Source organism: Passer montanus, unplaced genomic scaffold, assembly GCF_014805655.1.
Source record: "Passer montanus isolate IOZ18808 unplaced genomic scaffold, ASM1480565v1 scaffold10, whole genome shotgun sequence".
Classification (NCBI taxonomy): Eukaryota; Metazoa; Chordata; class Aves; order Passeriformes; family Passeridae; genus Passer; species Passer montanus.
In genome coordinates this window covers 16,946,787-17,018,875 of record NW_024356505.1, presented here as the reverse complement: position 1 = coordinate 17,018,875, position 72,089 = coordinate 16,946,787, and the positions used below count along the sequence as shown (strand labels likewise).

The 72,089-nt window shown below is 39.5% G+C and overlaps 1 protein-coding gene across 1 annotated transcript; it reads left to right on the top strand.

Annotated features, from left to right (window-relative positions):
- The first annotated feature begins 13,336 nt into the window (after positions 1–13,336).
- SCIN (scinderin) lies at positions 13,337–61,558 on the top strand. The gene is made up of 16 exons (XM_039711315.1): positions 13,337–13,578; positions 17,469–17,623; positions 19,109–19,270; positions 31,340–31,489; positions 46,832–46,924; positions 48,092–48,224; positions 50,005–50,093; positions 50,294–50,509; positions 51,607–51,728; positions 51,912–52,002; positions 54,408–54,578; positions 55,067–55,244; positions 55,698–55,819; positions 57,476–57,553; positions 58,830–58,890; positions 59,850–61,558. Exons 1-16 carry the CDS (start codon positions 13,380–13,382, stop codon positions 59,981–59,983), a joined length of 2,154 nt encoding a protein of 717 aa, XP_039567249.1. The 5' UTR covers positions 13,337–13,379; the 3' UTR covers positions 59,984–61,558.
- The last annotated feature ends 10,531 nt before the right edge of the window (positions 61,559–72,089 follow it).

The following is a 72,089-nucleotide window of genomic DNA, read 5'->3' as shown; positions in this document are numbered from 1 at the left end:
TGCAGTGGCTGGATCTGAAAATGCTGATGATGCTGCTTTAGAATGTGGAGATTGAGAGGCTCTCCAGAGAGCAGTTCTGCTTGCACTGCAGTGTTGGCTTGGTGCATGGCAGCAGCATCCAGCAGAGCCCAGCAGGAGAGCAATGTCACTGGCATTCTGCTGTGTCTCTGCACCATTGCCCATTGCATCTTTTATACATACATGTGGAAGAAGTGCAGCACCCGAGCAGAGCGCTCTGACAGCTCTTCATGTTGGCCTCAGATTAGCAGCAACTTGTGCCCCTGTTACACACTCAAACTCAGAGTCCAAAGGGGCCTGAGACTGCCCTGCAGAGATGTTTGCTATTCAGGATGATCTCCATCTCCTCTGACACACTTTGCAAAATTCTTAAACTTCAGAGGAAGCGGAGTGTGGTTTTTGTATAAAGGGCTGGCTAAAGTGATGTTCTCATGCCTCAGCAGTTAGAGATACAGGCAAAATCTCTTCATTCTTTTTACTTTTGCATGCTCATTGTGGGGGTGAAAATGCACTGTAAGTGCTGCTGATAGCTATATCAGACTTTGGGCACACAGCCAACTTCAGTGTGAACACCTCTTAGCCCAGTATATGAGTAATGCACAGTAGCCATTACCAAAAATGTCACTGATCTAAAATCTGCTCCAGTCAGTATTTTTCCATTACCTTCAGTGTACTTTGAAACAGGCTTAATGGAGGTGAATTATTTTGTTTTAGGCAGCACTATGAGATTGTTCCTTTAGAAACTGCTTTCTGAAAACCTCTATAGATCATATAGAAGCAGAGAGAATGTGGATACTTTCTGAAATCGTGAAAGGAAGAAGCAGATTTACAGGTTAACTGTAAATACTGTGATTTCATAAATGACCAGAAGGACCAAGTGTTACACAAAAGTATGTTCAGATCTGTCACCCACACATACTGATTCTATAAAGACAAAACAGAAGATTCTGTAAGTTAATACTAGTATTTTGCATATGTATAGAACTTATCCTATATATCTTTATTATAAAACAAACTTTTTAATAAAACAGATTTCAAGGTCTCTGCTCAGGACATCCTCTGCCATTCCCCATATACTTCAAATTCAATGTTATTTCTAAAACTGTTGTACTTTGGGCTAGATTTAGCCATGTCTGCTGTGATTTCTGGAAGTCGTGAATGATTACTATCCAGGTTAAAATTAGTGTTTGAATTACACACAGGACTTTAAGAAAAGACTGTATGTGGCACTTAGGGCCATGGTCTATTTTCCAAGGTGGTGTTAGGTTGTAGGTTGGACTTGATGATCTCAAAGTTCTTTTCTGGCCTAGTTGATTCTGTGTTCCTGTGACTCCTAATTCTAATCTAAGATCTGTCAATACATCTGTAACTTTGATTACATTCTTTGCCATGAATTTATGCCCAAGTTCAACTAAAATACACTTTTCTATATCCTTCCTCCATGACAAGCCCATGCGTTTGAAAATGTTAGCACATGCATCCAGAGTAACCAGGTGGTCATCAAATTTTAAGTACTGTTGAAAGTGATTATATCTTTGTCACACTGAGCCTTTGAAATACCAAATTTAATGCCTTTAATGTGGAACAAAATCATAAAAAGACATGAAATAATGGACTGAACAATATACTAAAAATCTTACATTTAAAGAATTATTTATTAAAATCTTTCTGAGACCTGATTTACAAAAGATAGTAAAGATAGCAGGTTGGTTTGTAATAAAATAAATCTTGTATTGACTGCAATTAAAACTAATGTACTGGAAAAAACTGAAAAAATAATTTTCTGCTAGATACTTCTCTGCTCCATTGAGTATTGCTTTGAGCAATTATACCTTATCATGTTGTGCTTATAGCAGTGGGGTAATTTTATTACCTTAATAACACAACTGCAGTTAGCTAACACTGCACTATTTAGTTCATATAAGGAAGAAAGATATTAATTTGTTTCAAATAAGGGGCTGTCTTTAATAAGGCACTGACTGCATCCCAAAAGACACATAGAGACCTGTGCAATGCTAAATAAAGGAGTGAAGCCAAATGAAAAATATTATGGAATTTCTCCTTTCACTTAGATGAGAATAATGCCCTCTTTTCATTTGACACCAACTGCTGTAACAGCTCAGGAAGTGCTGAGACTGTTCTGGGTGAATTTTGTGCACACCATTGTGAAGGTGCACCAAGAAGCAGGGATGAGACTGGGAAAAGAAGAGGGAGCTGTGAAGTCATGAGGAGAGGGCTTTGGAAGAGGCAGTGGGATGTGCATAGCTGCAAAGGCAGCTGTGGCTGCAGGCTGCCTGTACATGGTTCTTTTCATAAAGAGTCAGTTTAGTTTTAGTACCCTGGGATTTCCTCAAGTTACAAACCAACAGACAGTGTGTGAAACACAGAAACTCTATTCTGTAACTGCTTAAAACATAAAGCTTTATAACATTTGAGTGCTACTTTTCCTCCACAGAGGCCTTTTCTTAGCTGAAAAAAAATAAATCAAGGAAGTCTCTGTCACGCAGGTTGTACTAAAATTATGCTTTGGAAAATAAACTTATCTGTAATAATGTGTTCTTCAACTGACTTTCCCTGTCATTTTTTAGTTCATAAAGAGAAACAAGTTATTTTAACTTGTTTCTTACTTGGTTATTTGGAGAAAATGGTTGTCAAGCAGTGATGGTTATTTCTTCAATGTTCACTTCAAAAGATGGATAGGAAAACAGCAATCGCCTGACAAGCCAGTGGAATGTCAAAACATGGGAGTCATAAAAAGCTGTGTTCCTGTGTGTTTTTCCTGAGAGTATAATTGTTCTTGTTGATGGTTATGTACTTTTGAAAGTAAATAACAAAATGTTACTAGTGAAAATAACTAAAAACAGAGAAAGTCAAAGGATAACAAAGGGACTTTTCTGTTCCCAACAGAGGAAATTTTCTGACCTTGTGGAAAAGGCAAGGAAGGAAGGGGGATATAATGGCCTGTACTGGAACAAATGTTAAAGTATGCACCTATCCTTCTGATTACGTCCCTCTGATTATGCCTTTAAAAGCTGGCTGGCATGGTCTGTGCAAAATGTGAACCCTAACATGCAGGAGCTCTGTAAGTGCGTCATGTTGGCTGCCTTGGATTGACCAAGTAAAATACTTCTCTCAAATCCAGGAAGGACAAAGCTTAAGTGCCTTCCATATCTGCAATTTCAAGTACACTGTCCATGCATAGTTTTCTGTTGCGATGTCATTGAACAAAAAAGAGCCCAAAATTTACAAACTTATTTATTAACTTTATTGTGATGGGGTTTGGGGGGGTTTTGTTTGTTTTGGTTTCTTTTTTTTCCTAGCATCACACAGTATATCACAGTTTCACAACATAGTAGGTCTTGTAAGACTGGGTATCACCCATTCTTCTGTGGTACTGTTTAGGATTTTATTTTTAGAAATAGAAATTTGAGAAATTTAGTCTCAGAAGTCATATAGGAAGGGGGAATGGCTGGGATACTGATAACATTTATGTTTGGCTTCTAGCAGATCTAGTCAAGAAGGCTTGGAAGCATGAGACAGGAAAATGTCAGAGACCTCAGGGCATTGCACAGAGGGGGTGGGATGGGATTTAAATCAGCAGGATAAATTGAAGACTCAGGAGAAATACCTAAACTACTGATCTGGAAGAAAAGCTAAAGGCTGCTTGGTATCTGTTCAACAGTTTTATTCCGGAAGTAGTGAATGCTGCAGATGTGTTTGGGAGCACAGGTATATACAGTATTTGTTATAACCTGCCCCAGAAGGGGAAGGTAAGCCAGGTACTTGGCAATAGATCCCTTTGGGTGTATTAGAGAGAAATGACACTGAATGACGAATATTTATAAATATATATATCTGTAGGGTTTATTTTAGAAAAATTTGGTGGTAATGGAAAGCATTATGTAGTCATTTTGGGTATTATAGATAATAATAAAAAAGCATAAAAATAACACTTAAGAAAATGTATAAGGGAAAAGAAAGAAAGGATAAGAGCAGAAAGATACATAGTTACCATCTGTGGATCCAGCAGCAAGACTTGGTTGCAATTTTGATGAGTGATGGTGGCAGTCCTGATCCATTGGGGATAGGAAAAGCCCACAAAACACAAAGTTGAATGAGTTAACATACCCTCAGGTTTGGTGGGAATGCCCAGGTACCTCCTCTTGGGGTGAGGAGTTTTTCACTGTATGATGTAACACTGTGGACCATGGAGCACTTTGGGGGTCTTGGATGATTTATGACCCCTTCTAAGACATTACAGGTGCCTTGGCCTCTTCCTTTAGCTGGCTCAAACCCCAGCTTGTAGCCCCTGTGGTGGAGCTGCACCCCCTCTGTCCGCGGGTGTTACTTTGCCCCAGGTCAGCAGAGCATTCTGTGGCTTTTGCAAATGGCCAATTGTTTTGAGTCATAACCATTAACATTCCAGTCTCTCACGTATTATTAACATGAAGGAAATAAGGGAATGACAAATATCAAAGACATTAGGTTTGAAGTCTCTTTTTAGTGAGAAAATTAAATTTAGTCTGGGAGTTCTGTGTAATGCTAGCTGGGATTGAGAGTGTGTAAATAAACTGCACATTTCACTGTTTCAAATCACTTATGCATTTTATCCTGTTTTATTTTATTTGGTATCTGTCTTTTGTCAGTGGACAATCAAATAGGAAGAGGAATCAGGAGAACAGGGGCTGAAAAGATAATGCACTGTGTCCCTGAAGACATGCCTTCTTTAGGATAATAGGCTCCTTAAAACAAGGCACTAAGAAAGTGTATTGATTCCTATAAGATTAACTTTTGCATTGGCACTAAGGCTGAGGGACATGTATGATTTACTAATCAGACTTCAGTTCATAGGAAATGTGCCTTCAGACTTTCTCTCTTTTCCTGATGAGTGGCAAAAAAAGCCTAACAATATATTCCTCCATGCCTTTTCTTGTCACTTAGACTTATGAAAACAACTTCAAAATAAATGTTGTGTTGGTAGGTCAACACAATGTCAAGGCACCTCCATGCTTTCTTGGTATAGTGCTAATCAGAAAACAAAGAGGTTGGGTCCTTTTCCAGTAAGTATGTCTCAGACTCTTGAAACAGGAATTTGATTTAAAATAGATGTTTCTGTAGACGTCTTGAGCAATATCAAGGTCCCATCTTGAACATGGGCTACCATGAGATAATTATTTTAGAAGCTGTCTTGAGAAGGATTGCAAATGTCATCAGCTTTTGGGGAAATTCGTATACTTTCAATACCTCAGAGAAAAGGAAGAAGTTAATTTTATAAACCTGGTGCCCCTGATGTAGAAACAGATGTTTGGATGCCTTTGTTCTTCAGAGAACTTTGCTTTCAGATCTGTTAGATTCAATGGGCTGATCCCCATAAATGTCGGTGATCTGAGAAACAACTCGTTTAATTGGGGAAGGCTGATCAGGGAAGCTTTCCTGCCCTGTTGAAACTGAGGCAGGGTTAGCTAATGAATAGTGCTGAGACTATTTAGCTGTAAAATGTTATGACAGGATTTTTTTAGTGATCTTGGTGTTGCGTTGGCAACTTGGCTAATACATAAATGCTGACACACAGTAACAAAGTTCATAATTCTCAAATGTGTTATTCTTGGAGAGTTTAAAACCACTTTCATTAATGAAAGTATAACAGTACACTTGTGCTTAAAAAAAGAAATGTGACACATGACCACTTTCCTGTATGAACTTGGTGAGAACTGGATGTTTTGAACAGTCCAGAAAATGTTTATTTTTTTCAAGCTGGTGTACTAAATCCAAGAAACCTTCAAGCAGACTTTTTTCACCAAGTCAGAAAAGAGAAATTCTTCTTCTTTTCCTCCCCTTCTTTTCTGCTTCAGATATTCTAGTGACTTAGGTAAGTGTTCATGGTCAGTGAATTAAAAACTCATGCAAACTTTTAGAAGTAATTTCAAATTTTATGTGAATGTTAATGAATGTTTAAAAAAAAATTGTTTCAATACATGGTTTCCAAATCCAGGACAAGTTTATGTGAGAGATTTGATGAAAATGAGGAGCTACTCTGTATTTAAAAATAGCCATACCACTGCAGTGAACTGTGTTATTCTGAAAAGTTTTAAAAACTCAAAGAAGCTTAAATAATCTTACAATCTCTAATGGAATAGAGAATCTGGCCTATTCCATGGATATCTATCACTGAAATCAGCTACAATGAATGACCTTATTCCTTCTGTGAGAATTCAGAGGCACTGCTTGCTAAACAGGGGTAGAGAATGCACATGCTGTGAGTACTCTGCCTTTCACACCCAGCACCTTTAAATGCATAAAGGCATTGACATAGTCTCTAAGACTATGCAAGAGAAAAAGCTATCTCAGAATAACTTTATTTCAAAACACACCTGCAACTACAAGCTTATAAAAATATATCCTTTCCTGAGGATCTTAGTTTAACATTGCACAATGGTTGTTTCTTTCTATATTAATTTCAGTAAACTTCTCAGACAAGTTAGTATCAAGGAAATAATGAGGGAAACACTATTCTACTATTTAAGAATGCAGTGAAATAAATGAAACTGAAATCTTCCCTCAGTTTAGAAAACTACCATCAGTTTTGCTTATTACCACTTTTCTATAGATTTGATTGTTACCCCTTCCCTCTTTGTAAGTAGTCTTCTAGAAGAGCCACTGGTTTATACAGATGGAGAAGATTGTTTTCCCTGAGTTCTCTGCACTCTCCATACTGCCATATCCAATATTTCAGGCACTCCTATTTCAGGCAACAGATTTAAAGACCTCTTGTTGGAGAGTTTGACTTTAGTGGATGTTGCATATTTAATAAATGGGTCGAGAAGATGATTGTGCTCTCTTCAAATTGCTTTTGAATTCTTGTTTCTGAGTAAAACTCTCTTCCTCTTCTCTCTTCCTCAATTTTACTTAGATGCTTTTAACTTTAATTACTGCACTGATGGTAAATGGAAGTGTGCCTGTTTCCTTGTCCTTCTTTTCCAAGTGTTCAAAAATAACTTAAGCCATCCAAACCTGTAGCTGCAACATAGAAGTAAGAAGCTTCCATTATCACTTCTTAACACACAAAATATCATTAGGAAATCATAGTCAGACCAAGTTTACAGTATATTCAAATTGAAAATGGATAATCACACTCTTTGACATTTACAGAATATCAGTCTGTGCAGACAAATTCTGTAACTACCTTCTAGTAGCCCTTTTTAGACTATGTGTTTGAACTTTTGTAAATAATTAAATACATAAATGTAGAAATCAGGGTTTGATTCCCATCTATCCTTTGCAATATTTTTCTCACAAAGCAGTGTGCACCTGAGTCCCAACAATACTGTGGAAATTTATAAAGGCGTGTGAAAGAGGCTTTGTAGCAATAATCAAAGGTATCACCTGATATACAATAGTCTTGTTTTAATTAGTCTTTGTGACTAATACCTTCTGGTCAGTACTTCTGATTATTTCTCAATAAAGAATGGCCTTTTCATTTTTCTGGTTTAAAATAAACATACACAGATTCACTAAAATTCGAACTTTTTGAAAAGGGCTGGATATTTTCCCCAACTTTTGTAAATAATTAAATACATAAATGTAGAAATCAGGGTTTGATTCCCATCTATCCTTTGCAATATTTTTCTCACAAAGCAGTGTGCACCTAAGTCCCAACAATACTGTGGAAATTTATAAAGGCGTGTGAAAGAGGCTTTGTAGCAATAATCAAAGGTATCACCTGATATACAATAGACTTGTTTTAATTAGTCTTTGTGACTAATACCTTCTGGTCAGTACTTCTGATTATTTCTCAATAAAGAATGGCCTTTTCATTTTTATGGTTTAAATAAACATACGCAGATTCACTAAAATTTGAACTTTTTGAAAAGGGCTGGATATTTTTCCCGTGAAAGTTGAGACCACTCTAAACATAAGAGAGCAGACTTAAGGATCATTGGCATGGTCTTGGTGAAAGTTACTGAGCCACATAGAGAACAGCATGATTTACTCCTTTGGTAGCCCAAATGAGCATGTAATGTGGACATGATGATTAATCATTGATGGGAATCATGGCAACATTCCTCTATAGAGATAGTCAAAATAAGTAAAATTATGAGCCTGAGAATATATGATTTACTCCTTTGGTAGCCCAAATGAGCACATAATGTGGACATGATGATTAATCACTGATAGGAATCATGGCAACATTTCTCTATAGAGTCAAAATGAGTAAAATTATGAGCCTGAGAATATCTTTTTCTAAATCTTATCTAATCTCATGATCGTCACATGAAATGTCATGTCACACATATAGGAGACCTTCTGTCTTTTGGAAGATAGGTGATTTTTGAAGGAGTGCTTCAATTCCCTCTCTCTGACTTCTTGAAAGATAATATATAATGCTATAATAGACTAATACCTTCTGGTCAGTACTTCTGATTATTTCTCAATAAAGAATGGCCTTTTCATTTTTCTGGTTTAAAATAAACATACACAGATTCACTAAAATTCGAACTTTTTGAAAAGGGCTGGATATTTTCCCCATGAAAGTTGAGACCACTCTAAACATAAGAGAGCAGACTTAAGGATCATTGGCATGGTCTTGGTGAAAGTTACTGAGCCACATAGAGAACAGCATGATTTACTCCTTTGGTAGCCCAAATGAGCATGTAATGTGGACATGATGATTAATCATTGATGGGAATCATGGCAACATTCCTCTATAGAGATAGTCAAAATAAGTAAAATTATGAGCCTGAGAATATATTTTTCTAAATCTTATCTAATCTCATGATCGTCACATGAAATGTCATGTCACAGGAACATATAGGAGACCTTCTGTCTTTTGGAAGATAGGTGATTTTTGAAGGAGTGCTTCAATTCCCTCTCTCTGACTTCTTGAAATATAATATCTAATGCTATAATACTGTCTTGAGATGAACATAAAATCAGAATTTATTGGTTAAACATTTATGCTGCTCATTGAATATTTCAAGGGAAGAGCACAAGGAAAATTCAGGGAGCTGTAACATACTTCATAATTAACACTTCACTTCTCACTATCCCCATGACAAAAAAGTTTGCTTAGATTCTCTGACTGAAGCCAACACTCAGATCACTTTCTCTACATGCCCTACTTAGTCCCATCGCTGAAGGATGAATTTGGAGGGTCAGAATTTCTCACCTGCTGGGCACATGGTGTCCTTGCCTGCTCAGGTGAGATGGGTGGGTGCCACTGAAGAGCCCCTCATGGCCTGTCCATGACAGGCCACTTCTTTAGTGACAGCACTCACTAAGCAGGAGCCAAGTGGTGCACACAGTGATCCTGCCCTCTCTATGCCTTAAACATCTGCTTCAAAGCTACACACTAAGGCCCTCTATTTGCTCTGGACTTGAACGCTTAAAACTAGATTCCTGTCTTGAAGATAAAGGAGGACTTCATTCCTTTATGCCAGGTTTTTCATACCTCTCATCTGGCAGCCTCGTAACTCAAACCTTGCCAATAAGGAGGAAATTTAGGTTTCAGTCTTTCTTCAGCATGTTCTCTCCAGGTGAAGCTGAGTTACCACACAGGATGGAAGGATGATGAGAGAATGGAGAGAATTAGCAAGTGGTAATGTAATTCTACAGCTTGTTTTGATAACATAGCATTTAAAGGTGTACAGTCAAATTCTCCTTCAGCTCTTATATTATCAGTAATCATTATTTTTTAGATGAATATTGGAATAAAAATTAAGCTCAGATTTTTGAACTGACTTACTGTATTAAGGGTAAATCTGAAATAACTATTGATTTGTAATTCAGAACCAGAACAGATGAGAAGAGAGGTTGACTTCTGTGACTGTTTGGACAAGAGTGTGCTTTTGACACATACTCCACGTACAGCAAACTTTGTCATGTGAAACTAGAGGCAAAACCAAACGTCTGTAATCCCCTTGTTTAGGTAGGGTTGTAGAGGTCAGGAGGGCATTTGCCAATTGTGGTGAAGAAGAAATAAGTTTTGTTGAAGGAAACACATGAAACATCTCAAAATATTCTCTCCACTTTCATTCCTTTTCATTCCTTCCATTGTTAGCTCCTGGAACTGTAAGTCAGGTTTTGTAGAAGGATTTAAACCTTAGACTTTATATAAACTGAAAGTTATTCCTCCTGGGAAAGATGCTGGGGCTTAACTTCCGGGAGCCCTTTTAGCTTCCTTGTGTATGTCCCCTAGAAAAACCACCTTGTGTTTTTTTGAACCTTTCCCCTGACTGGGATAAAAAGCAAAACTCAGGACATTGCATTCTGGTATTCTGGTGTATGCATACAAGCTCTGCATATAGGCAGTATATGACAACAAGGGGAAAAGATCCCTTACTCCTTTACTTAGGAAATTAGTGAGCAAAATTAAATGGCAAAGTTTTTCATAAATCCTTAAATTCTCTGAGTCATACCAAAGGTTTAAATTCAATATATTTGAATCTGCTTTTTCAAGGACTAGATGAGAAGCACGGATATCTTCTAACACTCCTGTGAGATCTATCAGGACTTGGGAAAAAGACAGGCTTTTAAAGATGGCCATACCTCAAACAGTGCAGTTGAGCAGGCAGAAAGCTGCATCTTTACCCCATAACTGTGTTCCTGGGCTGTGCCAGCAGCCAACTGCTGCATCCGGCCGTCCCCCCGAGGAAAAAGTGTGACACAAAATTATTTCTCTTTGCTACTACAAAGGTAAAACAGCGCAAGGCCTTTGCCATCCTTCTGAGAAAGCCATAGTTTATCAGCAAGATATGATCTTTAGTCAATTAGAAAAAAGTTCTTTGAAATCTTAAGGTAGCCTAAAATTCCATTACAGTGGAATTTTTTTCTAATGAGTGTAGTAATTACTGTTTGACCAAGGACTTCTGAGTCACAAAAACAATGCTATTTTTTGTCCTCTCCACTTCAATTACTATGTCAAAGGGCATGCAAAAGCACATAAAAAGTAATTATAAATATTCTTTCTGAATGTGCAACTTTTAAGAAGCTCCAGAATTTCTCTAAAATTTCACTTTTGATTAACCATGTTAGAAAGTTCTTGATTACTTAAAAATTTATGAAAATCTGTCATGTTAACAATGTTAGTTCTTACTTTTGCTACCAAAAAAGGATGGATCACAACAGGAGACAGTACAATTTTCATTAGAAGTGAGATTGCAAAAGCGAGATTTGCAAACAGTCAAAAATTAACACTGGAGAGTACAAACAAGTATCCTGGCACTTAGGATACAAACTTCAATCCAAGTTTTTCTTTGCCAGCAGCCAGTAAGTGATGACATAATCCTACTAAGACAAACTCAGGCATGAGAAAACTCTGCTGTCAGAACTAACATCCTTTCTGTCCGAATTGTGCCACAGACACTGAGACAAAGCAATTAAACTGTTCTTGTGTCTTTAACCTTTGTCCATTGATGTGTGATACTGGGAACGGTCCATGCTAAACAAACAGCATGCATCTCATGCCAGGAAGAGGCATTCTACTTAGAGCACTAGTAGATTTAAAATTTAAAGCTGTAATAAGGAGTAGATTTAAAATTTAAAGCTGTATTAAGGATATATAAATTTAACCAACCTATTCTGTACAATCTGTGCATGAACAATTTTATCTTGGCAAGACCAGTAGAACAGTAGAACAAGGAGACATGAAACTGTGTAACACAGGGCTGGTTTGAGCTCCTGTGTGGGCAAAACAGCACAATTGCAAAGCGAGTTCACCTGGACAACTTCAGAAGAAACAGTAAACCCATGCAATTATAGAGTATGTGGTAAGTTCTGCCCTCACTGACTGAAGCAAACTAATGCACAACAATGCAAAAAGGCATGCAATTAGAAAAAAACTGCTTAGTGTAATTAAGTGAGTAAAAGTGAACAGAAGAACAACTGGCATAAATGTGAGGACAAATTTGAGAAATTACTTTAGAATATTTCAAAACATTTCTGATACCATATTGAAACTAGAACTGCTGGAATTTTTGGCTGTGCTTCCTTTTTTTTTTTTTTCTCTTCATATGATCAACATCTTGAGAAAGGTATTTCATTTGCTAATTACACTGTTATCAAGCAGGCTTACTGCAGACCTGGCAGAATGAGGGATAAAATGCTTGGCTGTGAACTTGTGAAGGTGAGCTTAGACAAAACAGAGCGCACAGACTTTACCTTTTTAAACAGTGAGGATAAAGCTGAGGGTGCCTGTGCACCTCTGTCTGGCAAACTGATGACAGGGTGCCCACCAAAATGGGAGATGATAGTGGGTACACACAATGCAAGGTCCTCTTTCGCCTCAAAACAGTATGAAGAGAAGATGGGAAGACAGTTACACAAGTTTCTTAGTTGTGGTGTTCTTTTTTTAACTTTTTTCTTTTCCCCCAGCAAAGATGCTGTCCGACTGCTTTGCTGCATTTAGCACTGCCTCTCCCACTTGCTGAGGGAGCCTGATCTGCCTGTGGGTGGATACTTGCACTCTGCTTGTATTAACTTGATATAGCAAGCCAGTGGGGAAACTAGGAGCTGCGAAACTCATCCGGGTGGATAAGATGATGAAGCTAAACAAAATCCTTTCTGAAAAGTATATTTTGATGTACTGACAGCTTGCACTGCATCTGCTTGTATTGTACCCAGATGGAAAACAGTGATTTGCTATAATTTTCATATTGCAATGAAAAATGCAATTGCCATGTTGATGTATCAGCGATTTATAAAGGAGACAGACAAGTAGGAAGTGGGTTTAAAACCTTTTGGGCTGCTGCACAGTTTTGGAAAAACAGCAAAACTCTTCAAATTTTCTGAGAAAGGGAAATTTATATAAATTCTGGGCTTCATCTGGAATCCGCCCCCCCCACGCCCCGCCGGCCCCCGAAAGATTTCTATCAGTATTGAACAAAAGAAATGAGATTACTGGATGAATGAGAGCCATGCTCTGCCATTCCAGCCGGGGATGAAAAAGCGCTCTGCCGCAAGTGCAAGCTATAGAAACTCTGTATTCTGGTATGAGCAGTTCATACAAGGCAGATGCGATAATTACAGAAGCAAACAGCACAATGCTACAACATCCGCAGACACTGGATTAGCCCACTTGTACTTTTCTTTCTTGTCTTTTTTGGGGTTTTCTTCTATTATTTTAGAATAGAGAAACGTTTGCAGTGAGGATGGCTGATTTTCTTTCTACGGCGCTGGGCAACAGACGCCAAAGGGATTCCGGGTGAGTTTGTTTTACAGGCGTGTTAAAAATTAGTAACTTCAGGACAGCTGGGCCGGCCGCGGGCGGTGCTGGAAGGGGTGGGACAGGCGCGCCCGCCCGGGCCGCCCCGCCCGGCGCTATAAAACGGGCGGTGCGGAGCCTCCGCCGCTTCTCCGCTCCCGCCATGGCTCCCGAGCGGTTCCCGCCCGCCTTCGCCGAGGCCGGGCAGCAGAGCGGGCTGCAGGTGTGGCGCGTCGAGCGGCTGGAGCTGGTGCCGGTGCCCCCGAGCCGCCACGGCGACTTCTTCGTTGGGGACGCGTACCTGGTGCTGCGCACGGAGCGCCGCGGGGACAACGTCGCCTACCGCCTGCACTACTGGCTCGGTAGGAGCGAGGGCAGCCCGCAGGGCACAGCCGGCTGCTGAAGGGCCCCCCGGGCTCCAGGGCATCCCGCCGGGGCAGGGCTTTCCCCGCCCTTCTCAGTGAGGCTGCGGGTGCGAGGCTTCCAAGAGGGGTGCTGGAGGTGGAGGCAGAAGTGGGGCTGCCACCGAGGATCGCGGTGGTGCCAAGCGTCAGCTCCTCCGATGCTGAGGGGCTTAGTGGGGTGTGGCAGAAAGGTGCAAGCTTGCTTACTTTGTGGTGGTAGTTTGGGAAAGTACTGAAGTGTTAAAGGCAAATCTTGGCTGCATCTGACAGAGGTTCTGGAGTGAAATCCTGCTTTCACTCACATGAGTAGTTTGCTTGCCTTTATTTCTCCGTGGATTAAAGTGTCTTCTTGGCCATCTCCCGGTGGTGTTGTTGCCCTGGTTAGTGTCTGGGTGTGCCTTTTCCAGCTAGATTAATTTTGCTTTGGTACAGAGATCACATGCAAAGACACCAGGTTTTCGTTAAAACCTCGTTAATATCAGTCTGACAGCCTACTGGGATTGGAACTGGACTGATGTCTTCCACCTTGACTAGACCGCTTTGGTCGAAGTTGTGTTTTACAGTGACTCATCTCCTGGAGGTTTCATGTGACTTCCCCATCTGGTGACAGATCCTGCCACAGTGATTGCTGTTTAGCTGTCTGAAACTTACCACTTTTTTCTTGTTTCACCAGCAAGTTTGTGTTTGTAGGCAGTCATCTCAATGAATGCACATAAAAATGGGTGTATTAATGTTAACGTGCTTGAGTTGCTGTAGTTCTCATTGTACTTTTGCATGCATTGAAAAATAATTGCAGATAAAGCTTGGATTGTTTCTGCATAAATGTTTGAGTGTTGAATTTTGCATGTCTTCGGAGTTTTCCAGCTGGCAAGCACGTTAGTGTCTGTGTCTGGTAAGAGTATAATCATAGATGGCAGTGTGAATGAATTTTTGGCAGAGACTTTTCTGTCAGCAGTGCTGCTAATTAGTAGCAGGGTTTGGCTTTGTAGACCTTTGTTAATGAAGCTGGAACTACTCATGTCTTAGTGAAGTGAAGCCCTTACATCACTCCCTGTGAAGTGAAGCTGGAACTACTCATGTCTTAGTGAAGGTCTAGTAGACACATCACAGGGAGTGATGTAAGGGCTGTTTGCAGCTCTTGGGAAGGGAAGGTGGAACAGTGACTGACATTTGCAGCAATTAAAACCTCATTGCTCATGGCTTAAGAGCTTTAGCTGTACAGGTTGATGCACGTGTTGTGCTGATGTGGTGCTGTCTAGGTAGTCTAAATGGCTTCAGGTGGTCTGGGCACCCACTGTTGTTGTGCAGCTAGTGAGGTGGCAGCAGGGAGGCTCAGTGCTGGCAAATCCCTTCCTGCTTGCCAGATATTTCAGTAGCAGGGTGGAATGATTTCGAACACTGCTGCACACTTAATACAACAGGAGACTAGGACTTCAAATAAGGTGTATTGGGAGGGCCAGTCACACTCGGGGCAAAAACTGTAGAATAATGTTGGTATTTTTAACTGATTCACACTGCTGTTATGTACACCAAATTTTTCCCTTGTAAGCAAAGACTTTATAATCTGTGGGGAAGAAGATCACAATAGGATCTTTCTCAAGACTTCCCATAAGTGTTTCTGGACAGCTGCAGCAGTCACTATCACTCAGACTTCGGGATGTAAAGAAAGAATTCTTGTGATGGGGGAAACAGTACAGGTTTTGGTCTTGGGTACTTATGAGGGCCTTGTCATTTGGTGATGCACTCCTACTCCTGCTTGTCATCTGTGTTATGTTATTGTGGCAGCCACATATGGTGGCTGTGAGTGTGCACAGATTCTGACCTGCAGAAATAACCCCCCAATATCAAATTTTCCTGTTACATAGTGACAAAGGTCCTCCTAATGCCTTGCTTAGGCACGCCCAAGGGGTTAAAAGAAGGTCTAGACCATGGGAGGATGGTCTGTGTACTGTACTGACAGTCTTAGGCATGCCCAAGCGGTTAAAAGAAGGTCTAGACCATGGGAGGATGGTCTGTGACCTCAGTGTGCTGACAGTCTCCAGCTGTGACTGGCATCAGTGGGGTAAAGTGACCCCACAGTTGTTCTGCCATGCTGAAGCTTCCTATGGGAAAGCCATTTTTTTACCAAGTAACTTAGCTGTGACTGGCATCAGTGGGGTAAAGTGACCCCACAGTTGTTCTACCATGCTGAAGCTTCCTATGGGAAAGCCACTATTTTACCAAGTATCTCACATGCACTGAGATGCTGTTGAGGTTGCATAATTTCTGAGCAAGCTAACCTGGGTGTATCAACATTGTTGGCATGGCCAGGCAATCAATGTGGATCTGTTTTGCTGCAGCTGTATCCACTTTTAACATTGTTCAGACATCCTGACTCAGTTGTCTCTACTGGCACTTTAGGGATGCCTTAGTAGCTGTACTAATCCTAAGTGATCTGTCTGGACTTGAAACTATCCTTCATGGAAACAGCATGCACTGTGCCAGTATGAAAATACTTGTGCAAATGAGATTGGCTATAGCCCACTTTGTATCTTTAATAAAATCATGCATGGTGGTTTTTAACTATTTTTTAACCCTTGTCCCCAGAGATGAAGTCATAACATCTGTCCATGTGACCCAGAATCTGTTTGGTAAAAGCTTGCTCTTTTTTCTTCTTATGTTCTGGCTTATTTATTGCTGTTTGTGCCTTAGACTGTAAGGCAAATCTGGTTTTCATACAAGCTTGAGTAACTAATGCTTGGACTGATGCTCACTTGATTTTTTTTCAATGGGATTTTGCTGAGTATTTTATTGCATAACAGCTATGAAACCAAGTCTGATAGTAGTTCTTATCTCTGACTCTCTTCAAAAGCCATTTTCTTTAACCTTGACCTTGTAATCTAGTTGCAAGTAGTAATTTAGAAAGATCTAGTCTTAATGGATGTGATTACCCCTATTTAGAAAAAGAGCAAAAACCACCCCTAAAACCTCCAAAACATTACCACTGCCATTTAAGGTGGTACCCACTTCTCAGAAAGAATCTTGGAACATAGCAAGTTCTGTCATGGAGTGATTGGGACCCAAATGGGAGGCCTCACCTTTCCTTTTTCTACTATAGTTACTGAGAAACCTTGTTTTTGTAGACTTGATTCTATTTGTGCTTTTCTTGAAACAATTTAAACTGCTGAAAATGTTGATCCAAAATGTTTAGGCACCCATTAAAATCTTTGGTTTAGTATACAGCCTGTTTTCTTCATGTACAGGCACCAGCACACTAGGTCAAAAGGGTATTTTGCCACAGACTTGGGAATAGGCTACTTTGTGTAAGCTACAAAACAAAGTGTGACCTCATGAAGCAAATATCTGAGCCCCAAAGCTGCTTTTCTTTCTCCCAGCTGTACCAGGCATAATATCTTGCTTGCGTTATAGTGTCAAGGGGACTGCTTTTGAATTATTCTGGCTTTATGGCGTGATGAGTTGTTCTTAGAATAAATATATGTTTTACCATGCAGACAGTCATTTCACATGACCTTTCTTTGAACTTCAGCTAAAAGTCCAAAAATCATTACAGCTGACACTTGCCATGCTAAACTCAGTTAAATTCTTTTGTTTGAAGATTCTAAGAGAAGAACTTCACTATTTTTAACTTCTTTTTTTCCTTATGAATGCAGTTCTGCAAGTAGTCAAGAAATGGTCTGGAAGGTGATGTTATCTGGTGGTGAACCACATTGTGATTCAGTGCTTTGTTTCCACATAAACATGAGTTATACAACCTGCTGAAGGCAGTGTCCCATTGTTACAGAAATAATTTATCCAACAGAATTCAAAATTATATTAATGTTTTTTTGACATATTTCCCCTTATTTCAGGGAAAGAATGCACCCAGGATGAAAGCACAGCTGCAGCTATCTTTGCTGTTCAAATGGATGACTACCTAGGAGGAAAGCCTGTGCAGAGTAGAGAAATTCAAGGATATGAGTCTACTGAGTTTGTGGGTTACTTCAAAGGAGGAATTAAATACAAGGTAAAGAATCCAAATATCAAAATACATTCTGAAATTGTATGTAACATTTTTCCCTACCTAAAGATGTTTTGCTTTGTAAATTGAGGTTTTTAAAAATAGTTTATTAATGCTTTGTGGGTTTAGATCTGAACCACCCATGTTAAACTATAGGAGTCCAGTGTTTGTACAGAAAGCAGCAGCTTGTTTGCCAGTACCTCTTCTGATATGTGAAAACCTTTCCCAATTTTTTTCCCCCAAAATAAAGTGTCCTGAAATTTCATACATGTGTGTCCAAGAGAGCTCACAGTAGGGACTCTGTGTCTGGGAGATGTTAAATCTCACAGAAAAAATTTCTGACCAAGTATTTTTGTTCAAATGCAGTTTGCTCAAGTGGTTAGAAACACTAATAGAATGGAAAATACCAGAACTTCATAGAACTTCATTTGAATCTAAAAATGATGCTTTTGCAGTCTTACTGCTTTTTTTTTCTGAAGTAGATAAAACAATCTCCCAAATTTTTTTGAAAAATTTTAGCTTTTGGAAAGGTATAGTGTCAGTGTCCTTGTGTCACTTCCAGAAGCTGAATGTAGCTGAAAAATAACTTTTTTTTTCCCCATCAACATCTGTGGTTTTTTTAAGACTAAAGTAATATATCTCCTGAGAATATCTCCATGGTAGAAGCTCAGGAGCCATGGCTCATTCATCCTTTTCCCCCCATTATGAAGGTTTGTAGCTTCTCTCTCTCTCTACATAATCAAGCTTTTAACTCTGCGTAAGTAAGTTTGGCCATGATGCACTGTAACTTTCACATTTTAATTTTTTTTTTTGTAATTTCAAGAGCCACTCTCTGTTCCAGCATAAGGTCTGAGTCTCCCAGAGGAGTGGAGAATGCTGCCTCACAGAGGCAGACATCCAAGCCAGTTTACAGGATTATGCTTATTTTTACATTCACAGATTGTAAATCAACAGTTTGCTCTCACTTCCCCTAGTTTGCTACTCCTTGCCAGGTTGACTCCTAAGTTGCAAATACTCCTTTCATAAAATTGCAGAGCTGCTGTGGAATTATCTCTCCATCTACATGTAACCAGGGACTAAACCCACCTGGACCTCTGAGATTCAAGTCTGAAAAACTTCAAAAGGAGCTGCATATTTCTCTGCTTTTCCTCAGTCCTTGACTGTTGTCCTAACAATGGGGTTCAGTATTATCTCATCGTCTGAAGAAGGTTGGAGAGTGCTGTAAATACTGTGCCTTCACTTTTGCTGTTTATCTGAAAACCCTTTGAAGGATGGTGCCCTCTGCTCCCTTGGCTAAAGGTTCACACCTGAGAGTTCATCAGCAGTGATGTCTGTCTGGTCTGTGGTCAGCACTCTTAAAAAGTACTTTGGCTTGCTTCTCACTACATAAAATAATTTTTTCCACAGCTCCTCAGCTGTAGAAAAAAAAAAAAGTAACTTTGCAGAAATTAAGCTGAAATAAAGCTGACTGCTTTGTTTTGTTTTATTCAGGCAGGTGGTGTTGCCTCTGGATTTAATCATGTTGTTACTAATGATCTGAGTGCCCAGAGGCTGCTGCATATCAAGGGCAGGAGAGTTGTAAGAGCCACAGAAGTCCCCCTGGCTTGGACCAGCTTCAACAAAGGAGATTGTTTCATTATTGACCTCGGAAATGTAAGTATTTTCTAGAGCAAAACACTGAAAAGCAAGAGCTGCATCCCTTCCAAGGTTTGAGTCATCCCCTAAAATGCCAAACTGATTTTGTCACTCGTATGAACCAACAGAAAGAATCTGCTTTAGCAAATTGGTTTTAGTGTCACACCACTTGAAAGGTTTCAACCTGCCCTAAATGTTTCCTGAAGTGTGCACAGATTCTGTCAAAAACCAGTTCTCTTTCCCAGAGAGGAAAGGCATTGGGGTTTTTCACTACTGGTGTTCGAACAGCTTAAACAGTTCATTCTAAGTCCAGTCTGACTTTGGTACTCTCTACCAGATGAATGGCATCAGTCCTAGTTCAGAGCAGAACACAGATTCAACCATTCTCTTCACAGCATTTCTTCATAGTCATCAAAGTTTGATAATTACAGTAGACCCTAAAGAAATAGCTGCAAAAGTGATTATAAAACTACTTGAATATTTCAAGAGATCACTTGAGAAACAATCCTGTGCTCAAGGCTTTCTGCTGAAAACAAGTACAGACATCACAGAAGAATATCAACACATAAGAGAAGATAATTCTGCTTGTTTCAAATGGCTTAAAGTGTAATGCTGTCACCTCAGAATACATGCTAAGGCTTTCTGAAACTAAGAGTAGCAGCTGGGATGTAGTCCACACTAATTAGATTCTAGTTACCAGTTTGAAATTATGCTCACATGTATAAAATGGAAAGCATGTGAAAGGAAATAGTTTATCTGCATTTAATTTTAACTGTAGTATTTCACAGGAAAGTGGTCAGCTGCTTCAAGATCTCAAAGTTCCCCTGACCTATTGAAAAATGGGTTCTTCTGAATTAATGGTATGCATTTTCTCTGAAATAAGAAAATTCATGGTTTCTTTTTCTCTGAAAGTATCCCCTAATGTGACAGTTGAAGATAATCAATATAGCTACTTGATACCAATCTATCTTTGATTTTTATTATGCTTCTTCTTTTTCTCTGAAAGTATCCCCTAATGTGACAGCTGAAGATAACAGCCTTCAGATGGAACACCAAATAGTGGTTTTGGAATATTATCATATTCCTCTTATGTCCATGTGGTTTAGTCATGTGGAACAGCCTTGTGATCACTATCCAAAGCAATCTCTCACTTTGTAAAGAACACGCAAGTCATCTATTCCCTCCCAGAGTGAGCCCATGGGAGATGGAAGATTTGGAACTAAGCATTGCTAGATAATGCTGCTTTTGCAGTAAGGCTGTAATGGGGCTTGACTTTTTCTGGAGTTAACCTCCTATGGACATGCTGTGGAACTGGGTGTACTCCATGAATTCAACTTGTTCTGACCCTTATTGTGCTGCAGTTACCCAGATGACCTTGAGTAATTACTCAGGCCACACTGCAGGCATGTCAATGGCACTGATGAAATGCACTATGGATGTGTTGCAGTGTTACATGTATGGCTTGGGGCACATCCCTTTTGGTGAGAGGAGAGTGTTCTCACTGAGCAATTTAAATGTAATATGGCTTGAGTCTTTACCTGATACTGAATGTACATTGGGAGCCTTTTTTATATGTAACATCACTGGTTTCTGGTTCACTGTTTGACAAGAAAGAGGTCAAGCAGCAATGCAACACTGTGCCTTTGCAGGAGGATTAGATGTGAGCAATACCTAGATCCCTTTTTTTTTGCCATTCTCTGAGAAATGTCAGTCAAGTTACATGTCTTAATACAGTTCTTGTCATGTCAGTTGTGAAAGAGGGATTTTTCTGGGTGTACTAACAAATTTAGGAAGACTGTTTTAGCATCTAGATATTCATAGTCACAGGATATTGCATAAACCAGACCATGCTTGTGGGAAATGAAAATGGGTGACATAGTTCAGGATGATGATGTACAAGTCTAGTGAAGTACCTCTAAATAAAGGAGTGTGATAGCAAATACAATGACACAGGAGAAACCTTGCTCAAGTTTTATGAGAACTATATTTCAAGCTGAAATAATTGTACTTCAGATTGAAGTTTTCCATGACTAAAGGCCCATTGAAAATGCGGGAGGCTTTGTGAGTCTTTACAGGAGCTCTTAATTGAATTTAATGTTCCTTTGAAAAAATGAAAGTATTTTCAATGAAGTAGATTTCTTTACTTAACAATTGAAATAAAATTAATCTTAAATAGGGTTGCTTTTGAGTCTTGGTATTTATTGCAGACCACTGCAGATTCATTGTCTAAGAATAATGGGCATTAATTGCATAAAATAATGAGCTTATGGTCAGTGCTTTTAATGTCAGGTTATTGTAGTGTGTCAAATAAGATGAATTTCCTAGATTTACGTTCCCCAGTCTCTTAGCTAACCAGAAGGATGGTCTCTATGGCACTGAAAAATTGCTTGTGGTGTCCATTTCCTGTTATATTTTATCAAGTTGCTTATCTAATATAATAAAAAAATCATTTCAGTTTTCCTGTTACTCTCAATTACTGCAGTATTTTAAACTCATGGTTTGAACAGATAAGGGAAAATTATGAAAGCTAATAATGAATAGGAATAAAATCATTACCACTGGGATTTCCTTTACAGGAAGAAGCAAAAACTGTGTGTGGGCATTTCAAGCTAGGTTCACGTATTTACAGTTCAAGTTCTGATGTTTATTGCATACCTAGGTCATAGAACAGTTTTGGTTGGAAGGGACCTTTAAAGGTCATCTAGATCAACTTCCCCTGCAATGAGCAGGGACATCTTCAACAAGCTGAGGTTGCTCTGAGCCCTCTTCAGCCTGACCTTGAATGAAGGTTATTCCATCTTTGCAACACATCTTGATCCAGCCTTCCAAGTTACTGGAGTCAAACCTTGGCCAGTTGCTCTGAGCCCTCTTCAGCCTGACCTTGAATGAAGGTTATTCCATCTTGATCCAGCCTTCTAAGTTACTGGAGTCAAACCTTGGCCGGAAATAAGATCAAAAAATAGTGTTGTAACTGCCTGCCTCCTGCCAGTCTCCCTCTTTGTTAGAAGTGGTTGGGACTCATGGGGTCCTGTTCCATGTGCACGGCCCACACACCGCCTTGGTTCCTCTGTTAGTGTTGTAACTGCCTGCCTCCTGCCAGTCTCCCTCTTTGTTAAAAGTGGTTGGGATTCATGGGGTCCTGTTCCATGTGCACAGCCCACACAGCGCCTTGGCTCATCTGTTACTAGACCACCTTTACAGCACTTCAAATACCCTGCCAATGTGTCATCTTGCCTCCCTTGAACTCTCTTGGCTGAGAGAGAGTTCAAGAGAAAATAGCTGTAGAAGGCAGAGAAAACACTGTCTGTGGTATGAGAGGAATGGTTATCTGTGGGAAATGTTCATCTTGCCTCCCTTGAACTCTCTTGGCTGGAAGAGAAAATAGCTGCAGAAGGCAGAGAAAGCACTGTCTGTGCTATGAGAGGAATGGTTATCTGTGGGAAATGTGTGAAGATCTTTCAGTCAAGCAGTCTTTAACACCATGAGCTGTGACTGTACTGATCTTCCTTAGACGGAGTGATCCAGGTGAGTGCTGGGATCCCAGACCCTGGTTTAAATGGGGGTGTCTTTTCTACATGGGATTTCCATGACACCTCTTTGGTGAACCTGGGAATCTCTCTGTAAAGGAGCCTTTGGGCAGGCAAGACAAGTGCAGGGCATTTGCTGAGAGGGCCTGGAGTGGAGCACACCTTCCTGTGTCAGGTGCTGCTTAGTGCAACTTGTCCAGGCATAGCTCTGCTCAAGGCCTCCCAGGAGCTGCTATTTTCTGCCACACAATCACAGAATATGCTAAGTTGGAAAGGACCTGCAAGGATCATGAACTCAAACTCTTAGTCCCACACAGGACAGCCCCAGGAGTCAAACTATATGCCTGAGAGCATTGTCCAAATTCCTCTTGAACTCTCTCAGGCTTGGTGCTGCTGCATCCATGTTCCCTGAGGAGCCCATTCCAATGCCCAACCACCATCTGGATGAAGAACCTTTTTCAAATATCCAACCTAAACTCCTCTGATACAACTCCCTCAGGTCCTGTCACTGGACCCCAGAGAGAAGAGATCAGTGTCTGCCCTGCCTCTTCCCCTCAGGAGGCAATTGTAGACTGCAGTCAGGTCTTCCCTCCATCTCCTCTTCTCCAGGCTGAACTGACCAAGTGACCTCAGCTGATCCTCACACAGCTTCTCCTCAAGGCCCTTCCAATCCTGTCCTCAGCTATTGCTGGTGTCCCACCTGAGAGGTACCAGGATGGGTTTGACAGTTCTTGGTGGCCTCAGGCTGCCTGGGCTGGCTCTGCACTGCCCTTCACCTGCGGCTGCCGCTCTCCCTGTTTCACCCCATCCTCCAGCCACCTCCCCTCACACACAGTCCTTTTTCTTCCTTCATCACCAAGACAATTCTCAAAACAGCAAGGAGCAGGCAGACATGGAAAATGATCACAGAAGGCAAGGGGAAAGGTAAATCATTGTGCCATTTAGTTAACAACACACATAGAGTTTCTGAGGCTATTTTTTAGTATTTCTTTAAATGCATATGTAAACATACTGTATATATGTATATTTTTGATAAGATGTGCTAAAGGCTTTCATATCTTTTGTCAATTTTCCTGGTTTAAAGTGGGAAGGAAGCTTGTTAGTATTGTGAAATTAACATTGCGTGTATTGATGTATGCTGGTTATTTATGAAACTGGAGTGTTGAGATGTGTCAGTAACTGGGGTGGTTATCAAAACATGGAGCAGAAATAATGGGAGCAACAATAAAACAAAGCAACATTAATTGATCAGCTGATTTTTATTGAATGGTTCCCAACACAGTTTGGGAAGCTGTGCTGTATGAAAGCTGTCTGAAGTTGTATCCTTAGCGACCAGCAAAATATTATATTTGAAATATAAGAGCCCACAGTATTCTTAGAAACAACTTGTGCTATCTAGCAATCTATGTATGTATTTCTCAAGGGCTTCATGAATCCAAATGAAAATTATGAAGTTAGAACTCATGAGACTGAACAGAGTTGTTGTCATCATGTGTCTGGTCAGTATGTTCCTAATAGAACGCATGATAAGCATGTCAGAAGGAGACTTGCAACAAAGACACTAGAAGAAATACAGCAGGCAAAAAGGCTGGCTTTTTATGACAGCTACTTTTCATAACAACTGATAACTAGGTGTAGATTAAATTATGCTAACAAAAAAGAAAAGTAACTTCTGCTTTTTAAAGAGCAAGATAACAGATACTTGCTTTATGGTTATAACCACGAGGTATGATTCAGCATCACACTGCAACCTTAAGCACAGTTGTCTTGGTGGTTTCTGTAATCTTCTTCCCTCACTACTTCTTTTAGGTGACTTTGCTTCTCTTCCATTAGATAAAGCAATTCACAACAGGCATATTAATTGCTTTAATAAGCAAAGTCACTGTTAAGGTATAAACAGGGCTGGGAGAACAGGTTCTTGTGTTTTGCCATTCATCACTGTACATTTTTAGTTGCTTTCCCTGGCTCTAACAACTGACTCATGCAGGTTTTCCATGCACATGTTTCCTCCCACAACTAACCTCTTCTCCGGTTTCCCCCAGCTGAGAGTTAAACTATTGCTCATGCTGCAGCAGGGAGCTGCCAAACAAGTAGCTGAGCTTGAAGTACTAAAGTGATTAGGTTATTTATTAACTTATTAATAGCATTAAAATATTGTTCTGTCTATAAAATGTGTATCTTGGTTAGTAAGCATCTTAATTTTTCTGTAATTTTGTGAACCAGTTAGCCAGCAGTGTAAATACCAGCATTCTAGAAATTGGTATAGTCTCAAAGTCATCAGATGGAGGAGAAAAAAAAAAGTCCTTTTGCCCCCTGCTTCAGTTAAAGTATTCAGAGTATGGATTTTTATTCATACTCTATGGACTGGAAAGTTTCCCCTCACCTCCACTTGTACACAGAAAAATCACTGCACCAGAGATCATTGTTTAAGCTTCAGGTGGATTGGACACACAGGTATCTACAAGGATTCAGTTAAGTTAGTTTTCTTCCTGATGTTGTAGGAAATCCAAATGTTTTGCTGCTTGAGCTGCTGTTGTTTAGAATTAAGATTATCCTGGTATTGACCCCCTAATCCACTGTCGTATAGCAAAAACTGTTCCTAGTGCATACTAGTAAAACAGGTGTGAGAGGAAAACTGAATGTACCAAGTGCATGACTCTGCTATATCTGACTTATTTTTAGTCTGAAAATTTGTTCCATTTGAGTCAAATGGGAGACACCAAAGACTGGTTATAAAGACACTATTGTAATTTTAATTTTTTTTTTAGCTCATGATGGCCTCAGAGTTGTTCTGGCTGAATGAATTTGGAGGTTGTTTTGAATTATCAAAACTCCACAACTTTCAATGGTTCACTGTATTGCAGTTTCAACAAATTTAGATTTTATGGATATGTGAAATGAGAGGGGTTTTTTTTCCTTGCCTGTGTCAAGAATTCAACAGTCAAGAAAGGAAAAAAAGTAAATAATTTAAGGAGAAAAATGCATTCAGCAGCCTATATTAATCTGGTTTAATTCAAACATTCCTCTTAATACATACATATTTTTAGTTCCTTAAAAAAACCTGGGTGTCAGTAAATTGACAAAAAGCACTGCATTACAGTTGGTTTTGTTCAGTTATTTTCCCCACCACGTGGCTTTTGTTTACTTGATTTAGCACTTTTCGGTACTTAAAAAAAGAAAACAGAAACCTAAAAAAGCTCCATGCTCTTGCTTCTTGCTTTAGGGATGTCTGTTTTATTTCCAAAACCTTTGTGTTTGAAATACAAATACCAATGTAATATGCTAATGTTTTACAAATATTTAGAATTAAAGGCATTAGAAGTATTTCTGTTGTTTGCAGTTCATACTTTTTTCCCCAATTTATTTCTACTTTGTATTGGCATTTCTTCTTTGAACATATTAAGTTTAATTACAGAACTGGACTTTTAACAAGCTAAAAGGATCTCATGCCTTATCAGAGCAGCTGTTCACTAATGACTGTGGAGAGTCTCAGCTGAGTGCCTGCCCATTATTTTGATAGTAGCATGATAAGATGTGTGTAAAGCTTTGCCAATATTCATGTGTGTTCTATCTGCCTCTAGCATTGCTGGGGTATTTTTTTTACTTCCTTCAGGAGGTGATTACTTAGGAGTGCTGGCTCTTTTGGGGTTTCCTACAGCACAATTCTTCTCCTGCTGACCCACCTGTCCTGACAAGCCTCATCAGCCTTTCTTCTTATGTGGGCAAAGGTCGACAGGTTTAAGGTGTATCAGGGCCTCCAAACAAAGAATAGATGCATGCCAGCTTGTGATGCTTGGCTTAAGTTCTTTCCTTAATGAAAGTTTAAAGTTTATTTCAGTATTTTAAGGTTAATGAGACTTTAACATTTCACTGTTATTTTCTACCTAAATGAAGTTTCACCACTAATTATTTCTAATTAGAGTTTTGTAACCTATTTAATTTCTTTATTTTTTTAATATCTCTTCATATAAGAGAATGCAAATCAGCAATTACAGTAGAGGCCTGGAAATTAGTAGATATTTCAACAGACATACAAGTTTGAAACACTTGCATATTTAGGGCATGTTTGACTAGAGAAAAACAACTTTATGGATTTAAGCTTCTTGGCTTTTCCTGTCATTGTCTTGGCCGAGATCCACAGAAATGACCACAAAAGATCCAGAAAAGAGAGTATATTTTCATGTGCCTCCAGACTAAGGAGGCTGCCAGTTTAATACAGAGGTGGCTATGTGTTGGAGGGGAAAAAATTGGTTTTTATGTCACTTCTGAAATAAGTGATTTTTTTGTTTGTTTTTCCTTCTCTTGCTCTGCATGCCATTTGGGGCTAGAGCAGGAAACAGGAGGTGTTTCACAGTCCCCCTCCATACAGGGAAAAGTGCCAAGGTGCTCTTGCTCAGGGTTACACATGAGCCATGCATAGTCATCCTGACGCACAGCCTCTGTGTGGAAGCTAAATGTTGGGTCATTTTTAATGTGCTGTAGAAATCTCATGTGACTTGCACAAGGTTACTCTGCAGGCCAGAAGCTATTTGAAGTAAGAGCAGTGAATTCTGACTCTGTGGGTGGAAGACCAAACTGTTTCCCCAAAATGTGCAGTTGAGGGGAGAGCTCATTCTGACCACGGTGTGCATGGCACAGACCCAGCTTGCCTTCCCAGCCTCACTCAGGAGCTCTAGGGTGGTCACTGTTATTTGAGATAACATTTTTCATTATAAGGTTATATTCATTACAATGCTGCTCATGATATTATATTTATTCAATATTACTCAATATATTATATTCATTAAAATGTTAGTTTCATTACAACATTATTCATTATAATGTTTTCTCGCCCTCAGCTGTTAATTGTATAACTATAACTATATAACTATATTGATATCAATAATTAATACATGGTATCTCTCTCAGAATTCTGTTTAAGAGGTTTAAAAAAGTAAATACGACTAGTGCAAACTTCTGAAAATAAACTGGGCTTGGCACAGGAATTACTGATGAATGAAGCCCTTTTAGTTTGAGGGGAGTGAACACTTGAAGTCTTGTTTTCATTTTAATGGAAACATTTTTTGTCAACTTGCCAATTCCAAATAAAGTTAGCAAAAACAAACCTAAAAATAGTGAAGGTGTAGTACAGCTAGGAAATTCTGAAAGTAGTGAGTGAGCTAAAGCTAAGTATCTTATTTTGCCCCTAGCTGAGCACTTTATATATCTAAAAAATAAATACATGAATAACAGAATATGACCCAAAAGCTCAATGAGTTGTTGGATATGGTTAGATAACTAACTGACTGTATTTCAGATAAATCCAGATCTAAATATTAGCCTTCTCAAAAAGTAGCTTTAACTTCTAAAACTCTTCTTCTGGTTTTAAATTTTTGAAAAACTGAATCTGCCTAAAGGTTGAAATGGGTAGGTTATATCAGGAAGGCAAACTTGTAGATATTAATCTTCTTTTCTGTGAGGCCTCAAAATTAGATACATTGAAAATGAGATTATTTGAGTTCAGAAGACTAAATTAATTAAATACAAGCTCCTGAAAGCTCCTAGCACTGAATGCTTATGATATTTTAGTGATCATAGCAAATACATTACCATATAATATATTTTGGGACATTTTCATGGCCTGTGGCTGCTTATGTCCTTCTATTTGGTTATATAGTACATTAAGTTTAGCTTTCAGGCTAAGAATAATAAAGAATAAGTGTGTCTGTTCTCTAGTGTTAAAAAGAAGCAGATTCTCATTTCTCTAGCTTTGAAAATGAGTATTTTTCCCATAACCGTGTAAAATGGAGCTCATAAATCTCCAGATCAAGAATGTTTTCAGACACTGCTTGTTGATTCAGGTGGTGGTTTATGTAGTAGAAGAAAACCTGGAACATTATTTTTAAGGAAAATAATGAAACATGCAAATTTAAAAATCTGAAATCCATTACTGTAGATTTCTAAAGGTCCTTCTCCTTCCCCAAGCTCATTTGAAGCCTAGAGCCTGTGGACTGTAGGAGAGTCATTTTAGTCACTTGCTGGCTGAAGGCAGACAGGGAGAATAAACTGTGAATGTGGAGTAACTTGGGTGCAGTGGGGCCTTTAGGAGATGCTAAGAAAAGAAAATGTGAATTTATTGTCCAAGAAGTAAAGGTCTTTGTAATTTGCAGTGGCAGTTCAAGTCTCACAATATCCTTTGTGGTCAGTACAGCAAAAATACTGATTTTGTAGATGCAACTACTTGTTTGAGGTTCTATCACCAGTTACCAAAAAACCAAGAAAAGGTGAATCGGTACAACTGAAGCTGTGCTTCCAACCTTTCTGAATGAGCAATCTCCAGCAGTTGCCACACCAACACTGAGATAAGGCAATAGCTGCCTTGCCTCTTTCCCTGTTTCCTAAGGGAAATAAAGAATTCCCGTTTAGTGCTGCAGTATCTCTAGTGACTCCTGTTTTCTCACATAATTGCAAATCAGCTCGAATAGTTGGATGTAGGCCAAGATGAGAATGATGCTAAGGAGTCTGTGTAGTGGAAAGTCTCCATGAATTTGGTAGAAAAGAGCTGAAGCAGTGCCTGGCAATAACAAATATATTAAAAATCTGCTCAGATTGGAACGCTTCACATTCAGTTCTTTAGAAAGATGTTTCCCTAAGTATGAACAGACATTTTGTTTTCCTGGGGAAATGTAGAAAGTCGGATTTAAGATAAGGTTCAGACCTGACACCAGCTATGTCTCCAGATTCTGGATACTTGGTAAACTGACAGTATTTAAACCAGAACTTAGAAGCAGTTTTTTAATTTAACCCTACGGTCAAGTTGCTAAAAGCAAGCTGAAAACCTCACAGCTTTCATTGCATAACGTCTGCGAGTTGAAAGGGATAGAGTTCTGTGACTCTGTGGTGTAATCCTTAAAACTTTGAAGAGATGCTTTTGAAGGGGGGGAAGAGAGGTTGGAAGAGAGCAGTGAGATCACTGAGATCTCACTGTGGGGGGTTTCATGTCCAAACTGGTGAAAAGTAACTGTTGGAAGTTACTAGCTCTGTTTTGTATGCAGATGCCATGAATGTTGTTTTCTAAATATTTGCATCTGCTAGTACAGAGAAGCTGTGCTTCATCCCTCACTTGTCACAAACCACCCTTTCAAGTACTGTTAAAGACCAACAGTGGTCAGCAGAAATAACTTGATTTTTTTTTTTATGGAACAGATTTTCATCTTAAATCTGTTTTATACGGTTGTATATACAACATAAAACTAAGCCCAAGTAATTTATTCAGTAAGAGCTCTGATTAAAATTTGCATTGCAGATGAACACAAACCCGTTGAACCTTATTAAAACTGAAAAGGATTGTGTATCTTTATTGCTGTACTATTTGAACTATTTGACAGAATCATGTGAAGAATCAAATTACCTTCTTCCAGGAGAAGGTGGGGGAAGCAACCAGCCAAAATCAGTAATTTCCTTGGCCTGGTTCCTTCCAGCCCAGCCTCTAGCATCCCTGCAGCTTATGTTATGCCTTTCATTAGTACTTTTCATCAAGACCAAAATCTAAATTCTTTATTCTGAAATGCTTCAAGTTCTGGATGAATAATGGGGATTGCCAAAACTCGGGGTTCTTGGTCTGTGTGGCTGAATTAGGTGACCTGTCTTAGGCTGGTTCTGGTGTCTCCCGTTCCTGAGAAGTGCCCTGGGAACATGCTGCTTTCTGCAAAAGGTCAGCAGATAAAATCTGGATTGGAAGATCTAACTGTACTTCAGTAACACATACAATCTGGATCTTCCTGGAGATTTTGAAATGAATTTGTTTCTTGACACAGGTGAGTATCAGCACTGCTGAAGTACCACAGAAGAGGAGCTGACATGTATAAAAATTGTAGTAGCAAATTTAGGAGTTCCTGGTTCTTTAATTAGCTAAAGCTCTATATTGGGATAAAACTCAGTCAAACCAAAATTCTGACTATTCTGAGCTCTAGTGATCTTCTAGTTAAGTGGAAGCTAAATTATATTATATAAATATCTTGCATATTACAGCATCACAGAATGAAATAAGTTGGAAAAAACCTCTGAGATCACTGAGTTCAGCCCTTGACTGAACACCATCTTGTCAACCAGACCACAGCACTAAATGCCCCATCCTGTCTTTTCTTAAACACCTCCAGGGGTGTGACTCCACCACCTCCCTGGGCAGCCCACTCCAATGTTTACTCACCTTTTCCAACAAGAAATTTCTTCTAATTGTCAACAAGCCCACAGCACTAAATGCCCCATCCTGTCTTTTCTTAAACACTTCATGGGGTGTGACTCCACCACCTCACTCCAATGTTTACTCACCTTTTCCAAGAAGAAATTTCTTCTAATATCCAACCTAAATCTCTCCTGGTGCAGTTCAAGACTAGGGCATAGATACTGCAAATATCTATGTGATTGAGCAACTCTCTTCTAGAAAGTACTTCTGAAAGTTGTAGATTCACTGATGTTCTGGTGGTTTAGATCTAGTAGGATAATTATTAATGAAATTAATTGTATAATTTTGCTGTGTTGAATCCTATTGCTAAAGTGTGTGTCCTTTTCATTATTTCAGGAGATCTATCAGTGGTGTGGCTCATCATGCAACAAGTATGAGAGGCTGAAGGCTACACAGGTTGCTGTTGGCATTCGGGACAACGAACGAAATGGAAGGTCCAAGTTAATTACTGTGGAAGAAGGCAGTGAGCCAGACCGGCTCATAGAGGTATTGTGACGTGCAAACTTGTTGCTGACATAGCTGTAAATAAAAAGTTTTTGCACCTCAGGAGCTAAATCAGATTGGGCTGGTGCTAGGAGTGATGCTAGATAAAGGGTGTAGTAGGCCAGTTTATACCTTTTCCTTCCTTCCTTATCCAGGCAGTGTTAAGTTAATTGGGCAATACGGTCTGAGATAATTGATCATCTGAGAATACTTTTACAAGAACAAATGTTTGCTTTACCGAGTTAGCTGTACAGTGACTGAATTAACACCATGGCTCACACCAGAGCACACCATCAGCTCTGTGTGAGGAAGAGGCATCCCTCTGGGACAGCACCAAACAAGGAAAGATACAGAATTACTGTGTGTAGAAAGTAAAAGAATGTGGCAAATTGCATATTGATTTGACTGGGGGCCAAGCACACTGCTTTGCATACTTCTGCTTCTATTTCAAGATCATAGGCCCCTGGCCTCTAGTAACCTCAGTGAGCCCCTTCCTCATATGTTTAGAAAGTTTAACAATTTACTTAAAATCCCCAGATTTCAAATATCATAACTGAGCTGATCAAAGTAGAGTCAAAGAAAAATTCCCAATTTATGCATTTTTCAGATCTCGAAAAATTAACACTCATGTTGTTACAGGTGGCCCATTAATAAAAGCGTTGGCACTTGGCATTTGTGTCCTAAATTAATCTTCTTCCATTCATTCTCTAAAGAGAAGGAAGAGGGAAGCAGGGCCACCAAGCAGTCATTCAATAAAATGGAATATGTACAGCTAGGATATTGTCTTGTACTCCATATTAGGTTCAGGAAGTAAAGCTAATGGTGCATGCAGGAGTGCAGTTATTTTTTGTGCTGCTTTCATTCCGTGTGGTCATATGCAGCATAACTGGTTACTGCCTGAGAGCAAAACAGGTGCTGAGCCACCAGCCCGTGGCCGTGCTGGCTGTGGGGACCCCTTTAGGTGGACTGTCCTTATCCTTGCAAAGACCTTTTCTGCTGTGGGTGTGAGTACAGATGTGGCTGTGTTCAGAAGTAGGGGAGGTGGCACACAGTGTACTGGTGATTTTTGAAGAGGGAAAAAATCCAAGCAAACAATCCTCTGACTGTTTCTTTACTTCCTTGTACAGACTTTCCACACTGGCTCTGATGTGGCACATATTTTACATGTATAACTCTTTTGAAAAGAGCACAGGTTGACAAGTGGAGAGCAACCTCCTGCTCCTGATTTGAATCACAGCATGGGTTGCATCCTGTTGCAGCTGTGTCTGGATAGCACTGGGACCCTGCCCCTGGCCACGGCTGCTGCTGCCAAGCCCATCCTGTGGTTACCTCTGGAGGCTTTGAACAGAGCTTCTGGTACACTCATGAGTGACTTGGGAGCATTGATCAGAGCAGCTCCCTTTGCTCCTTTTGTGGTGCAGGTGCAGATAAGTTGGACTTTTGTGCTACCCCAGTGAGGACACGGGCCAGCTGCAAGCTGCCTCCCTGCCATCCCACTCCATAGGCTCAGAGGGGAAGGGATATGCTGCCCTTGCCCCTGCATCTCTTTGCCAGACTTCCATTTGTGTGCAACTGTTGTTTTGTAGCAACCTTGACACATGGGTAAGAGCAGGAAAACACCAAGATGGCATTTTGATCCTGAACTGCGTTGTTATTGTATCAGGGAATAAATTTTTTCTTCACTTGCACAGCAGTGTATGAAGAAGTTTCTGCTTTTCTTTTAGGATTCTGACTATGGAGGAAACAGAAATGGGTAGTTCAAGGCAATTAGATTAACTGCTTTTATTGCTGCCACTGTGATGAGCCCAGTTTGAGTGAGTGTGTCTGCAGTCAGGGTTTATTTTCTCTTCTGCATTGTGCTAGCCTTGTTTTACAAGTGCTGGTTCCATAACACAGTCTGCAGCTCAGCTGTGGCTGTCCCAGTCCACTCTGAAATGTGCTGCTAAGAAGTCAGGAGGGTAGTTAACCTCACAAACATGCAAAATTTATTAATCCTTACTCCTGCTCGAATTGTTTCCAGTTCCTGGTACTCTTTGTTTGTATTTCTCCTTCCTTCCACAAAATTGTCTCTTAACTTGCTGTTATACTCTCCCAGGCTAACTCCTGTTGAGCTCACATTGTGTTTGTTTCTTCCCTCTACATCAGGAAGGGTGGATTTTTGGCATCTCCAGCTTTCTTAGAAAAAGCTTGATTTATTTTCTAGGGAAAAGAATTACATACTTTAAATACTCATTTTGTCATCCCGTACGCCACTCAGATCAGAAAGAGATTTCCTAAAATTATCTCCTCTGACAAATGTCAGGAATGATTCCCCTTCCTGTGAGCTAGAAATCTGCTTCCATATCAGTGGCCAAACTTGCTTGTGGAGTGCCAGTGGAAGCTTCAGGCAGGGGCTGGCATACCCACCATGAGTACCAGCAGAAAGAGCCAATACTGATCTCATTCCTGCTCCATTAGCACAGAACTGTGACTCCCTACAGAAAAGCAGGACTTCTGTGCCTGCATCCCACCACAAAGGCAAGACACAGGCTGGCTGAACTAACCCTACCACACTTCTGTCCTGCTGCAGGATTAGCAGAGGCAGCAGTGCTGTGATGAGGAGGTGTTTCCCAGCCAGCCCACTGTCCTGCTGGGGGCTGTGGGTGAGGTGAACTTGTCTGATAAGGGCAGTTACTGCTCTCAGCTACCATTTTTAGCAGTGGGAACAGGCAACAGTGCTTGAATTTGCCCATGGGAGAGAGCTGTCTGGAGCTGCTGTAGGACTGGATGAATTGCTGTGGCAGACCAGCAAGACACACCTCGCTTGCCCTGGGAAAGGAGCATTACTAGAAGCTGGGTATGTGAGCAGCTTTGACATCAGCAAGCCCTTTTTCATCTGCCACCACAGGCCACACAGTGACCATCCTGTGCTTGCACTCTGGAAACACAGTGTGATACTCACTCTGGAAAGCTCAGACTTGCAGCAGGTGTGCAGAAGTTCTCACAAGATGCTTCAGGGATCACTAGGACTCTGACTGTGAAGACAAGGCAGAAGCTTTCTGTGCATGCACATCAAAGATATTTATGTATCTGGCTTCATCTCCGTGTTTAGAAGGTGAAGCCAGATACATAATTCTGGCTTTAGGTGCCACATTTGGTGAGGTAAATTTAGGTGAGGTGGTGACTGCCAGGTTTAGAGAAGCAGTGTTGTATAGGGCTGCTACCTTGGAAAATTAAAAGAGAAACAGACCACCTTCGACAAATTGCTGCTGTTGCTGTGATTGGTCACCAGTGTAAACTGAACATTAAAAAAATCACCAGGTGTCAACTCTGTGCTGATTTTCACATGTCAACAGCTGAATAGTTATCCATTCTGCTGAATCTCACACTTGAATGTTGGAATTGTGTTACAGAAATTTTTTTACCTTCATGGCACCAATCCAAAATCAGATCTTAGCAATGCTTGACACAGTGTGGTAGCTGCTGCCTGTGCTGTCACTGATATTTATCCTTCTCACAGCTTGCAGTGGTAAGCAGAGATCTCACAGCACTACTTTTAGTTGCCCAAAAGATCGCTGAGGACTGAGAGCAGCTAAAGTACTTAGAAGCCATGCTCAGGACAGGCAATTTTCTGCTCTAATTTTGAAGAGATGACAAAATTGGAGAAGCTGTATTTTAAAAAGTTTCCCATAATGTTGTTATTTAATATTGTGGAGTAATGGCAAACTAGAGAAACAAGTAATCAGAAATTGGTGTATTTGTGAAGGTTTCTAGTCTGCCAGCAACCTGAATGTGCTTGTAGTAATACAGGAAGCATAGAAGCATTCAGTTCTGAGTCACTCAAGGAAAAGACACCAAATCCTCCATTTGTTGTGCAGCAATCCCTTGATCTGGCATCATAATTGTAGAGATGAAGTAGAGGGGAGGAGAAAGTCTTAGTGTATTTGTTTTCCTCTATTTGTGTAATTTGAAACATTAGACACCCTAAAATATGTTTATGTTGATAGTCTCTCTACATAGACTCACCTCCCTGTAGTACATTTCAGGTATGTTGGGCAGCTGTGTCAGTCTGCAGGGTATGAGAGCCAATGAAAAAGTAGGATAGACTGAGTTCTACCTAAACTAAATGTTAAGCCTGCATCTGCCCCCTCTACTTAATATGTCATGTTCAGTTAACACTTTTCAAGATGCTTCTGTTTTCTCTGAGCCTGTCTGAGTCATAGAATTTATTGTTCCCTTACACAACTCCCTCAAAACTGCAACTCTTGATATTATATGATTGCTGTGGGTTTTACTGCTGAGACTTTTTGTTGTGGTTTTGTAAAGGTTTTTGATTTTCCTGACTGAAAACAATGAAACCGGAGAAAAACAGCTGAAGTTCAAAACCACAAAAAAATGAATCATCTTGTTAGTATGCATCTTTGGAATCACTCCTCTGCCTTCAAACATAAAGCTCTGCCACTTTTATTTACTCAGCATTTGCAGTAGTCATGTGCCTGTTATTGTCAGCTTTCTAGAGCCCTTACCAACAGGTGGGTGCAAACCTCTCATAAAATAGTTGTGTAAAGATTCAGCTGGTGTAAATACCGAGCAACAGGGAGACCTGTTCCTCCTTGCTGGCAAAGCAGCCTTTCTCCTCCCTGCTCTTTCTTTAAAGCCCCTAAGCAATGGTTGATCATGAGAATTGCTGAGTGCCATTGTATTCAGTGATGATTGTTTTTGCCTACGGTGTGAATAAATACTATGGGTGAATGGTCTGATCATATTACAGCCAGTCACACCTTCCTACCTTTGTAGCTGGAAAGGGACTGGCAGCACTGTGCAGTGCTAACTCAGCCCTCTGAACAGAATCCCAAGTGCACAGACAATAGAGAGATTGCATTGCAAATGCAAGTTACAGAGGCTCTAGACTCTAAAGACCCAAATAATGCAAACATGTTGAAAACATGAAGCTCCAGTAGTCCTTAAATTAATTGGATATATGTCTGCCCATATGGATAGAAGAGCAGGATCACTTCTTCCTTTCTTATTAAACTCAAGCCCTTAAAAATTATTTTTTACAAACCAAAGATAATTTCCAAGGACAGCATGGAGCACAGTGAGGTAGCTGGGGAAAAGTGAGGCTTGCCTTGACAGGTTAAGTGGGTGTGAGAGTGCAAGGACATGTTGCTCTGAAGGAGCTGTGCAGGTTCCTGCAGTCCCTGGCCCTGTCACCTGGATCCTTACGTAAGGCTGGAAGAGCAGCACGTGCCCCACTGGCGAGGGTACTGGTTTGGTACCTGCTTCTTTCCCAGAGCCAGCAAGAGCAGGATCTGTCATCACAGCTCTGAAAAGGCAAAAAACTGCTCTTGCTACTCTCAACATTTGTGTTCCTTCTTGTTCCCTTGCTTTTGGTGGTATTATGAGCTCAAGTCATGCTAAGGGCAGTTTTGTTTGTTTTGAATACAGAGGAGTGAAGGAACAGTGGAATGGGTGATGCAAGAGGAGGAAGAGGGGTAACTTTTTAGAATAATACTCTATTCTAACTTTCTGTGTACTACAAATTCCCGGCATTTGTTAGGGATTAAACAATTGTTTAATCATGTAGCTTGTACGCAGTTTTACTCAAAGGCTACATGTTCATCAGCTCTGAACTGCATGTAACTGTCAGGCCCAGCCTGATCTGTTCACAACCAAAAAAATGTCCAAGATGAAAAGTAATGAAGTCCTATCTATGGCTTTGGAAATATGTAAAGCAAAGTGATGTCTTTTATTATCTAAATTGAGACAACTGGAGAAAAATAGACATTATTCCAAGGAATTTAGTGAAATGAATACTAGAAATGAATTTCAGTCCCAGGGTAGAGGCAATATTGAACAGTCACGTACAAAGGAAAATTAATGCATTGAGAGAGGGATGAGAACAATGGAAGTTGTACCAGATCCTAGTGCAAAGACTTAGTAACCCAGGCACACAGAGCAGTCAACTACATTTTAATGAGAATACAAAGACTTAAGAAAGCTGATGCACGGAAAATAGCAGAACTACTAGCTGTAGTTTCTATTAGTAGTTGTATTGGCTACTCAAATGAACAGACAGCTTTCTCAGGCTGCTTTGAAACTATGGGTCAAATTTACCCCTCAAGAACACAAATATGCTGCTTCACTGGAGTGATTTTGGGTATAGGTAGGTGTCAGCAAGAATTTGGGTCCTGTCATTTTGATCAGTTTGTTGGATACAACTCAAAATAGTCCAGGAGAATAAACCTGCAGGGATAAAAATCTTACACATGACTGTGCACCTTTCATAGCAACACCTGTTCAGTCTGAGGAGTGGCAGTTCACCGAACATTCCAGTGTTTAATTAAGCTTTATGATGGCTGTGAAAATGGGTACAAAGTGCAAACCCCTTGCCCTTCAGAGTGCCAGTTTCAAACTGTCAAAACCAGGAGTTCTTTACAGTGTTGGAGCCTATCTCCTTCATTAAGGACAATCCCTTTTTTGATGCAAATTTACATGTAAATGACTAAATTACACAAATCATACTCAGACAAAAACTTGCATGGCCTGGGTTCCAGTACATCTTAGCTGCTTGGCACTAGCTGAGCATTTGGCCCGCGTTTTTCCCAGACCCAGGTAGAAGATCAAGAGGAGTTTGGCCAGAGAATGGCAGAAGCTGGTAAGGAGGAATCTTCCTAAAGGTTGAGAGTTTCCCATAATATTCTTCAAGCTGCAGTTTTCAGTCTTGGCTGCCTGAAGCCAGGTACTTAAATGACAGGGAACTGAATAGGAGCTGCAGGTGGCAAACACATCTGTAAGCCAGGCTTCTAATTAGGTCTCTAAATATGGATTTCAATGCCTGCATTAGAAATTTAATTTCAGAAAAGAAAATGTTCAGGTGTATCATACTGCATGGCATGAGCTAAATTCTTTATGAACAACTCTACTGGCAGGTGGTTGAAAACCTAATTTCTTATGCTGGGAAAGTTGCTTCTAAACTAGGTATTCTAGGGAATTTCTAAGATCTTAATGATTTTCTGGAAGTGCTTATGATCAAATGTGTCTCATTTGCATTCTTCTGGGTGAGAAAACCACTCATCTTTGTTATGTTTCCTTCTTTAGCAGATGTAGCACTCGCAGGGCTACCACATAAGTCAATTGTAATCTTATAATTACATGTTAGAATATGAATAGAGTTTGAAATGCTTTTTTTCCTTTCTGTGCTATACTACCAAGAAATCTATTGGTGAAAAAGTACTATAATTTTCACTTATTAAATGAGCATAATTAAGAGAAGGTCAAAGTCAAGAGATGTCAGCACTTATCTCCACGTGGGATTGTTAGCTCTTATTTCAAGGTACTTTCTTGCAACAGGGGACTTTCATGGAGAAGACCTGAAAGGGTAGATTTTCTTTGCTGTATAAAAAGTTCTGAAATAGTTTCTTCCTGGAAATCCTGCATCTCCCTAACAGAAATGCACCTGGAAGGGGGTTTTTTTCCTGTTTTGTTTTTTTTCTGTAGGTTTGTCTTCTCCCAGCCCCATGGAGAGCAACTGGGTTCTGTGTGCAAGGTTACCTTTGAATTTTCCTTAGTGAAAATTCTGTAGTGCAGGAAGAACTCAGGGAGGAAAAACTTTGTACATTGTTTTGTTGGGTTTTTTTTTAAAAGAACTCCGCATGTGCACAGATTGCTGTTCCCTGTCCAGGCCATGTAAAACTGGAATAAGAGTCCTCTCATGTTTGGGCCAGAATGAAGCACAGCCGTATGGAAGAAAGCATCCCATGTGTTGGGGGATCAGTTCAGTATTTTCACCACTACAGTGTGTGATGCTGAAGAAATCTGTAAGTATAATTATTGCAGGTACTTCAGAGCAGGCTGTTAGGGCCAGGTTTTCTGTGTACACAGCTGCCTGTGACTTTGTATTGTCTGGCTTTACCTTTAAAAATAAAAGGTAGGTAAATTAAAATGGATTTAAATACTGCAGTAATGAGTGCTGCAGCTTCTCACTCTGAAGAACTATAAATCATAGCTGCACATTTTGGCTCCTTTACACAGAGTTTTAGGACATGTAGGAACTTAAATACATAAATCTCTTAGTGGAGGACACCTAAACTAGCAGGAGGAAATTATTTTCAAAGAGCTAAGCAGGATATATCTCCTAGACAACCAGGTGAAAGGAACATTCTTGCTCCCTGTGCTAATAAATATTTAATTTATTTCAAGCATCAGCAGGAGTCATTAGAGAATATCTGTCAAAATACTCTCTGAATTGCTTTCTTAGAGTCCAATCTGTGCTCTGTCTTGGACCAAAGAGTTTGGTGTCCTACCAGGGAGGATCCCCTGGCATATCTGGTCTGTTTGCTGTATGGCACTGGAAATGCTGAGCTTGTGAATACAGCCAGCAGTGCACTCCAAAAATATTCCAATGCCCTGAGTAGCTTTTTCCACCTTCCCTGCTCATGGTCTAAGTGCTGAAACACTTGCTGCAGCTCCTCTGTCACCCTGATGCTGCTGTGTGTCACAGCTGCCTGCTGCTCTTCCAGCTGCTGTGCATCCCCTGGGAACACTGATTTCCTAGCAGCCAATCGTGGGCTGCTGCCTCCAGCTCAAGCCTCATGGAGTGTTTGCCACACTCCTCTTTTCACTCCCATATCGGTGTGGTCCAGCCACAGCCTTGGGAGCAGCTGCAAAACTGGAGGCACTTAAAGAATGAAAAGCTGAGAGTGTTGTGGGTTTTGTCAGATAAATATTCTTTATGGCTGAGGCTCCCTGTTGGCATTAGTTACTGATTTATTTCATTATTATCCAACACATAAGCATGCACTCTCACGTAGCACGTAAGATATTTTATCCACAAGGCCTTCAAACAGAGATCTGCCAAGCTGCAAAGGCTTCAGTGTGTACCTCAATTTATGTTCCAATAAAGCAGAAAAAATGGGAAACTCAAGTACACGTGTGAGTGTCTGCAGGCTTTGGGTCCTGTATTTAATACTACTTGTGGTGTCAGAGGATGATGTCAACAAAGGAGTGAGATTAAAAACTTAGGTAGAAAGAATTAGTATAAATGCAAAAAGATGTGGAGGTGATTGTCTAGTTCATTTTTAATTATGCTGCTGGTAGGCAGGTGCTGAACAGCTCAATTCCCTGTGTTCTTTCAGCAGCAGTAATGATTAGAAAATGACTGCTGCGTTTCATAGTTACTGCCTTTCACTCTCCTGGTTTCTTAGGCACAGGATCACTGTTCATCTTGGAGACATCCTAAAAGCCAGGTATTTGAAGATAATGTAGGCTGGGGGTTTCCTCATTTCATGTACACCCAGTCTTCAAGTAAATAACTAGCTTAGATACTGCCAGCTGTGCAGTCCCAGCAGGACAGAAAGCAGCCTGTTTTACCTTGCAGACAAACTATCAAAAAAAAAATAAAATTTGTACTATCAAGACTGATCCAGACACCTTTTTGTGAACATGTTATCCAAGGCCAGTTTCATAGAACAGACAATGTTAGAATATTCTTATCATGTGAGTAAAGGCTTTCTATTCAAATTATCCCAGACAGATATGCAAAGTTGCAAATATTTTATTAAAAGCTGCCAAAGCCTAATGCCCTATTTTTAAGCAGTTAATCACAGAGCTTTGAAAAAAATTATAATTTGCATTTGAAATTCCTGAGACAACAAAAACTGGCTAAAAATGTAGGCCATAATTTGTGCATCAAAAGTGCCATGAGCAGCTGATGTGTTTTGCTGTTTTATAGCAATCTGAAGTCCCACAGAACAGATTTAGACCTTAATGCCAGAAAGTCCTTTTGATAAATTACATGGTAAATGCCAGAAACTAACAGCATGCCAGAATTATATATTAACATAAACCATCCTTTTGCCCATTTCTCAGTGCATTATGGCTATTTCTATCTTATTTTCAATCTGTGTTCAGGAGGGTGGGAGGTTGCCTGCTCAAGGTGAGCATGTAATGAAATCTGTTGTTGCTGGAATTGCTAGTGAGCATCTGTTTCAGGCAGAAACCTGGTGAGCAGTTCAGTGAAGGGATAAGTTTTTCCTGTTGGGGGTGTAATTTTTTGTAAGACAATGCATATTTGTTCAAATTGATGGAAAGAGTTCCAGGTTACAATAACCAGTAAAATAAGCCTGTTTGGTTATTCATTATCTGACAAATGTCAGAAGTCATTTTTGTCTGGTCCAGAATGTCCTCAGCAGTGGTTGTGCTCTGTCAGAGGAACCAGTAACCCCAAACAATTAAAAGTTAAACTGTGGCTATTTACTGCAGCAGAGAGGCCCTAAAGCCACCTTTGCCTGAGGATCCTCTGTGCTGGTACCCAGGGTCAGCCAGGTGGTTACTAGCCTGCATCATGTTCATCCCTTCCTTTCTCTGATGGATTTTTTTCCTGCTTAATACATGTTTGAGAGAATACTTACTTCAGAGAGATGTTCCTTGTAATATTCTTCTCTGCTTTGAAGGTTAATAAAAATCTAAACCTTTATCTACCAATGAGCTCATACTGTGGCTGTTTTTCAGACCTGTAGTCCTGCACAGTGGCTTTATTCCCTGCCACAGCCTACACGTGTACCTTGAATTTGTGGAACAGGATATACTTGCTTGTGTCAAAGCATACAGGAAAGTAAATTATGAGCTACTACCCTGACTCTTTTCCAAAAGAAGTAATAAAATGACATTTAGGCAGCTTTAAGCTGTGTAAATTTCCTGCTTTTCTTTCTACTGGTCTTAGCTTATAAAGGTGGTAGTTTGAGTGGTGGGAGTTTGAGTGGTTTTGAGATTTGATCTTCAGGATCACAGCCATGACAAACAGTTCAGTTTCAGACCCAGAAACCTAACCCAAAGTGTGTATATGAAGAAGAAAATCAAACACAATGCTAGTGTACACAAGTTAAAGTGTATAAAACTGGTTTTCTTTCTTAATTGACCTTCACTTGACATGCTGTTCAGGTATTGTTTTCTTAGGTGGATTTTCAGCCTCACTGAACTCCTTAAACTTCTTGCTCCCATTAAATCAATATCAGCTATTTTATGATGCAGAGCTGGCTTCTCCAGTTATGAAGAAAATATTTGCCAAATTTCTTTTAATTGACTTCATTTTAAATTATTTACCTTGTCACATTCCTTCTGATGAAAAACTTCTTGTCTGTATTTCTTCTTTTTTTAAGGGTGGAGTTTCATTTCTGAGTAAAAGCATTGGCTCATATTGGACTTATCTGATGGGGTGCAGATATTTACAGAGAAGAGCTTGTGCACATGCAAATATGAAACAGGTTTTGCAGGCAGGATAAGCTACATTGCATTTACCACAAGTGAACTTGGGCAATTGTAGAGGAACTGATGTTCTGTTGGTTTGCATAATGGTAGTCTTGTACTGACCTAAGAGTGTCAACATAGAAGTCTAACAGAACTTAAAAACCCCAACATTTTAAGATTAATGCAGATTAACTTCCTGTTATATGCCTTCAGACAAGATCTAAAGGTATGGAGTTAATGAATACTTCTGCTAAAACAATGCTAAGCCCAAAGAATGAAGACGGTGGGGCATGGATATGCTTTCAGGGCCCCTGATTACTCTTTCTATTGCTGTTACTGTAGTAATGAATAATGATAATATGATAAACATAATAATGATGATGATTTAAAAAGCGGTTTCAGGGCCTGTGTGTGCAGCTGTACATTTATGAGATCTAAGGTGGGAAGTTTGCCAGGGTGGTTGGGCATCTGGGGAGCAGTGTGGCTAGGTTGTCTTGTGTGTATCCAAGAGAGCATTGCTATTTCCAGGTGGATTTTTGGCTATGAGTTCTTGGCATGTTTGTGAGTCAGGGTCTCGCACCTCAGAGCACGCAGGAGAGCCAGCCTGGGGCTGTCAGCACACTGTGTTGTTTGTGCATCAGAATTGTTTTGGAGGTTTTTTGGTTTTGGAGTTTTTTTCCCTTTACTGTAGATGCGTGATTAAGCAGAGCACTAGTGAGTACAAACCTCTGAGAGTTTTGTTAACAGAATTCTTTCACTCTCTTATTGGTTACTGAAAGTGAAGTGTCAGCATATGGTGTTGATTCAGAGGAGCAGGCTGTCTGTGCAGAAAGGATTATATGAGCATAGTCCTGTGTAAATCACTGCCATAGGATTTGTGTGAAACTGAGAGTATATGTATATGAGTATCAGAAGATCCAGTGTCCTTCAAATGGTCTGTTGGTATAAATCATTTCATTGGGGTACCTTACTGCAAAGCTTTGGGAGCCTGCAACTGCAGTCTCAGCTAGAGTGATCTGTTTTCTTTTTGATCTATCACATGGGAATTATCTGTAAAAAGGGAGGTGCCCCAGAGAGCTATAACTGAGCCAGAAGATGCTTATGGAATGATACAAGCCAATTTCAGCATAGCAGTTAGCTGTTGTTTCAATACTGTTGTAATCTTACTCATAAAACTATTAATTTTCATAACATGCAGACATACACATGTGGAGCCATAGCATGGGAGTCTGCCTTAGGAGGAGTAAAGACAACTTCTCTGGAAGGCATTTCTTTGGGAAAGAACATTATTTCAGCATTTTTTTCATGCTTTGTGTTTAAGTATGGAGTTTTTCCTTCCATGATTTGTCTAATCCTCCAAGACAAGACAAACTGACAACAAATAAATGCATGTTGGAAGCTGCATAAACTGTTCCTAGCAATAGAGATGTGGACTGACTATATATATTTCATACAATACCACTTAATGTAGTGAGTATATATCTATATGTATGTATGCTACATGTCTTCACAGTTGGTGTCTTCACAGGCCTTAGGCCATTTAACCTTGTTATCATCTTCTGATTTTGATACCAACATGTGCAGGTACCACTAGTGATTCAGCTCAAGGCATTTTCTGACAGGTGTGTTGGCTGCACAGCCCTCCTCACAAGTCCTAGCTTTTCTTCCCTGGTGTGAGGAGAAGCACGTTGTGTCTTTCTTAATGCTGATCACCACAATGCCAGATCTACAAGCAACTGTGGCTTAAAATGCAGGAGAAGGGGACACTCTCAAGGCCCTTCTCCATTTGTTTTTGTGCTCTTCTGAGCAAAAGAATCACAGAAATTAATAATTTGTATTTTCTGTTTGCCTGTGCTGAAGCACAGGGCTTGAGAAGCTAGGCAGAGAAGCTCTCTTTGGCCAGAGAAGCCGCTGTGCAAGCTGCTGTGCAATGAGCTGAGGGGTTTCCCTGGAACAAGAATGTCTCCTATCTCTAACTGCACCTGTACAAAGGGGGTTCTAACCCCTCTCCCCGTGTCAGTACCCATGAACTGAGATTTCCTAAGACCAGCTTTGTGAGTTTGACAATAATTCTCTATCTACTTCAGAAAAGCATTTCTGCATTTGGTTTTACGACAGCAACTGGTCAGGCCAGCAATCTAACCTGTGATGGGCCCCAATTTAAAACCCAATTTTTAAATTATAGGGGCTGCTTACTTTAATTGCCACCAGAATGCAGCACCCAGACCTAGCTGTAAATAGAGAGGCTGCTTCTGTCAAGATGCTTTCACAAACACCAACAGGCACTATTTGCTTTGAAACATTCAGTATGACACTTGCATAGTTAAAAGAAAAAAAGGGATTTTGTATCAACATGCATGACTTACAAAGATGCTGCAAAATAATTGTGCTGCCACAGGTATTCTATAGGCACAGCAAGGGAAAACACTGACTTTAACTGTGTCAGAAGCCAACATTTTTGTGGGGTTTTTTGGGTCTTTTCTTAGTTTGTTTTGGAGGTTTTTTGGGGTTTTGAGGTTTGTTTTTTTTCTTTTACTGTAAATGCCTAATTAAGCAGAGCACTAGTGAGTACAAACTTCTGAGAGTTTTGTTAACAGAATTCTTTTACTCTCTTATTGGTTACTGAAAGTCAAATGTTACAGAACCCTCAGACTTGTTCTGTGTTGTTCAGGTAAAGATGTATGCCTGTTATTTGGCATTTTGTGACCCTGGCATTACAAAGAGAGGTAGGTAGGGAAACATTTTTAGAAACCTGGTGCCAGTAAAGTGCATATGCCCGTTGTTGTAGCTGTTCACCAGGTGGCACTCTGTTGTGGACATGGAGCCCAGCTTGGCCTATAGAGCAGTAAATCTGCAGCCATGTAGTGTAAATTCAGGAAATGCTGACTGACAGCTACTGAAGAGCTATGGACAACATCTTTCTTAAACAGGACATTGCTTTCTTGTATTCAGCGAATCACAGATAAAATTTTCTAGCTTAAACTGCAACAATCACACTTGAAAAGGCTATTTTTTTAGTTTATTGTATTTTACTTTACTATTTTACTGACTTTACCAGGTAAGAAAACTCCACAGATGGCAGATTTCTGTTAAATATTTATTCTATATTGTTTTTCTTTCCAAATTGTTTGCAGCTGTGTGCTTTGTTCTGCTTCCCTGTTATCAAATATTTACAAGGCTTTTTCCTGTGACTCCACATTATATTGCACAGCATTTTATACAGCTAATGCACAAGTTCACAGGAAGGCTGGTACTGCCCTTGTACTTTGTGGTAATATTTAGTCTCTCAGACATATCAAATACTACCTTCACTCTGGGACATAATTTCATAGGAATTCATAGTATTCTGCATGTAACCTTTGGATCCATCCACATATATGAGTCATTAGGGAAAGATCATCAAGAAAGGGTAACTAGGACTTAATAATGACTACCTGACTTAACATATTCTTGATGAACCTCTGTAAATTTCTTGTAGTGATAGTTGTTATAATATTGCCCGTGGTGTAAAACTATCACAGTAGTTTAAATTGATATTCTAGTAGTAGAGCAAGAAAATGTTTTTCTCACACCGTAAATTATTTTCAAGACCCTAGCTAAATTTTCCCCTTAAAATGGGATTAAGAATCTGTAATTTTGAAGATTAATGAACTCATCATATGATATTTTATATTGCTAATTGAATTACTCTATAATTTCAGCTAATATATTTCATTCTGTCAGTTTTAATTTTAGTATTGTTAAACATTTTAAGAGTAATGCCATTCCAAAAATTACAATATGTGCTTGACAACAGTTCAGAAGTTACTGGGAAGAAAAAAGGAAGACAGGTAAACACACACATAGAATAGGATCACATACACCTTTCTATGTGTATTTTGTAGTGTATAGACAACCAGCAAATTGACCTGAGGAAAAGACATAATGTAGGTATAAAGTTACTGGAGATTTTAAAAAATTATCTGTATGTTTGTGTTAGTTATGAGTTTGGCTTTAGATTGTCTCATATATAAAGATGATCCCAATTATTGAGTTTCTGCGACAATACATTAATGTACAGATGTTTATGCTGCAGCACCTACTCTCTCTCTGCATTGACTTCGTAATTCTCTTATACAGGTTTTAGGGAACAAGCCAGAGCTTCCTGAATGTGATGATGATGACGATGAGCTGGCTGATATCACAAACAGGAGAAGTGCTAAACTATATATGGTAAGTTGTTTATTTATTTACTTATAATTAGGTATGCTCAACAGTAGTCATGCTTTTATTCATTCCTTCCTCATAGATAGAGTTCTGTCTTCATTTACAAAACTGCTCTTATTTTAGTTTATTTCCAGCCAATGAACAAGTTTCTCAAAGGATGTCAATCAAGACAGTCTGGGTAACTTGAGGGAAAAAAATGGATTACATTTCTGTATGCTCAGGAAACAAGTTGAGCATGGCCTATGAACCATGCAGAAGGCCTGCATATATGATCAGGACCATTGAAGTAAAACATAACTAAAGAAGGGAAAGTGAATTTTGAATCCTAAAAACTCTCTGAAATTTCTGTGGATATCTGATAAATTAATGTAAGTACACAGGTCCTACTAACAGAGCTCTGTAAGCTGGATTTAAATGTGTTGCAGTATAACAGTGAGTGTCAAAGGCAAGAAACAGGTATGTTGAGCCTTCAAAATAGGTATAATGATTGATTTTTATTTGTTGTGTACAGTGGTAATTTCCTCTTTGTACTTCCATAATATAAAATGCAAGATACAATTATGTGTTTAAAATTAATGTTTAATTATGATAGGACTGATAGAAAAGTAATTACAATAGTAATAATCTATTTTCAGTAGCAATAACTGGTCTTTTCAGCTATACAGGAGTGATTTTTAAAAAGTTTTAAAGAACTACATGAACTTATAGTGGTGGTAGAGGTTACAAAGCAGATTCTGGAACAGGTCATACATTAGAGTTTCCAGTTAAAGAACAGCAGGTTATAAATGTAGGCAATTCACCTGTTAGTGTCAGTGTAGGACTATTTTATTGTGGTTCCAAATGCTGTTGTTCAGCATGTAGCTGTACCTTTGGCTTCAGTGTGAGTTGCTTGGCAGCAGGGACCATACTAGTGGAAGAGAAATGGATTTATTTTAAGAAGTTGCGAGACAAGGATCCAGCAAACTCCCTAAAATTAACACTACATCTCCCTCTATTGGATGTAAAATGAACTGAAACAAAAAATAATCATTAGCCTACTTGCCAGCAGTACACAAATTTCATATAGCCAGTTATATAGGAATGGCAGCTCATTGTTATATAATTTCAGAAGCAGAAATTAATTTGTCAATAAAAGCCAGAGTTGATCTAAATTTGAAATTACTGTTTTCTTAGGTGTCAGATGCAAGTGGATCCATGAAGGTGTCCTTGGTAGCAGAGGAAAACCCCTTTTCTATGGCTATGCTTTTGTCTGAGGAGTGCTTCATTTTGGACAATGGTGCTGCCAGGAAGATCTTTGTGTGGAAAGGTAAGAGGTCACTTGTCCTGCACATGCAGAAGCTATGCAGAGATCCCTAAGGAGTTGACACAACACCCTTGGGAAACTAGCAAGAATTTAATACTGGCTGGACACTGTACCCTGCACACAGCTCTTCCCTGGTATGGGCTGTGGACAAGGATTGCTCACTTGTGCAAGGACCTCAAGACTGAGTCTTGTCTAAGGACCCTATTTTTGAGATATCTGTAAGCTTGGGTGATGAAATGCTTATCTAAATGGCAAGTGCAAAGCAAAAGCACAAATAATTCTATGAGTTCTGTATACTGTCATCAAATCCCTATCTCCTGGGACAAAGTCTGGACACTGAACATTCCATTTGGGTAGGTATCTCCACAGAGGTGTGAAATTGAAAGGTCCATGTCCAGGGCATAAATTAAAAGCGTGAGCTTGCAAATACTTTAGATATCTATTTTTTTCCTTGCAAATATTTCCCTGAGGTATCATCAGTTGGCAATTGCTTTGTTGTCTGAATGTTTCCCTGGAGAATACTACTACTGTGGAATTAGGTCTTGACACCTTGTAGCTGGATTGCTGTAGTGCTGACCTTAAATACAGTGCCAGTGCTGAGTATCTCTTTTTTTTTTTTTTCTTTTTTCTTTCTTTTTTTTTTTTTTTTGCTATAGCAGCAGGAGGAGATTTTTTGGTATGAAGAAATGTTGGATTTTTTTTTTTTTTTTTTTTTTTTTTCTTTCTTTTTTTTTTTTTTCTTTTTGGTCTGAGGCAGCTTATTAGTTATTCTTTGGAATTTTTATTTTGTTTTACCACATGCAAGACTGAATAATTACTTGATAGGTTTGTCAAGTCTCTTAAGTCAGTCCAGGAAGCATTGTAAGCATTTTGTTTGAAAACATTAGGGGAACATTGTGCTCAGATGGCCTATGTCTGTCTATCCCCCTGATTTCCAGTTGTCATTCTATATGACAGCTCCTGAAGAACCAAGCCAACAGGGTCAGGCATAAAATAAATAAAATGTGATTTAGGTATCCTCACTTTGCTGCTGCTGGTAAAAATAATGCGTGGAAAACCCCCATTAGACTGTGATTCTTACCTTTGCACGGGAGACTGCAGCTATGATCTCTGCTGGAAACCTTCAGGCCGCTAAGGTGAGAAGTGTGAATTACTTCGGAAATGGTCCCATTCAAAGTCGGATACAAATGAATACCTTATCAGAGCACTTGATTAGACTGTGAGGTCTTTGGAATGCAGTCACTGCAGCCTGCTGGGACACAGTTCCTGTGGACGTGTCAATCCCATAGTGTCAATCTAACGCTGAGCAAGGCTGAACAAGGAGCAGTGCATAGGGAAATGGATGAATTGCAAAGCCCAACCAGACAAAACAGGAGGTTTTTTTACTCTTTTGCACTGACTAAAAAATTGGAGGCAGTTCAGCTTTATTGACCATATTGCAGCCTAGCAAAGGAAGAGTCAGAGAAAAGACCCAGTGAGCCAAGCCAGTGTTATTAACCAGGTTTTATTTTTGTGGAAACACTAAGTAAAACAAAATGCCCCCTTTTTCTCTCTTTTTATTTTTTCCCTTTAAATTAACTGTTTCCGAACCTACCAAAGTAATGCTTTGGCCATTCAGCTTCAGGAGAATCTTCTTGCTCATGCTATGTCCAGCATTTGTGTTTATTCAAGACTGAGGGAAGAGCAATGTCAAAGAGAACCTGGCTTGAGGACTACTTGTTTTTGAAGGTTCTGTGAGCTTATTGCCCTTTCCAATGTATTGTTATCCTTCTGTTTTAATCAGGCAAAAATGCTAACCCTCAAGAGAGAAGAGCTGCCATGAAGAATGCTGAACAATTCATACAGCAGATGAATTATCCTGCTAACACACAGGTGCGATCTATTTATGGAGGTGGTACCAGGAGAGTTTGAGCTCTGTTAAAAAACATTGTTTTTAAGTCAGTAGAAAAAATACTATTAAGGGCTTGTAAAACATAAGGGCAATATTTCACATATAATATAGAAAAGTTTCTGTTTGGGTAACTGTGTCAGTTCTGTTTTCCTTCTGTTTCACGTGTCTTCCTTCATTTCAGATTCAAGTCCTTCCTGAAGGAGGTGAAACACCAATGTTCAAACAGTTTTTCAAAGACTGGAAGGATAAAGATCAAAGCGATGGCTTTGGCAAAGTCTATGTCACAGAGAGAGTGGCTAAAATTGAGCAGATTGAATTTGATGCTACCAAATTACATGAGTCTCCACAAATGGCTGCCCAGCATAACATGATAGATGATGGTTCAGGGAAAGTAGAGGTAATTTTCATGTTGTAATAAATTTTTTCTTATTTAACTAATGTATTCTTCTACTTGTAATGGGCTAAACTGCTACTCTGTGTTTTAATTTTTACACTGTTGTTTAGATTAGCACTATATTAGTGGAAGTGTTACTTGTAGCATCCCAAAGATACTTTGAAGTAGGAGGTGAGTATCAGCTGTGTGCTGGGGTAAGTCTTTTGGTGCTTGTGAAAGTCATCAAGAGAAATCAAACACCAGAAATATTACCCCTTTACACAATACCTTGTAAATATTTACTTTAAATAGATTCTTGGTCTAAAGGAAAAACTTCAAGCTCATATCATCTTGAAATCTGGAATGGGAAGACTTGCACTTGGAATCAGAAATCCATTCTATGTCTTTATGTAGGTATCCAATCTGGTTTCTAGAGGAACCTTTGTCCCTAGTGTGTCTCTCAGATAGCCTGGACTTGGAGAGAAAAAGAAGACTGCACAGTCTTTCTAAACCTTTCCATATCCCACTTCAGGACTATCTTTGGACTACACAGGGATGGCATGGCATTGCATCAACATGGCCTGTTGAATGCAAATTGCATGTTGGGCTTCTGGAAGAAAAAGAAGGGATGAATACCTACAATTTCATCAGTGTATTTTCTAGGTTTCTGACCTCACACTTGGAACGGTACATAGGCTTGAGCAGCCAGTTGTTAGCTGAACTGGGCTGTAGTGAATGAAATAGCAAGAAATCTGCTTAACACCACATTATCTGACTGCAGTGTGCCTCTCCAAAATGATATGTTAGTTTAATGATGGATCATGATGTTGTGCCATGTCATATTGTCACCTTTAGGTGTTAAGAAAGTTCAGCATGGTGTTGTGATCATGTGTGAAAAAAGCATCAAGACAAAGAGAAATGTATTGCAGCCCCTTGTTGATGGTCCTCATTAATTCAGTGAGCGCAGAGTGTATTTGCCTACTTCATGAATAATCCTCCCTGTTTCTATTCAATAACACTTGGGAACAGAAAGGACACTCAAGGGATAAGATAGCAAGACACTTTGTGAAGAGTCTCAGGATGAAGTTCAGCAACCTCCTGTGATTTCCCTGTTTCCCCAGATCTGGCGTGTGGAAAGCAGTGGCCGAGTTCCTGTGGGACCTGAGACATACGGACAGTTCTATGGGGGTGACTGTTACATTATCCTCTACACTTACCCTAGAGGGAAGGTCATCTACACATGGTATGTTTGGTTGCCTTTGCACAGACCTGCAGTGTGTGGATATTATTTTATGTTGACTTTATGTTCTTTTGAGTAGAACATATGTAAATATAAGATTGTTCACTGTGAGTTTGTCATACAGCACAAGCTCTTGTTTACTTTGAAGCTAAATTTAACCATTGTCTTTCTCCTTGTCTTCCTCAGGCAAGGAGCCCATGCTACAAAAGATGAACTGACTGCTTCTGCATTTCTGACTGTTCAGCTGGATCGGTCATTAAATGATCAGGCTGTGCAGGTTAGTCTCTTTTGGATAAAATCCAACAGATCACTTGATACATGCAAATTTTGATTAGAATTGAAAGGAGGAGCTAGCATTTAAAGACTGGAAATGGCAATTGCTCAGGTCTGTATCAAGCCAAGCACCATGGGATCCTGTTAAAGTTGCCAGAGATTGCCCATTTGAATTGTCCTTTCTGTATGCAGTTGTCCAAAAAAACACAGATATGCCAGAACCTAAAACTGCCTTTCTGTTTCCTTTGATTTCCACTGTTTTTAAATTAGGTTTCAGTCCTGCTGAGACTTACAAACCCTGTGCATAGCCAGTGGAGACTGAATGATAAGACTGTCTCAGGGCAACTCACTCCAAACAGGTCAATAGTGTGGCAGGTCAATAGCCATGTGGGAGCTCCCTCGTCTCCTTTTGATTGTGGAGGAAGTTGTGATATTTAGCCCAGACAAGACTCCTGACTTTTAGAGGGCCAAAACTGGGAGAACTGAAAGCCACATGAAAGATAGAAGAGGAAAGCCTGCTGGAATTGTGCAACAGGGTCTGGCTATTCCTTGCCTCGTATGAGAAACATACTTTTCCCATCCCATAGTGCTTATAGCTCCATGAAAGCAGGATACACATCCTCACATGCAGAAATGAGGTGTGCAAAGCAACTAAACTGGCAGCTGGGTGTGAGTAGATAAGTTAGTCCTTAGCTTAATTGGGTGTGTTCTCCTTATATCACTATTGAGAAGGGGCAGGTAGGTGAAGACCTGAGAGTGAGCTGTAAGATGACAAGGGACAAGCAGAGATTTTCTATGCAGCAGAAGATAATTCTGTGATTCGTATTTCTTAATTAAAAAGCAAAAGGCTTCCCCCACCCACCAAGATAGAGTTAATTCAGTTGGCAGCCCATACTTTTAGCCACTAATCAGTTATGATTTCTGATTGAAATTATACTAAGGAAGGATTAGAACACGTTTAGATAATTACTGCTTGAAATATTCCTAACAAGTGCTCTATATTTGGACTGTGTCCAGCCCAATGTGGTCCTGCCTCATACCTAAGGCTAATGTTAATCTTAAAGTAATAACGATATTACTACTATTGTTAACAATATTGTTAACTGCTGCAATCGAGGTGCTTAAAAAGTGTTTTTATTAAAGCTGAAGGAGTTCCATTTCACTGCAGTAGGCATGATTCTTAAAAGTACTTTCAGCCTGTAATGAGTTTAGGAATATATATCTGTACATATCCATATCTGTATATATATGCACATATGTGTGCATTTTTATGCAAACAGATAGAATATATTACCTGTGCCTGGCATGTCTATCAGCATTATTTGAAAGCTTTAAGTGTGCTATTTTATGTGGTCACTAGATGGCACAACAGTACAAGTGACTATTAAAAGGTTGAGCTTGCAAGAATATGTTTCACTGTGCTGTTTGGGTCATTTGGGGTTTTTTGAGTTTATTTGGGTGTTTTTTTGGGGGAGTCTTTTTGTGGTTTGGGGTTTTTGTTTTCCCATTTGTAAAATCCTACTGCACTTTGTCCCTTACAACTGTATGTGTCCTAGGTTATCCTTAGACAACTGCAACATCTATCTACCTGTGAAATAAGTAAAAGCACCTGCTTCTGCCCACCTGCAGCTACCCCTGGGCACCCCAGCTCTCAGCTGCCCCAGGCCTTACTGAGGTCTTTCCACTTCTCCTCTGCTGGCTACACAGCATGTCTCATTCCCTCTTCTCCCTTTCTTTCTGGGAATGAAAGGCAAGGACTTGCAGTCCTCTACCTTGGCCAATGGTACTGTTATAAAAGAAAATTAAATGATTGCATACAAATAACTTTTATCATACATTAACTTTAAAATAGTCATTCTTCGTAGTGCAATGTGGTTTCTTTAGATGGCAGTAGCATCTTTTACATCTGTAATGGAAGTTCATTTTCATCATCCATGTTATGCTCTGGATGAGAAATTCATGCTACTCTTTTTCTTCCTCTTGCAGGTAAAATACATATAGAAATAATGAATAAAATGAACAACCATTCTCTTCTGCTTAAATACAGTGCACTTAAACTTCCAAGACAGTTTTTCAGGAGAATTAAGTCATTCTATAAAACAGTATGAAATGACAGTTCTTTTGAAAATGAGTGATTTTTATAGCAGCCATTTTAATCAGCTAAATATTGTGTTGGAAGTTTGAATCTTGTCTTTGTGTCACCATGATTGACAAAAAAAAAAATCTCACAAATGCTCTAACTCTGTATGTCTGAAAGTATATTTTTAGATCTTTTCAACTTGCTATTTCTCATTTTTGCTAACACACTTAGCATTGTTGGCTAAGATCCCCATAGCTATTCGGCAAAGACCAAAAATAACCACTTGTGTCCTTTTGTTTATTTTATTGCATTTCCTTACATATGTACAGATCCGAGTCAGTCAAGGCAAAGAGCCTGCACATTTACTGAGCTTGTTCAAAAACAAGCCACTTATAGTCTACAAGGATGGGACATGCAAGAAGGAAGGTCAGAAACCTGCTCCACCAACACGACTCTTCCAAATCCGCAGGAACCTGGCATCCATTACTAGGATTGCAGAGGTAAGGTCACCTGCTAAGTAAAGCAGCCATTCCCAGTGGGAAATGAGAGAGCTGCCGTGAGCTTCCCTGAGTAATCTTGAGTAGTCATATCTGGTAGGAACACAGAACTCCAAATCCAACCCACTGCTCTACTTGATGAATCCACCCAATAAACCAAAGAGAATATGCTGTATCTGGCTGGAATCAGTCTGCTTCGTTCAGAGGAGCTGTAAGAATACACACAGTGAACAGTCAGCTAACAAAGAACAGACGAGAAGTCAGCAACTCCTATAAGATGGTCTTTCCTACTGCAGAGTCCTAAGTTTTGCCCTGCAAGTCAGCTCCCTGTCTAAAATCCTTCTCTAATTTGTATCAATATAAAACTAGGGAAGAACTGAAGACCAAAAGCATAGCAAATTAACATGTCTACACATTTTATATAAATATGCAAAATAGTAATTACATTATCTGAAGATTTGAAGAATAAAACAATTTCTTTTTTTATCTAGGTTGATGTTGATGCAGTGTCATTAAACTCTAATGATGTCTTTGTTCTAAAACTGCCAAACAACTCCGGCTACATGTGGGTAGGAAAAGGAGCAAGTAAAGAAGAGGAACAAGGAGCTCAGTACATTGCCAATGTTCTCAAATGCCAAACTGCTAAGATTAATGAAGGCCAGGAGCCAGGTTTGTATGAGGCCACATGGCTACTTATAGACAACTGAGAATACACAGCACTGCACGGAGACAGTTGGTTTAGATATCAGGAAAAAAAATCTTTACTGTGAGGCTGGTGAGGCACTGGAACAGGTTGCCCAGAGAAGTGGTGGATGCCTCATCCCTGGAAGTTTTTAAGGAGGGTTTGGATGGAGCTCTGTGCAACCTGATGTACTGAAAGGTGTCCCTGCCCATGGCAGGGGCATTAGAACTAGATGATTTTTAAGGTCCCTTCCAACTCTATGATTCTTCTTAGGTATGCAATTGATATTGATATTTTGACAAACTGCAGGAAGTACTGTAGGAAAAGTCATTCATCTTTGAGACAGTAAAGAGATTGGTGATTTCTGAAACACTGTCTAACAAGCTAAAACATCAAATGTTAAATCAGCTGGTGGATAAATTATGTATTATGTATTTTAGAGGAATTCTGGAAAGCACTTGGAGGTAAAAAAAAATACCAGACTTCATCACAACTCTTAACAAAGGCTGAAGATCATCCCCCTCGCTTGTATGGTTGTTCTAATAAGACAGGAAGATTTATTGTGAGTATATTACGGATACTTTCTGTTTAATTATATAGTTTCTGGTCTATTTTGCCTTGGAAATCAGTGGTCATTAAATGAATTTGGGGATCTGGCTTAGTTAGCCAGGCTTGGCATTAACTAGAGTGGACGTTTGATGTTTTAAGCTAACCAAATACGATGGATGAAAAGAATTACTACTGCAGAAGTTTGCATCCAGAACCTGCTCCAGCCTGGAAATAGAGGCTTGCAGATGCAAAATTTGCCCAGTTAAAAGCAATTTAATTCTTGCAAGCATCACCAGATTACTATCAGTTGGCTGAGAAAGAACAGGTCAGTGCCTTGCCTCTTACGTGTTTGACAGTGGTGGCAAGGAAAATAAACGCTGCTTGCCAAAAATCCCTAGCTGTCTGAAATTTTCCACAGAGATTTAAGATGTGTAATTATGCCTTTAAGGTAGGGAGGTAGGAAGACCTGCTTCCGTGGCAGAAATGCCCAGAGCTATGTACTGGGTATTAAGTCTGTGATTCAGGCTTAATTACTTACTGTATTCTGGAGGGCAGTACTATGTCACCAGTTGGCAAGGACACACTCACTTTTAGGTAAGGGACATAGCTGGCAGTCTCCTTAAGGCACAGCCCAGTCATTTGGAGAGGGATAAAACAAATAGGATCCTTTAATAAGGACTTCAAAATCTTATGAGGATAGAAAAGTGTATTCTTCTAACAAGCTTCTGAAATACTTCTGGGAAATACAGTAATAGGAACCAAACTCTCTGCAGTAGTCTGCTGGGAGCTATGGATTTACTTTTTATTTTGAATTCCCTCCAAATTCTGTGAAATCCCCTCTTTCCTGTAGCCTTTCACTAGTAACTGAATCACCACCATTAGAGGTCCCAGAAGAGGCAGGTGAGACCGCTCTGACCTTCTGGCCGCCGTAACACAGGGTGGGGAAAAGGAATGTCTTTCTCACCATCTGGTTATCATCCCTTTAGCACTCCCACATGACCACACATAGCCAAACCCTTGACAATCTTTTAAAAGTAGGAACCATTAGCTCCATTATTATCTCTCCTTCTCATACAGAACAATATTAAACTTCTTTCTATCTTCCTGCATGTCCTTGGAAGAAGTAAGCAGTCTGCCTTTTCTTTGGGGACTAATCCTCAATGGTTTAGTCAGCTGTAATGTCCCATTGTCAAGTGACTGGGAAGCTTGGTTGGGTGTGTATTTCATCTCTGAGCTCACCCACTGCAAACCAAAGCAGTTTCTTTTCCTAATTAATGAATGTAAGCTGCATGAATGTATCAGCTTGGTTGGCTCAAGGTTCAAATTTCTCTGTCTCCTTCTTCTGGCAGACCTCATTCCCAGCTTAACAATCGTCAACAATTATAATGTAGATATATCTTTGCCTCTCCTGAGGATATCTTACCAATTCTGAAAGTCCAAGAGCTGATTTTATAGGACATGCCATTATGTGATTTGTTTTGTTTGAAAGAAACACCTTTAACACATTTATCAAATCAATTTAGGGTTTGATCCTTTAGGAGCCAAAAGAAGGGTTCATCAACCTCTGCTCTTAACCTTATAAAAATGGGTTCCGTCTTTGCAAAATTGCATGCCTTGATGAATCATTAAAAACAAAAAAAACACCCTCAAAATGTGTTATCCTTTCTAGATTGAAGAGGTCCCAGGAGAATTCACTCAGGATGATTTGGCTGAAGATGATGTCATGTTGCTGGATGTTTGGGAGCAGGTGAGCTGTGTATCACTGCTTTTTGTGATAGCAAGGATAATTTATTCTTAATCGCTTGGTTCATAAGATGGGAGGAACAATCATCTTGGTAGATGTTTTGTTTTCTTTAAATTAGACCAAAAGGAACTATACTTTTTGAGCTATATGATGTGCTGGTGTTCACACATACCATTGAATTGCCAAGCATGTGAGACCATGGCAGGCACTTCTTATTTAAACCAATGGAGGCTGCAAGAATATAAGCCACAGCAGTGTCCTGAAAAGGTTCTCAATAGTGTTTTGACTTCATCACAAAAATGTATTAATTTTTTTAAAAATTATTTCATTAAATGTATTTAGAATCCACTAAATCCTTGTAGCAGGAGCCACCTACAAAAAGTCCTAGTAGAAAAAGGGACCAGCACTGGATAGACCCTTACAAAAATTTCTTCATACTAGAAAGTGAATGGAGAGTGACAGAAATAATCTCCATCATTACCCAGTTCACTGAAAACTGAAAATGTGGAGAGCTTTGAGAATGACAGGAAAACTCACTGCAGATTTAGAGAAGACATTTGTTTCTCACAGTATATTATCTCTACCCTTCCTCTCCTCTTGGAGGGAAAGAGGAGAAGGCCCACACCTATTTGTCTTCTTCAGCCTAACCCTTAAGGAACAAAAGGCTGAGGTTTTTGGAAATAAGAAGGAATGTCCGTGGTTCATGTGAAAAGGAGTGATGGGGGTGGTGGGGAAGAGCTGGATGGAAAGTAGTGGGGACATAGCGACTCAGATAAGAAGTCTTGGGACATGTAGCTGGTTTCCAAGCAAATCCTGGAGAGAAAAAAAAAAAAAGTGTGGGGGATTGCAGATCAAGGCTCTGGTTGCTGGGTTTTTCAGTTGGTTATCTAGCAGTCACCCAGGGTAGCACATGTCACAGGGCACAAATGTTGATGTGCACACAGAGCTCAAACCTAGGACAGTATTACTACCTGCACCCAAAGAAAAATTTCCTTGTAAAAGATACCTATGGAAAAGGTAATTAGAGATCCTTTAATCAGAATGAATAAAGGTCTAGCCTTCCATTGTCACAGAGAGCAGTGAGATTTCAGAGGGCATAATTACACTTTCTCACAAGGGAGAAAAAACCATCAGTTGTGGTTTGTGAGAGTTCTGTATCTCTGCAGTCTTTTCATAGCATATATTCTTTCTTCTAGAGGAATCAACTGTTTTGTACTTTACCAGCTGTACACAACATCCTTTTAATGCCAGGGGAGTTATGTCTTTCCTTTGTTTGCAGGTTTTCATCTGGATTGGGAAGGACGCTAATGAAACTGAGCGACAGGAATCCGTTAAATCGGGTAAATCCAATCAATTTGGCAGATTTCTGAGTGAAGTAGCATCAATATTACTTAACAAAGAGGAAAATATGATGGAGAAGAAATCTAGTTATGTTTACAGTGTCTCAAAGTGTTGCTGAGCTTATTAGGATTTCTTACAGAAGATGACTATTTTCACCTTTAAATGCACTTTAAAACTCTGTAAGTTTATGAAGGATAAAATTAATCAAGATAGCATTATTGGTCTGCAGAGCTTTTTAAATAATATGTAGGAGAGCCCTATGAAAAGTAAATGCACTGAAAAGAGAAGGAATTTAAAAGGAGGTCCCTACTGACCTGCACCCTCAATAATGCATCTAGAGAAAAGATTGCCAGCAAGTCCTTATAGTGCCACCCTTCACTCAGTTAAATTTGCAGGGGGAAATTCCAATTACAGAACAAACTGAACAAATCAAGACAATTTATGTGCATGTACCTCCTTGAAAAATCATGTATCATCCCTGGTGTGACTTAAAATGGCTGAGCTATTCTGACAAACTTCTAAAGTTCATGCTGAAAACCCTTGCATGTGTTTCCCTGGAGCAGCTGGGGTTACCTGGCTGTGTTTCCATATGTATTGATGTCATGTTGAGATGTCAGGGGAAACTACATTCACTGGCTTTTACATGGACAAATTGGGAACGAAGCTTGTGCATCCTCACAGCACCAGCAAATGCTTTCTCCTGTTTAAGAGCCCAAACCCAGTTGTATGGCAACAAACTGCTCAGAAAAGTAATCCTTCTGTCTTAACTTAATGGAAAATTCCTTCACTGCCGGCTGGGAAAAATCAGCCTTTACCTGATCATCTCATTGCCTTTGAAATAATTAATTGAATACTGTATTATAGCAGCTCTGTGTTCTTTCACTGTGGCTTTTAATATATTTTTTGTACCAAATGAATTAACTACTCATTCCATGTTTTGTTTCCTCTCTGTTTTCAGCCAAACGCTATATTGAAACAGATCCTTCTGGCAGAGATAAGGGAACCCCCATTGTAATTGTGAAGCAAGGGCATGAACCCCCCACATTCACAGGCTGGTTCCTGGCTTGGGACTCAAACAAATGGAAGAACTGATCTCTCCAAGGAGACTCCAGCTTCAAGCCAAAGAATGACCAGAGCCCAGCTACTTTCTAGTATTTTTAAGCATAAGCTTATGCAACAACATGATGCATCTGTTGTTACACTTTCCTGAGCTTTGATGTATTTCTGTGAAAAACCTAGGAATTCTTAGCACTGGAAAGGATAATTGATAATTGTAAACTGGCCAAATGGGGTGAGGGGGACTCTTCTAGTAGTAAACACAGCAAATACTACTAATCTTTAGTCTTAAAAGAAAGAAATACATTTTCTTTAATCTACTGATTCCTTTAGAGAGAAACTGTGGGTCAGATTGTTTTAATGTGCTAAAATGGACCAATTCCATCTTCACTTAAAAATCCAAACTAATGCCACAGAAATTCCTTTGGATTAAGGTCAAGATAATAGTGTGCAGACTTTGGCCTGATAGAGGAATAAAACTATCCATTTCAAGGAAAGGACTGCACCTGATTTAGTTACTGGCCCACGTATTAACTACACTCTTTGAAAATTTCAGATGATGTCTGATCCACAGTGGGAGATGTAGTTCACAGGGGGCAAATAATGGATGGATATTTGGAGAAAGCTGTGCTTAACATGTTTGTTTACCCTGTTAATACTTATATGTGTGGAGCTTTACACTGAATACTGTCAGAATAAGAAACTGACAGAGGTTTTTTTGAGGGACTGTCTAGCGTATTGTAATGCATTCCTTTAGATTTATCTCTGAACCAGCTCCAGCTCCACCAGGTCTTTTTAACTAAAGCTCTTAAACACGGTGTAGTGCACTAGTGCTTTGAAGTGGAAGCAGAAGTAACAGCTTTGAAAACACATACTCTGCCTTAACCAGATTGCTCTTAAGCCATACTTCACCTCAGCTGCCTTACTCAGCAGTGCTCAGTTCTTCAGCATGCAGACTGTTACCTTGTCAGGTGCAGGATGTCTTTCTAATTTTATCTGCAGGTGTTAGACAAATATCAAGCATGTCAAAAGCAAGGAAACCCCTGGTTTCGGTAGCATTTCTGGGAATTTGCAATGTGAGTATGCACCATAGAATGTGGCCTTCCTTTTTCTCTCAGGCACACTTACTTGAGCTTTTTTTTATTCTGGTGAATTTAAAAGTACATTTTCAAAGTGGCTTTTATTTGTAACTTAGCCAGAAGAAAATCTATTTAAGGGCAGTGGGAAAACTTCTTCAGATCTTTAGCACTGCTTTGATATCTTATCCAGTAATGCTTGTTTTAAACAATAGTTTGTACAGCTGTAAATCATACTTTACAGCTTTTTGTGGCTTTTTAATGACAGCATTTCAGCAGTTTTATTATTCTTGTAAGTTAGGTTGGAAAGTGAAATTTTAGACATTTTTGTATTTTTTTAACATGCTTGGGATTTTAAATCAGGGTAATGCAAAAGAGCTAATTTAGTCTGAGCTCATAATATCAATGACAAAAGAAGCTAAGAGATTAATTATAGGAGTTAGCTTTAAACATTTGTTTAAATGTGTGCTAATATAGCTGGGCTGTATCTGAATGTGATTTCATTTAAAATAAAGTTACAAAAACCAGTATTCTATATGCCAAGCTGATCTTCCTCTCTCTGACATGTTGTAGGGAAGTGCTTCCACTGGCATATAGCAAGATTTCCTGAAAACCTAAGTAGGGACTGCACTTCCTTTTAAATGGACAGTTCAGTCCACTTGTCCACAGTACTTGTTTTGACTTTGGTGCCATTTTACCCAATGGAAGCTTAACTCTTCTCACCAACTTGACAATTACAAACCTAAGTGAAAATTGAAGAACTGGGTGCTTATTAGGTTGTTATTTTCATCTTTAAGAAAAAATGCCATTGTTGTTAATCAAACTCTCTGGTTTTATAACTTTTTGCTTGCGAAAATAATTGAGTTCAGAAATAACTACTTAATAAAAATAGGAGGAAATAGGTTTATGTTTATTTTTAAAGGATACATCTTGTTTCTTATTTGTGAGAGTAGATAAGATGTCCTTCTCCTGCTGGAAGGAGCACAAAGACCTTTTCAATGCCTCAGCCACTGAGCAGCCTGTAATTATCTGATTGTCGTCTTCAACACATGCATATGATTCTTCTCATTTTTAAAAAATAACAGTTATGGTAGCTTCTGAACCAAGGATTAGACAAGATTTGTCCTTCTTGTACATAAACATCTTCTGGGACACTGAGGGCTCTGAACTGGCACAGTCTGCCAGCATATTCTCCAGCACTGTGAAAGCCTCTTTTCAGTTCCCTCACACAAGACAGAGGAGCTTTTGTGGTCTCCTGGCCTGGGCTTTTGAGTTTGTAATACATTGTTCTGGCATGTTGATTGCTGATGTTGAGAAGAGCATTGAGAGCTCATAAGGGAACAGTGTTCTCCACTGGGTTTTAAGCACAACAGCTGCTAGCAACATTGTTCTTGGGTTTGCTTGCCAGTGAGGAAGTTTATTTTTCATAATATATGTGCAGTAGACACAAAGATGTATTTCTTTCCCTCAAGAAGAAGAAGAGAATGAGGGAGGACAGACAGGATGGATTATGAGTGCTTGGAGATCTTAAAGATTAAAGCTGTTTTCAAGACACTATTTAAGCACCTAACTTTATGAATACATGTATCAAACCTATCTGCTTTACTTTCATAATAGAAAAAATTTTGCAGATCTGTATACAGTCGAGTTCAGTCAAGAATAAACTATGTCTTGCAGTATTATCACACAGTAATATGTTCACTCTACTTGCAATGGCAAAATTAAGACCCTGATTTAGGAGTTTCATTATGCTACTACCAAACAGAAAGCATTCATTTTCTATTGGTTGTAAACACAGCATCATTTTTCATCTTTATTTCATTGCAACAGAAAGGTGTTAGGAATCCTTAGAACTATCAGGACATTATAGTACTATGTAGTATTTATATTACATAAAATAGTATAATCTTAGAGTGTAACTACAGATGATGCACAGGACAGGAGTCAGCTTCTGGAATCATTGTTCTAAATACCCATTTTGACCATAGCACATAGTGCTATATAGAATTAGATCTGCTGTAAATTATTATGTTAAATGCAGCTAAATTCAATTGAATGGTTTGATTTCTTGCCAGTGCAGACTCACAAAGGATTCAACTGGAGCAAGAAAATGCTGGTGGTGGGAGTGGTAGACAGTAGGATTATGGTACTCTCTCACAGGAAAACTGAGGAATCCTACAGAAAATGTTTTGCTCACTAGATTGTAGCAGGAGATGCTCTCAGACATCTTTCAACATCTTCATAGGCTACAGGAACACTTCTTGTTATTAATCTTGTAATCTTCTTGTAATCTTCATTTTTACTGAATGTAAAAGAATTTAAAAGAAAAAAAAATTAGCCCAAATAAGGGTATTCTTTTCTGTGGACTGAAATTCTTCTTCAGAGTTGACTTCTCTATAGGAAAGCTTCAGAAAAAACCTTCAAACTTTGCTTTAGGATACAACTGCTTCAGCAGCATTTCATGAAGTTCTGCCTTTATGGCTTAATTGAGCCAAATGCAAGTATATGCCAAATGCCAAAAAATTATTATCTAATAAAACCAGAACTAGATAATACGTTGCTGTGATGACTCTACAAATCCTTGCATTTTGTTTTTTAAAGACAATAATCTTGTCTTTAGATAAAGAAACAGTACAGTTTCCCTTCTTACAGCTAGGAGTTCAGATGCTAAAATCAAAGGAGCTTCTGAAAACACAATCAGATCTTTAATCTACTACCTGTCATTAATGTCTAGTTACATCCTCTCTTGACTGGCCTAAAGTTACTTTGACCTTCTCTGCCTGTTAGCCCATTACCTTATGCTGAAACTCAATATACTGTACTCACTTCAATTAAAGCTTCCAAGGCGCAAGGAGGAGAAGGGCTGACCAATGGGAACTGGGAGGCCCACCATGGCATAAAATTAACAGATTATTTTTTTAGCCCTTCTCCCTCTGCTTGTCATTTTCCTCTTGACATTAAAGCATATTTGCATTTTAGGAGAAAAAAAAATGTTCCCACAGAAGAGAATATGTAACCTGATTTTGTTTTTAATAATAGCAGACAGAGTTATTCCAGGGGAACAAGCAGAAGGTGAAACAGTCTGTATCAGGCTTCTTCTTAAACACATCCACACTTCCAGGCTGTGAGCATTCTCTCCTCAAAGGGTTGTTAAGGGTGTACTGAGAACCACAACACTGTACATTTTACCACCACATTTAATCAGCCAGCAGTGAAATTTGGGTCTCCATGCACATGAAATAAAAGCATCAAGTGAAAGCATTGATTTTTATTGTTTGTCAGACTGCAGATCATTGCCTCAAAAATCAGCTGCATGGAGGCAAGCAGGGGAGACTGGAACAATCTGAACAGTATCCCACTGAAAGGCCTAGAGGCACACACAGCAACAATGCTTTGATTACTTTTAAAAAGCCTCTTAATGGTGCTAGAAGGGCACAGCTCTCCTTGCTGCTCTTCAACAGATATCACAGAGGTGACTCAGGGTGATTTCCCAGCATTTGGCAATACTAACATCAAGGCTGGATGCAATCAGGTGATTTTAGTATCACTTGCCCAACAGTTCACCATGCTTTGTGTTGTCTGATACCCTTGCTACAGAACAAGCAGCTACAGAAACAACTGTGATTACAAACAGATTGTTGATTGGAAGATTACAGGTTTCCCTCAAGGCTTAGATTTTCACAGAGGTGTTTCAGAAAGGTCACAGGTTTCCTGTAGTGGGTCTTGTAGCACATCAGAGTCCTCATGCAACCAGCTGAGTGGGCTGCACATATCTCTAATGGCACCAAAGATTGCTGTCCTTCCCAACACTAACCAGCTACTCTCCTACTATACTTGGGTAAGAAGTGGCAGTGAATGTCCTACTACCAAGAGCAGGCAAGAAGCCCACTCTGACAGTCCCCTACTCTCTTTCTGGATAGGCCCAGGCAGCCTTCTGCTGCCAGACTCTGTCCCATCCTAGCATCTGCAGATGCACTTCAGTATCCAAATAATCCCACGTGTGAATTCCCGAAGCTCAAAGTGATCTTTTTCTAAGATTGTATGAGAAAAGGTGATGAAGACTTGTCTGATATTCAAAGCAGCAAACAGGGATTCTGGTACCTGTATTTCCTGTTGTCTCTATGAAGTGAATCACTGAATTCACTGTCCTATTCTCTACCTATTAAATGAGGATTTCCTCAATCCTTTCCCTGTTTATTTAAGCTGCTCTGTCTCTTACCCTGTGTTTGCACAATGTTTGACCTAGTCAAGTCACTTCTCAACACTGTCATCTTGTAGGCACTGCTCATAATCCAGACAGCTGCCCGGGTTATTGGTGCCAGGCTGCAGAGACTTGCTCAGAGCAGGATTAGACGAGGTGAGCGTGATGCCTCAGAGACCTGCTGAAGAATGGGTGCAGTTCCACCAGCTGTGGCATTGGGGCAGCAGAGGAAGGGCAGAGGCCAGCTCAACTGAGAAGTAAAACCTTTATGGTAAAACACAATATAAGCTAAAATAGATCACTCAGCCTCACCTGTTCAGCCTTGACACTCCATTAAAGCTGTAATTATGGGTGTATCTGCATCAGGTCCATAAAAATTCCTCTCTGGATTGGGAGCAACTGCTCTGGGCATTGTAAGTATGAAGTGAAGACAAGGCTCTGCTGTGTTTACAAAGAAATAGCAAAATCCTCAGGTTCTTCTTACTTCAACTTGGAGAATTAAAAGATTTGCTTTTAAAAGGGATGGCGTCATGTCTGATCTCCCATGTCCTGAAACTTTTCTGCTGCTATTGTTAAAGGCATGAGGCCTCTCTGCAGTACAGCTCATTTTGTTTCTAGCAAGTGGTGTTTTGCGGTTGACTTAAGGACTGTGAGTGTTGATAATGTACTGGATCTTTCTTTCATTATTACTGAATTATACTGAGTAAGAGACATCCACTGACATGGCTTCAGTCCAGAGACTGAGCATGAGGAGTCCTGTCCACAGTCAAGGGCGTGAACTGAGAAACAAAAAGTGCTCACTGACTACAGATGGACGGATGAAGATTACGACATTTCTTGTTCATTTTGAAGCTTTGGTTTTGCATTTAAATGTTGTCTCCATTCATCAACAATTGTGTGATGGCTGCTGCTATTGGTTTTACACAATTTTATCACTCTGGCCCAGTGAAAGCTTGGAGTTAGGGCCTCTGTGGTGATGATGGCTATTGTTTTATCTCAACTCTGACTTATCATGGGTCTGAAAAACACAGAAACACATATGTGCTTTATGTGCCAGACTGCTGTGCCTTCAATCAATCCTCAGCAAGGACTCAAAGATTAATGATTTGCAGGGAGTTCAGTGATGCTAACTGTATCTCCAGGTGTGCTGAGATGAAAGACTCTGCAGATATTGGTGTTCCTAAAGCAGAAGGGCATGGCTCTTTAAGTGACCCAGGCAGAATCTCTCCGATTTAGTAACAGGCTTTCACAGAATTACCTATGGCTTCAGAGGCCTTCCATCAGTAAACCAGGAGAAAGGGATATAACCATTTGTCCTCTTTAAATCTTTCTCATGCTTCCTTTGAAGATTCAGTTTGGGGTTGCATCTACTCATGTGCTGAATATATCATATATTTATCTGAATTACAAAATCTTCAAAGCATGAAGACTTCCTTAAATAGATTTTTTCTATTTACGATAATGTCCATGTTTATTTTTTCCTTACATAAGGAGGTATTATTTGATTTTTCTTTTCCAGCAGAATAGATTTTTTCTATTTACGATAATGTCCATGTTTATTTTTTCCTTACATATTTGATTTTTCTTTTCCAGCATCAGAGAGGCCTTGAATAAAATAATTCAATTAGAAAAACAAAAAAAAATTATGTTCATAGTATCCCACTGCTGCTTCTGCTCCCTAGAAGTCCTGCTTGGACTCTTAATCTTCTATGATCAGTCTTGGTAGAGATGAAGAAGAAGGCTCCAAAGAGATGAAAACTGCAGAGCTTGCCCTTGCAGCACTTCAACTTCTGCCTCTCAGTATTGCCTCCATTCACTGGAGTTGAGTTAAAATCTCAGCTAAACAATCTGTTCCTCCACAGGTTTGTTTATTTGCCTTCCTTACTTTGTTTAAAGCCTGCTAAGTAGTGTGGTGGGGCCACGAGAGCCCGAGAACGGGAAACCTATATTCTGATAAAATGCTGTGATGTCAACAAAAGGCTTAAAAAAATATGCATTTAAAAATTAGTATTTTGGCAGGGTTTCATGCAAGTTTACAATTCTAGTGGCAGAAGCTGTGCCGGATTCTCTGAAAAGCTTCTCTTGTTCAATATTATGGAATTGGAATGTAAGATGTGGTTTGAATCGTATTCCCTGGGAGAGGAAAGCAGAAACGATTTTGCAGGGACTGGCTTTATAAGGTTTTCAAAGTGAGTTGACTGTTGTTTCCCTCCAAGAACTGGAACCTAGGATGTGAAAGAAAGCTTTCTGCCTTAACACCCCCGGGTTTAGCTTTCAAATCAATTTTCAAATGACTTCGCTTTTAACATTCAACAAACAGTAGGCCTAATCTTGCATTCACTGAAGTAATTTTGAGATTTACTGTTAACTTAAAAAGAAGACATGGTGAGCTGATAAGATTTTAAAAATCTAGACTACAGCTGAGCAAGGAGATGAATTTACTCCTCCCCACCCACACAGTGTTTGTCTTCCCTGAAACCATTCTTTCATCGTCCTCTCTTTGGTTTGTTTCTTCTTCCCTTTTTCATCTAATCATAAATACAAACCTGGGAGCTCCCTAGGATAAGGGTTGGTTTTCCTTTTGCTATAGTACATTGTAATAGGCTTAGATTTCACATTGAAACTTTTAAGTATTGTAACTGAGAAAAGTTTGTGGGGGTTTTTTTTTTGTTTTTGTTTTTGTTTTTTTTTAATTTGGCTTAAGCTTTAGAAACTGCAGTAAATATCCAGTACTTAAGTATAAAGTGCCCATCATTTCTCATTGGAAGAGACTGAAACCTTCATGCTACAGTTCAGGGCTAGCTGGTGAAACTATCCATGGCCCTGGGGGGAAAGAGCTCCTTTGGAGGCACTGAAACTCTGCAGTTCTTATCACTAGCAGCCAAACAACTCTGTTTGGGCTTGAGAAAAATCCAATCTAGAATGCTTAGCTCTCATTCATGTTCGGCTGACTGAAGTTTATTTTTCATACCAGAAATCAAAGCAAAGGAGTATTTGCTGTTTCCATCCTCGCCTGGAAAGCTGATTTTAACACTCTCTTGCTTCAAAACAAAATTTAATATATTGGTCAAAATCCAAACATGCACAGGAACTGGATGCAGTTGCCACACAGTTGGCAAAGCTGTAGGACCTGCTGTATCAGAGTTTGCATGTACACTTGGGAGTGCTGCTGTGTTGGAATAGGGGCAAACACAGGTAAGTGTTAGCTCAAAACTCCTAGTGCCTGGGAAGTCTCCAAATGAAAAGCCACTCAGAACTCTGACCTTCTTTGCAAGCAAAGAATTGGGTCATATAGAATTCTGAGTGCAAAATTATGTTTTATTTTGCTGGGCCATATTAAGTATTTCACTGTGCACTTCAGATGTCTGTTGACTAAAAAGACAGGTTAAAGATCCAGCCAGTGACACAGTTTTTGAAAACTCACAAATGCCTCACAACTACAGAGCTAAAATGAAGTGCCTGGGATAGACTTCTGGTAGGAAGGGAGGCACGCACAGTAGAGAATGAGACCAGTGGACTGCACAGATGCTCAGCAGGCTTTACCAGTCTTCTGTGATTTAAAAAGACCAAGTTAATTTATCTGTTAAAGTATGTATTTGTTGTTTCTCTTCAGGAACATTGTTAATCAAATCATTACCTCATTAAAGATATTACAACCTACATTTGAGCTCAGTTATCTGACTAAAATTAATAATAAATAGTTTCTTTCTTTAAAAAATAAAAATAAACGCCTCCCCTCTATCTAGGGAGCCAGCAGGTCTCTCTTTTCACTCATACAAGAAAGATGCTTTCAGAAAGCCAGAGAGTAATTATATTCCATGCTATTTGTTCTGTATGTGACCAGGAGTTATAAGCAGCACTCACAAGCTCCTATTAGGAACATTGATAAATTACCAAACAGTGGTTGGAGAACATCAAACAGATTGTTTGTGGTCTATTTCATTGTCTCAGTGGACATTTCTCTTAGCTGTTGCTTCTGAGCACCAGGCTCAAGGAGCTGTGACATTATCACTGTACTACCTACATTATTATACACTAAAGCAGATACTTTCAATTTTTCACAACCCTCCTGGGAGCTTAGGCATATCTCCCATAAAATTTTATTTCCATACAATGCAATCTCTGTGAAATCTGTTTCTATTGCTGCTGTGCCTTTTTAGGAGAGATGAGCAACTGAATTTCCTCTTCAAGGTGTGCACTTAACTTGATTTACACAAAGTTATTACAGATCAACAGCCTGCTCGTTCTCACAGTGCACCCTGTATATTGGATGGGCATCACCTCTCAGTTGTTGCCAAAGACAGTGGGAACACATGCAAGAGGCGGCTGTGCACACCACACAGGCACAGGCTCCCTGCTCCCCCCAGCCACAGGAACAGGCCAGTCCCTGCTAATCAGTGGAGCTTCAGTGCTTTGTCTTTTGTGTCTGTCTTTGAAATGCTCTCATGGCAGGTTTCAGTGCACTGTATTTGTCATTTAAGCATGTCATTAACCATATGCTAACTCTGACTGTGAACTGAGTGCTGTGTGCTTCTTCCTGTCCTGGTACTTCCTTTTGGATATATGCAGCACCTGAAGAACAAAGCATAGCTTTTGAATAAGTAACTGTTGCAAGCACATGGATCGTTAGGAAAGAACTGGCTTAAATGAATGTTTCATCCCATAAACACTTAGTCAGAAGCTTCAGTCAGAACTTGTAACTTTTTTTTCACTACAGTAAATCAGAGATACATATTTATCAAAGAAAACCCTTCTTTGTTCTGATGTCCAAGGTCTGTTTGTTTTTTCCTATCTATTACAATTCTAGCACGTGCCAGCAGCTTTATACATGTTAAATAGTTATACAATATTTATCGTTATTTAGAGAAAATATTTAATAGCAGTTTTTTCTTTCCTTCATTGTAACTCTGTGCTAGCAATATTTCTAACAGCAGTAGTTATGCTACCAACATTTCCATTATTATTCCGGAGCTGGGAAAATAACTCCACATATTAAATCCGTCTATACAGAGGCAAAATAAAATATGGTGCTCTTATATTTGTAATTGTAGTACTTTTAATCTGCTTGCAAACTGCTCCCATCATATTAAAGCGTTAGATTTAAAAACTCTGCAATCCTTTTCAAAGTAAACAATGTGAGAAGATTGCAGCTGATACTGAAATCTCAGCTTGATAGAATTTTAAACTGTTTAGAATTATTCTGGCATAGAAAAAAAAAAACCACAAACACACCCCCCCAAAAAAAAACCCAACCAAACCCCCCCCCAAAAAAAAAAAAAAAAACCCAAAACCCCCCCCCCCAAAAAAAACCCCAACCAAACCCCCCCCAAAAAAACCAAAAAACAAAAAACAAAAAAACCCCAAAACCAACCAAACAAACCAAAAACCAAACCAAAGGAAAAAACCAAAACCAATCCTAAAGTGCCCATAGCTTTTCTGGGGGAAAAACATTGGGGAATAAAAAAGATATTGGAAGCCATTCTCTTAACTGGCAAGATTTTCAATGTAGCATTGAGTTGGCACTACATTCTCAACAGTAGAGTGTGATGACTCAAGTCACTAGTTCCAGAGGGGGAAAAACACTATAAAAGCAAAAGTGCTGTCACAAACTGGGGTAGGAGGTGGGGAACCAGTTGCTGAGGTGAATGTAAGTCTTTGATCAGTATACAACCATTGAAGAAAACATGCAAGCCAAGGCTTGCTCATGTGTAGTATCACACATTGAACACTGGAATTGCTCATGATGAAGCCTTACCTCATGTAATGAAGGATTAAAGTAGGAGGTAGGAGGTATTTATTAAATAAATATATTTGCTGGATGTTTTTTAGCACCAGCTTCTTAATGAAGTGGGGGTAGAAACCAGGGATTCCTATTTAAAAAAAAAAAAAGTTTTTTCATATTCTTTAAACTGCCCCATAACAAGTCTTATGTCCAGGTTTGGATTTTGGGACTATAAACTTTGTATCATATGAAGAAGGGATCTATGTTAAACCCTTATTAATTAATCACACTCTGCTATTAAATGAGCACTCAGTGTAGCTGAGAGTTTTGTCATTCAAGTCCTTAACACAAAGATGCTGTTGGGGACAACCCTTCTGCTGTCCCACCCTATCACAGAAGGTGCATTTCTCCTACAGCCACACGGACACAAAGTGGTCAGGCTGTTCCCTGTGTTCCACAAACATGGAGTCAACACCATTACAGCCATCCCATCCCAGGATGAAACAACCAAAATTCACAGAGCTTGGAAGGAGGAGGTTAAACCTTCAGCTACCCTGAGCCAACACTTGCTCGGTGTGACTAAGAACATTTATGAGCTAGTACAGCTTACTTTCAGCTAACACACCTGAATAGAATTGAAGACGCAACAAACTCTGACTGTCAGTATCAGAAGAAGCTTTTTGTTTTTTATCCTGCTATGTGGCATTATGTTTATTTATGAAAATGAAAGTAGCAAAATATAGATGTTAGCCTTCATGTGAAGGTATGTATGAAATGACAGTAAGTTTAATTAACTGGTCTAACACAGCGACTCCATCTCCTACTGCTCTAAGCTTATTTATTGTGAGGAAAGAAATTAGATTTTCTACCACCAACTACTTTTTAATAATCAAAGCAAAGTAGTTCATTCAGCATGTAAGTTATCATAAAAGAATTCAGCAGACATAGGAAAGATGATAAAAGGCTTTGTGCAAAACATTTTGTACATCAATTTAAGAGACGGTCTTAAGAGCAAAAACTCATGTGTTGCAATTTGTCAGCTATTTCATTCTTACTGCTCATATTCAAGGGGGTTCTCAAAATTCATGGTGAAACTGCTGTAATATTTTATGTACCACGTAACAACTCCAAGCAATACTTTCA

Bases quoted from the DNA above. Each gene is read 5' to 3' on its own strand.
- SCIN (XM_039711315.1), top strand. From the start codon at position 13,380: ATGGCTCCCGAGCGGTTCCCGCCCGCCTTCGCCGAGGCCGGGCAGCAG. The intron at 52,003-54,407 runs GTTAGTCTCTTT...ACATATGTACAG, and splicing joins TAAATGATCAGGCTGTGCAG to ATCCGAGTCAGTCAAGGCAA. The intron at 55,820-57,475 runs GTGAGTATATTA...TATCCTTTCTAG, and splicing joins ATAAGACAGGAAGATTTATT to ATTGAAGAGGTCCCAGGAGA.